The sequence below is a fragment of the Silene latifolia genome, chromosome 3, assembly GCF_048544455.1.
Source record: "Silene latifolia isolate original U9 population chromosome 3, ASM4854445v1, whole genome shotgun sequence".
NCBI lineage: Eukaryota > Viridiplantae > Streptophyta > Magnoliopsida > Caryophyllales > Caryophyllaceae > Silene > Silene latifolia.
The window spans coordinates 30,570,567-30,642,655 of NC_133528.1; the positions used below are offsets into that span (position 1 = coordinate 30,570,567).

The following is a 72,089-nucleotide window of genomic DNA, read 5'->3' on the forward strand; positions in this document are numbered from 1 at the left end:
AATCTCAACTCCATCACACACATCCCCGGAACGCCCAGCCATACCGATCCCCGACAGACTATACAAATCGACCGTCGTCGATATACCAGCTCGTAGCTGAGGACACCAGGGCAAGTCCTGCAGGACCCGCCTGGGCCTTAATCGCAATAATCTTATCTCCTCCAACTCCGATGCAAATGCAATGTATGAAACGTATGAAACAATAATGCACAACAAGATAAATAAGATAATCAGATATGTCATATAATCACCGAACATGCCAACTCTTTATAATCGTAAGAACTCAATCAGTGTATTCCCTACCTCGATCTGCGGTCAAATAGTCGGGTGCTCGTAATATTCCACAACAAATTCGCCCTCTGAAAGATAAATAAATGATAAACAATTACTTAAACTATTCCCGTTCCCAAAATAGAAAGTTACTAAAAATAGAAACTTCTTAAAATGGAAAGTTTCCTTAAATGGAAAGTTTCCCGATATAGCAGCTTTTCCATTTTAACAAACCCGACTCAAAACCCGTCTCTAATTATTTTAAATAACTCGGGAGTTAAATTAACTAACTAACTACGATAACTTAAATAATAAAGAAAACGAATCAAAACCGACTAAACAACACGCCCAACCCACGACTTCCATCTCAATATCGATTTCAAACTCCAATAACTCAATAACCATGGTCACTCTGGACCGTAAACAAAACTCGGCTCAAAGGCCCCATAACTCATAACTCAATACAAGTAACCAATTTCCATCTCAATTTCAATATCGATATTGTCAAAGGTTCAAAGAACCATGCTCAACACTTAGAATAAAACACTAAGCTACTCACCCGCGAGTCAAGATAAAGGTACAAACAACAAGAACCGTGATACCAAGATACTAGCCAAACCTCAAAATATCAATAACGCAAAATCCAATCCTACATGTTGAAATATCCAGCTAAATGCCAAACACCATCATCTTAAAATTATTATAACAACTATCAAAATTCCAAGTAATTGCTACTAACCTCGTGCTACATTTTCGTGTGTCTTTAATCCAATAAACCAATATTTCAATCAACCAAATATTTACGTTACTGCGCCATTAATCCAAAGCTTCGACTATCATTCATCCACTGCCACTAACAATTTCAAAGCTCAACATACCAATTCTCAACCCATCTCCAATAATCCATTCAAAGCCCATCTCACAAAGTTTGACGAGAATTATTATTACTATTATAATTAATTAATATATTATGATAACAATTACCATCAAATACCAATACAGATATCACCACATAATTTTGAATACGAAAAACAGTTAGCACAGATTTCATATAACCCCAAACAATAATAAGATAATAGGATCGGTAAAATCGTGTTACCTTAAATTTGTCTCGAGTCGGTCAAAACAATAACCCATAATCTAGAATAGAGAAAGTGGTAGATATAGAGGATGGCGATTAAAGGCTTGTATGTTTGTATAACCAAGACGTTGATTAGATGGTAAAGCAAGTGTAGAAGATTGGTGATGAGAATTGCGGCAGAATGACTTATGAAGGAAACAAAAGTAAGAACAACATAAATATATACTAATAGCCTAATAGGTTAGATCAAGATATAGTTTGTGGAAGGAATAGGTAACTCATTAGTCCATATTGGACTTAAATCCATAAGAGTAAGACGGCCAATTGAAAGTACTACCATATTTTATTTTATCTTTTTCAAAAACCAATTCCTTAATAAATCAAACACAATTTATTTCCTAAAAATAAATATATTTGAAAAGTTTGAACACATAAACGTAAAATCTTTTAAATATTTAGGATATTACAATTTGGGGCCTTTTTTTTAGATTTAGCGCAGGGCCACCGTAACCTCCCAGACGGCCCTGTTGTTTATAAGTCGTCTTGGAAGATTGTGTGAAGCATTTGAGTCATAAGTAGCTTCAGATGATAACATTTAGAATCGAAAAAGTTTTTTGCTTGAACCTTATAGTTCATCGTAAGAGATTTCAAGGTGAGATTATGTAATTGTTTATATATGACGAAGAACAAATACTTTTGTCGACTATTTGTTTGTTTCGATAAATAGTGTAACACCCCAAGAGTTTGAGAGGAGATTTGTCCCACATCAGGAAAATAAGGAGCTTATGATATGTTTATAAAAGATTCCACTCACCACTTAGTAACAAGGCCTTGAGCTTTTAGGCTTAAGAAAGGACAAATAATGGGTCCAAAGGTGCACACCGATCTTATTGGAGTTGTGTTATGGCGTTGGCGGGTCGGGTTGTTATAAATAACCGTATTGCGAACACATTAAAACAGTAGTTTGAAAATATAAAATATAAAATATGAGTAATAAAACATAACATTTTCAATTTTAAGTATCCAAATAAGATGTACTCCTTCGTTCCGGTCATTTGTTTATCATTTTCATTTTAGGAAGTCTTAATCATTTGTTTACCTTTCTATATTCGGGTTATTTCTTACGAGTATTTTGATCATCCACATCCATAATGATCCACTTGTCATTCAATAACACTAACCATAAGTGGTCCCCTCCCATTTCCTTCATAATTGTGTCAAAACTAAAGGTAAACAAATGAGCGAGACAGAGAGAGTATTTGGTTTCAAAAAATCAAAATTTGAATTTTCAAAGTTGGCGCCAGGATAAAGAATTGAATTTCAAGCATTGACGCCAAGTTGAAAATTGAATATTTGACTTGAAATAATGTCAAAAACTAAAAGTTCGTCTTGGCACCAAGTCTAAGTTTCAAATATTTAATTTTGCCGCCAAATTTGAAATTCAAATCTAATGTTAGTTTTGATATAATATTTTTTGACTGTCGATTTTCGAGCGTGGTTTCATGAATAACGTTTTATTTTCTTAAAAATTAAATATTTTTTGAAAAACTTAAAAAAAGTCTCATGGTATTAAAATTATTTTAAAGTAATTTACAAAAAGTCGAGCAAAAAATCGTTAAGCTGGTTAAAAATAATGGGATATGAAGTAGAAAAATGATGTAAAACATTTTGTTTTAATTTTTTTAATTTTATTCTTGTTAATGATTTAACCAGTATAGACCTCGTACAATGCATGCACGGTATTTAGAGAGTTTTATCTTTTACTTTGTAGTATATTATTTATTGATTGTAAATTGAGAATTCATTATTTTTTGAGTAAATTATCAATTACACCCACAACTTAATCCATTTTTTATTACTCCCACGTCAATTGTTTTAATATTTTACACCCAAAATAATTGCTCAGTTTACATTTTGCACCCAATATCGGATTCAGGTCATATTTTCGTTAATTTTCAATTTTTTTCGGCAAAACAATAATTTCATGACTATTTTACCCTTCCCTCTTCTATTATTAAGCATAGTTATTTGCCCTTTTTTCTCCTCATTCATTCATTCCCTCTTCTCTCATTTTCTCCAAATTTATTTGAAGAACTCATTCTTAAGGTAAGTGTATCCCCATTTTTTTTTTGAAGTCATTTCCTACAATATATCCACAAAAAGGGAGAAATTAAAATATGGGAAAACCTAATTTAAGGCACAAATATGCATAACCCAGAAATTTCAAAAACAAAATCCAAAAATTTCAAATACGAAACCTAGAAAATAAGTAGCGGGAATCAAATAATAAATTCCATTCAAATTAGAAAGAAGAAATACAAGGACAACTTACATAAATACTAAAGTGATAGTGGTGATGAATCAACACTCTCTCAATGATTAAGATATTACAACGGAAATTTGGGAGAATTTTTAATGGGGAATTTTTGGGGGAAATTTTTGGGATAAATTAGGTTAAACAAGTGAAAAGAGGGGAAGTAAATGAGGAATCAAAAGCCAAACGGAGATTTATAATCGTGGGGGCAAATTCATCATTTCATAAAAATTTTCACCTAAAAAAGCCATTGGGTGCAAAATATAACCTGAGCTATTAATTTGGGTGTAATTTAAAAGAAAAATTTGAGTTGGGAGTAAATGTAAAAAAGTGAATTAAGCGTGGGTGTAATTGATAATTTACTGTTATTTTTAAACGTTTTTTATTATTTTATTTTGATTTGAGAAAAAAAATCATAACAATAAAAATAATAAAGAGAATTAAGTAGCTTACCACAACACACTTTAAAGTAAGACTTGGCTAAACAATAAAGATGATCGGTCACGACTTTAGTTAAAAAGGCAGAGAGAGAAAAAGAAAAAAAATAAAAACACCCATAATATTCTCCGACAAGAATATTCCCCGACAACAACAGCTACTGTCCAAAAGTAGCTCTCCACTCGACAACTCCGGTCGTTGATGGTTGCTCTGCGCCGCCGTCACTGACTAATCGACGAGAGTGTAGCTAACATGAGAGAGAACAACGGTGAAGATCGTCCCCTGTTTTCGCGCCTATGGCGAGGAAATCAAACCTTCAAAGGCAGAGGGAGATGACCCTCCGAGGACGGACTGTGACGTCCAACAATGATGAAGCTTTACAAGAAGAAAAGAATGATACCATAGAAGAAAGGCCCAGTGAGACTCATGTCGGCCCTGATGTTGAGACAAATGAAAACATGAAAAATATTAGTGAGATTGTTGGTATCCCTGAACTAGAGATTGAAGATAGTGATGATGAATCTGCACAAGAGGAAGAAGAAGAAGATAAAGTAAATGCCGAGGAGGACGAAGTAGTTTATGAAACACAGAAAACAGAGTCTGAAGAGAAGAACGAAGAAGAACAAGAAGAAAATGAAAAGGAAGAAGATGAAGCTAAAACAGAGTGCGAGGAGATGCTACAAATCCAACCGGAGGACGTGGAGGAAGAGATAGCCTACTGGAACCAGGCGGTGATGTGCTTCATCTTGGGTGCTAATCCGCCATGGGAGGTAGTAGAGGGATTCATAAGAAGAATATGGACAAAATACAACATTGACAAAATCTCTTTCCTTCCAAATGGTGTCTTCTTGGTTAGATTCAAGACAGTGGAGATGAAGGAGAAAGTCCTAATGTCAGGACACTATTTGTTTGATAACAAACCAATGATTGTCAAAGAGTGGTCAAGGGATCTTGAACTAACAAAAGCAAATGTTAAATCCGTCCCTGCCTGGATTCGATTACATAAACTACCTCCTATTCTCTGGGGTAAGAGTCTACCTAAAATCACTGGCCTGGTGGGTAAATATGTGAAGAGTGATCAGGCAACAAATGAGAGAACGAGATTAGGCTTTGCTAGAGTGATGGTGGAAATGATGGTGGATCAACCTCTCCCTCCGGAAATTGTCTTTAAAGATGATAAAGGGGAGGTGATAAAAGTGGAAGTGGAGTATGAATGGAGGCCTATCACCTGCAATAAATGTCAAGGAATGGGTCATGAGGGAAACCAATGCAAAAGAGTAGTGGATAAGAAGAAGACTACTGTGACAACTAAAGTGTGGATAAAGAAAGCACCAGAGCAGCTGATAGTTCCTGAGAAGATACAAGCCACTACAGCTGCAACTGCAACTGCAACTGTTACTACAACTGAATCTGATGTCGTTGAACAAGGAACTAGTAAGACTCCTATCCAGAAAAGTCAGTTTATCACTACTCCTATCAAGAGACTGACTATCATTAAAAGGAGTAATGAAGAGCCTGGTGGATATAGTAAAGTGGATTTTGGTGCACAGTCCTATAAGGATGTTGCCTCCCTAATTCTTCTAAGAAAACAGTGCAAATGGTAATGACTCCTCCTCTACTCACTCACATGGATAGTATCGGATTCTGGAACATTAGAGGCATGAATAGAGTAGGGAAACAGAAATCTATTAATTTTTTCTTACAAACTAAAGGAATAGGATTATTTGGCTTATTGGAAACAAAAATCAAGAATAAAAATTTTCTTACGGCTGCTAATAGTTTCAACAATGGATGGTGTATCTCTACTAATAATGGCTACCATAGTGGAGGAAGAATCTGGATCATATGGCAACCTACGAGGTTTAGGGTGAATTTCTTAGAGTACAATGCTCAATTTATTCACATGAAGGTGGAATCCTTGCTTGACAAAAGCATGTGTTACTTGACTGTGGTCTATGCTTTCAATGGCATACAAGAAAGAGTCCCTCTTTGGAGTCATTTGAGGAAAATTGCTGGTCAGACCCATGGACCATGGGCGTTAGCAGGAGATTTTAATTGCACCCTAGCTGCTAACGAGAGATTTGGAGGTGCTTCATCTATGGCTGAGATGGAACCCTTCAGAAGATGTGTAGAGGACTGTGAGATGATCGATATAGCTGCTATGGGGTCCCTGTATACGTGGAACAATAAGCAGAAACCTGAGGAGCGCATCTATAGCAGAATAGATAGATTCATGGTTAATAAAAACTGGAGTGACCTATACCCTGATACTTATGCTCATTTCTTGCCTGAGGGCCTTTTTGATCACTCTCTCCATCCGATAAAGAGGTCTTCCAATGAGAGAGGCAAAAGTTGCTTCAAATATCTCAATATGTGGGGTAATTCTAAAGAGTTTCTCACTACTATCAGGAACCTGTGGGACAACAACATTGAAGGAACTCCTCTATACAGAGTTACTGCAAACTTGAAAGGACTCAAAGCTGGCCTGCGTCAGCTAAACAAGGAACACTTTAGTGATATTGAGAAGGCTACTGCTAAGCTCCAGCTTGAGGTTGAGGAATTGCAGACTATTCTCAGGCGGGAATCCTAACAATGTCGTCTTTGCAAAGCAGCAGGAATTTGAGGCATGCCAGGAATCGAAGAGTAAGAGCCTAGCTAGGGATAGCTTCCTGCAGCAACAAGCAAAGAGTGTTTGGATTAAGAATGGGGACTCTAACTCCTCTTATTTCCATAATGCTATTAGGAGCAGGAGGCATAAGAATAGGGTAATAATGATTGAGGATAAGGATGGCAAATTATGTGAGACCCCTGATAAGGTCAAAAATGCCTTCCTGGATTATTTTATTCAGCTGCTGGGATCTAGACAAGAGGTGAAGAAAATTCATAGCAGGATTCTTGATCAGGGGCCTAGGTGTTCTGAGGCTCACTTTGCTTCTCTTCTTCGACCACATCCTTTGGAAAGGAAGTCAAGGACACCCTTTTTAGTATACCGATAACAAGTCCCCAGGTCCAGATGGGTTTACAAGTAGATTCTTCAAAGATGCATGGGGAGAGATAGGCAAGGATGTAATTATTGCAAAGAATCGACTTCTTCAAACATGGTAAGATCTTTGAAACAACTTAATGCAACTATCCTCACTATGGTACCCAAATGTGATAGGCCTACATCTGTCCTACAATTCCGTCCCATTGCTTGTTGCAATGTTATCTACAAGGTCATATCTAAGCTTATTTGCACACGGCTTGCTGAGATCCTCCCAGATATTGTAGACAAGAACCAAGGAGCTTTTATTCAACACAGGAGCATTCAAGAGAATATCTTGATATGTCAAGATTTGATACGACTGTATGAAAGGCCCTCCTCCTCCCCTAGATGTATGTTCAAAATTGATCTCCAAAAGGCCTATGACACAGTTGAATGGGAGTTCGTGGACAAGCTGCTGGCAAAGCTACAATTCCCTTTGAAATTTAGAGCCCTGGTAATGCAATGCATTACACGCCTCTTTCTCAATCTCATTGAATGGGGAACAATTTGGGTTTTTCCAAGGGAAGAGAGGACTGAGACAGGGAGATCCCCTCTCCCCTCTTATTTTCACTCTTTGCATGGAATACCTAACTAGGACCCTTAAATATGCAAATTGCTAATTATGAATTTGGTTTTCACCCTATGTGCAAGGAAATGGGCCTAACAAATCTGATGTTTGCTGACGATGTATTGCTATTCAGTAAGGGTGATGCAAAGTCCATAATGGTGCTGCTAAGATCTTTCTCTACGTTCTCCAAAGCTACAGGTCTAAATATCAGTGCTACCAAATCAAACGCTTATTTTTGTGGCGTTGCTGACCAGCTCAAGCATGAAATCCTCAGTGTGTCAGGCTTCACTGAAGGAAAGCTTCCTTTCAAATACTTAGGTCTACCTATCCAAACTTCCAGACTTCAAAAGAAAGATTGTGATTGCCTTGTTGACAAAATCTGCTCTAAAATCCATGGGTATGGTGCTAGGAAATTCTCCTATGCAGGGCGCCTGACATTGGTGCAAGCAGTCTTAAAGAGCTTGTGCTCCTATTGGGCTTCCTTATTTGTGCTCCCTAAAGGGATTATCCATAGGATCGAAGCAACATGCAGGAATTTCTTGTGGGATGGGGGTCCTGAATACGTGAGAGCCCCCCTTGTGGCTTGGGATACAGTGTGCAGAACAAAGGACGAAGGAGGACTGGGATTAAAGGACTTGGAAACATGGAATAAGGCTCTTATTGGGAGGCTAGTGGACTGGATATACGAAGGTAGGGACTGCTGGGTCAAATGGGTGGAATGCAATCACCGAAAGGAAGATCATGGATGAATATGAGCCTAACACAAATTCAAGTTGGGTGTGGAGGCGTATATGCAGGGTCAAAAATGAACTAACATTTGGGTATGTGAATGGTAAATGGAAGGATCAACCTGATGGATACTCCCCGCACGTTGCTACGGTGGTTAAGAGGAATGCAGCCCAAGGTTGATTGGTATCTGTGATATGGAACCCATGGAACACGCCTAAGCATAGTTTCCTGGGGTGGATATGGGCTCATAATGCCATGAAAACAAAAAGCAAACTACTGCGGTTTGGTATTACACACGATGCAGATTGTATCTTTGTGTGGTCAAAGTATAGAAACTCGGGAGCATTTGTTCTTTGAATGTCCTTATAGCGGAAGAGTAGTGCTTGCTATTAATCAAGTAATGGGAGGTGCTATTGCAGGTCATAATGCCGCAAAGTCGTATGCAAGATCATCCGGGTCTCACATCCAAACGAGTGTGGTATCTTTGTTCGGTGTGCTTGGTCTATCGATATGGCAACAACGCAATAGATGCGGGGTGGAGATGCAATCGCTCATTCCCGAAAGGCTTAGCTCACGATAATGCGGGAGATTAGAGTACGAATAAGAAGTAGGGACATTACGAAGGTGAAACAAGATGATATAGATTGGTTACACAGCTTGAAATTATTGTAACATCCTAATGACTCTTGTACTATAGTTACCGTTTTTATAATATAAACTTACCTTTTACCAAAAAAAAAAAAAAAAAAAAAAAAAAAAAAAAAAAAAAAGAGAATTAAGTAATGACATAAAACACGATTGTAGGAATGAATATACTTCATATCATTTTTTACACAAAATTAATGATATTGTTTATAAAATTTATTAATAGTATATATCTTTTTGCTACGGATTATTTAGAAAGAACGAATTTTTTTATTACCAAAAAACGTAGAGGCAAATCCTAAATAAGAAAGTGCATCAATATAGGAAAGTAAATAAAAGATCATATCAAAATAGGGGAAGTGTTTTAGGCGGAAAAACTTTAACCTTTTCCTATTCTTTTAGTATACTAGTATTGGTGCCCCACTTCGCCCGGACTACCTCTACTTACCATTACTTTTTTTTCATTAAATAAAATTACTTAAAGTTGCATAACCCATAAATTTATCATTAATATATTTTTCTATGACATATCCTAGAATTACGATTAAATAAATTTTGAGACAAATTCACTACTCCCGCTATAAATATTTTACTCTTATTATTGAAACAATAGTAATAACATTTCGCTACTTGCACTTAATCATTGTTACTTTCACTACTCTCGCCGTAATTATTGTTACTGTTAGGGGTGTTCATTCGCGGTTCGGTTCACCGAACCTATAATTTAATTCGGTTCGCACACGGTTCGGTTCGGCAAAACTCCGAACCTAAACCGCACCATTAGGAACGGTTATAAACGGTTCGGTTAACCACTTTAAACGGTTATTAGCGGTTCGGTTACCGGTTAACCGACAATCGTTCTATATAATTTTTTTTTTCAGTTTTCGTTAATTTTTGGAAATTTTTTCTAATAGTTGAATTAAATTTTCGTTATATATTATACCCAACAATAAAGTTAATAAGCTAAACTTTAGCATTAATCAATTTAAGAAATTTTAAATTTGGCTACACTAAAAAAATTAAACGAACGAACAATTTTTTATATAATATTGCGAACCTTAACCGAACCTTGTCCATAATAAAGTTAACGGTTTGGTTCAAAAAACCGCTTTGTCAAAACGGTTCGGTTAATCGAACCTTAAAAATGGACGGTTTTTCGGTTTTGCGGTTCGGTTATTGCGGTTCGGTTTATTCTGAACACCCCTAGTTACTGTCACTCCTACCCCATTAATGTTGATAATTTCACTACTCACACCGTAATTATTGTTACTTTTACTATTGCCGCATTAATATTGATTATTTCACTACTCCCGTTGTTGTTTCTACCACTTTCACTAATCTCGCTAATAATATTGTTACTTTTACTATTCAAATGAGTGATTACTATAATATAACTATATCAATGTTACTACAATTCTTTTCTTTACTGGCGAAATTACTTTTACTACTTCGGCATGCAATTTTAAGAGGATTATATATTTGTATAAATATATTACATATATGCATTAAATCAAATCGAAAGAATTATGCTATATTATATATTATGGAATCTAACTTGAATTATTTATAACCTACTTATATTATATTTTTGTATGTAAAATAATTAACATCTCTATACATCTAATAAACTATAAAGTTTAATAAAATTGCATATATTTTAAATTTAATATATAATTTTATGATGATAATAATTAATACCATAAGTGTGCATATTTATACTAATTAATTATTTTATTTTAAGGAAATTGACCATCTACTAGTCTTCTATAAATATTTAGGAAAATTATCAAGCATCTTCTTTTTTTTAGTCTCCTTGAAATTGACCATCTTAATTAATTATTTTATTTTAAGAAAATTGACCATCTTAATTAATTATTTTATTTTAAGGAAATTGACCATATTTTAGTCTCTTACAAATGTTTAGGAAAATTACCAAGCTTCTATAGAATTTAATTTTAACCCAAACTATATAATATTTCCATTGAGATCCCTTAATCGGGTCCATCACACGGTGCTAGTGATTTAAAACTATATAGTATAATTAATTTGTATAATTTTCTTTAATTACATTGAAGTCCCTTGGTTTCTGGATTTAATATATAGTATTGATTGATAGTATTGATAGGGATATGGGATTGTTGTTTTATTTTGAGTCAATTTCGGCTTATCGTCCGAATCAAGTCAGCTTTCGGGTTATCATTCGGGTCGGCTCAGTACACGAATCGGGTTGACTCGGGTCAGGGTCATCTTGGGTCGAGTTCTGTTTCGGTTTTGGGTCAACTTTAATCGAATTACGTCGGGTTATGGGTCATCACCGACTCAAGTCCGGTCAGTTTTGGGACGCAATATTTTCGATTCCTATCGGATCAAGTTTGCTCAAATTCGGTCAAATTATTCGGATCGAGTCAGCCTTGCCAGTTCCAGGTCATAAGAATATTTCTACACTCGATCACATTTCATATATCATATATAAAATATAAGTAGGGGGTTTGTCAGCTTGGGACTGACTCTATCCCTCTCTGACGTCACATATAACAACATTGCCACTGGTAACTTTTCTTATGTCTCTTTTCACTACTTTTCCTCTTTACCACACAAACTCTTCATTTTCCTTTTCTTGACTCTCCCCTACTATCTACTGTTGGAATATGTGTCCTCCGACAATAATGCGATCACAATTGTCGATCATAATGATCACATGTCTAAATCTCATTTTAAGAATACATGTGGGATGTAATATTTTACAGTCAACCGGTCCACACATATCGATAATGATTGGCTGACTAGAGTTTGACATTACTGTCGTGCGACGGTGTTGATCAGTTGATTCCCTTAGGTCATACCTATAGGGAAATACTGTTAATTGATTATTTAATTAATCGTATGCCGATACGAGTTAATTAAATTGCTTAAAAATTGACGGATGATTTTGTGAGTAAAATTAACGTGTCTTATTGTAATTCGATTATATTAGATACGGTCTAAGTAATTGAATTGTTTTATTACTTGGATAAAATTATTGTTTACGAAACAAATTTGGAATTGAAATTGAACGAATAATTTATTATAAATACAAGACGTTGTAATTTATAATTTGATAAACCGTTTTGGTATAAGTAATTACGAATTACTAGTCGATTTTGTATACGACATATTTTATGAATATGTTGATTTTTAATATGATAAAAATACATTACAATTTCATATGTCAAGTAACATGTAACATATGTTACAATTGACAAATGACAAAAATAAAATGGACCTCCCATTTTATTTAAGTGTGCCGAAATATGGAAGGTATATTGGGTTGATATTGTGTTTTTATCTTAGTGGAAAACATAATGATAAAAGACTACCATCTAGCCATGCATGCCTACTCTTGCCTTGAGAAGAACAAGACCATGCATTGGCTCCCCAATATTGACCCCTCTCCAACCGGTTTTCCTATGGGTTGTGCAACCATATGGGTTTCTCAATTATTCATTCTTTTCACCTAATATTTTTCCTAGTGTGAAAAAAAATGCATTCTCTCTACATCTTATGAAATTTCTAGAGAAATAAACCTCACAAAATACTCCCTCTTGACCGAAATATTCAAGAGTAAAAATACAATTTATTTTGTGTCAATTTTATAGTAAAACTTATATTATTACTAGATCATAATAATATTTGCTATTGAGAGGTTTCCTTGGGTATTCACTTTTGGGAGAGATTCTATACTTGAATCTTTATTCATCCATTATTTGGAATGCTCAAGAACTAACAAGAAGGAGATCTTGTTGGTGCCCTTTTAATCCGAAAATCATATGGTGAGAAAACGATTTCTTCTCTATATTTACTTATGTTTGCATGCATAAGATTTGTATTTAATTTTATGACTAAATTAAATGTAACATATATGAATATGTAAAGTAATGAGATATAGATTTCTAACAAGCGGTATCAAGAGCCTTAGGTTGTTTTCATGCAAATCGGTTATAGTTTTTCCGAGTTATACGATTAACAAATAAAACTTATAAATTTGTGTTTATTATGATATATCACGAAATTATTTTTTCATGTTAAAGTTTCTGATCCTAAAATGTATTTAGGATATTTTGGTTTATTTATGGATTTTTATTGTTCATTTTATTTAAAAATGGCATTAAAATGTGATTTTATGATAAAAATGTCATTTTCGGACTAAAATTAGCTAAACTTCGAATTTTCCAATGGTTTTTGGATATGTTTTCACATATATTATTTTTAGATGACCTGTAAATTTTCAGAATTTTTGGAGTTTTTATGCTCGAAATATGGATTTTTCATGATAAAAATCAATTTTATATGAAAAATAAGTTAATATGAGATAAATTTCGAATCTGGTCATAGAAATTTAGTATGTTGTCGCATGCAATTTTAGAAGATGTGTGTAAAATAATAGGCTATATTGAAGTCTTTATGCATGATTTATGAATTTTTGATGAAAAATAGCATAAATAGTGACTTTAATTAGTAAAAATTGCTAAAACATACTTCATGACTAAAGAAAAACGTCACATGTTGCATTTTATCATATGTTTCAGATCTAAAAGTGAAAAGTTGATAAAAATAATTTTTCTCATGTTTTTATGATTATAATTGATAAATCCGATAAACCGCAACATAGTTTTTCCTATAATTTTTGGAAATTTTAACCTAAGTTTTTTTAACATTATGAGTGTCATGGTATTTTTCCAGAATGTTCAAGAGTTTAAATTTTAAAGTTTGAATTTATTTGAAATTTTTGTGATTTATTTGAAGTTTATAGCATTTTGTTGTAATTTTGAGTCCATTAATGAACAATTTTAAGAAATATGAGTTAATTATAGTCAAATAGTTAATGGAGACTAATTTTGAGTCCTAAGTTGGTTAGGGTAATTAACTTGTGCATAAATATGAATTTATGTAATTATTGTGATTATAAAACGTTAAATCACGCAAATCCGTAAAAACCGATTAATATACGATATTGGCTCTTTAAAGGCGATTTAGCATAAAATTGGGCATGTTCATACATATTATAATGTTGCATTTTATTTATGATTGTCATAATTTTATTTTATGTAATTTTTGAATTATGTAATTTTACTTAGTATGGCCTTAGTTTTTAATTGGTATTACCCAAAATGTATGGGAATATCGATTCGGTTGTAATTTATTGTGATCTCGTATCACCGTTTTGTAATGTAATAGATTTATTTTATTTTAATTACAAATGTATAATAGGAAATTATGTAATTTGTTATGTAATTTAATTATTCCGGAGTTCCTTGAAGACGATACCACTCAAGATGGCGATCCATTAAAGACGGTGTTACCTCGAGAGGCGTGCCAAAACCGAAGTTCAAGGGACCAATGGAGTTGGTTTCCGAATATGTAATAGTTAATTAGATTTTCTATTTTAGGAAGGCCATACTAGGATTTTATTTATGTTTTGCATTTTATTTATATGTCGCATGCATCGCTAAATCGCCATAACTAAAACATGCATTTTCATTTTAATCGAGTTTATCGACCGTGTCAATTATAATTATCGTAGTTCACCGCTTTAGTTCACTTAAAACTTGATAGATAATAAATTTACATGACCTCTCGCTTAAATAAACAATTGAGACTTAGCCTTACCAAAAAGTAGAAACCATGAAAACCTATTTCGTGAGGGAGTGCACTCGGCCACACCGGGGTACAAACCTTGTTACGTAGGGGAAGTGGGTGATAAATGTCTATCCACCGAATTTATGTTAATGAAGGGTATTTCGGCACACCGTGCCCTAAGTTGATATAAATTTGGATCATGGACACATTTATTCGAAATTTGGGTTGAACTCAACGAAAGTATTCACGACGATTTCCGGATGTGTTTCGGGCTAAAGATAAATATTAATATAATTTTATCGACCAAGAGTTCTAAAAGTAGAATCGATTAAAGAGTTAATCCACCGAGTTATATTAATAAAGGGTATTTCGGCACACCGTGCCCCAAGTTAATATGAATTTGGATCTTGGAATCATTTATCATAGTTGGGTAGAGGTCACTATGTAAATGCTTTACTTGTTATTTACAAGTATTAATAAAACGATAAATGTGAAGTTTTCCACTATTCCGTTATCATATTGTTCTATTTCTTTACCACAATTCATATACGATATCATTTCGATTTTGATTCAAATCTCCGTTAAAACATCATAACTAAAGACAAAAATTTGAATTTTCTTCTAAAACCTCGAATTATCCATTGGAAGGATATCTTGTGAAAAGTATAGATTAAAGTTATTCATTATCAAACAGGTTTTTGATTCTTGACTAACACATCTACTTACAATGGATTGTTTTTCATATACTTAATTGAATTAAGTACCTTGAAGCGATAAATTGTTTTGGTAATTAGATTTGTCGGAAATCGTAATAGACCAAAATACCGCAACCACTTCAATGAAAAGTTTTAAGACTAAACAAACGAATGAAGAGTAGTCTTCATGAATTTAAATTTTGCTTCTATTAGCAAAGACTCATTGAAATAAGTGGGAGCATTCTCTTAAACCGTTAAGAAAAGGATAAAGGTTTTAAAGAAGTAAAATTAGAATGGAATTGATACAAGGTAATGTTAAGAGTAAAGTTATTGAGAATAACGATACTAAACCTATCAATCCCGACCGGTAAAGTTTCCATTGTCTTAAATGTTGGACACTAGATAAGAAACTCCCAAGTTGTTAAAGAATAAGCCAGTTAGTTGTGGGACATCTAATAAGACTTAGTTCTTTATTTATTTGATTGACATAAATTTTGCTAGTACTACTTCGTCAATATTAGAAACCAGTGGTGGTTTTCATCATTGTACTTGATACATAGGATGATTAGAATATGACGACTAGCAACAATGATGTTGAGAGATAGAGTCATTGTATACTCAATCTAGTTTTTGAGTTTAAGTTGTACTTAATTGTGACTATTAAGTGCATAAACTCTAAATAAGAATATAAACTTGTTAAGATACAAAAGAGGTTTCACTTTTGTGACCCTATACACCACGATTTGATTTATGGCTAGCCCATTATCAAGGTGATTATATTCTGAACCAAACTAGAATGATATATCATGTAGATGATGCAAGACTCAATTTGGTAACCCAAGATTAAACCTTAAATTCTCGAATGATGAACGCAAAGAGTTATCGAGTACTCTTAAAACCATTAGATCTTATGGTATATGGGTATCTTGTATTCAAGGCAAGATGTCTCGTGCCTTTTGGTTAAAAAGGAGATCGAGGTTGTAAATCATTGATCCAAAATAGGTTGATCATTTTCTTTTACCAGTGATTTAGGTTGACACTAATGTGTTCATTTAATAAGGTAAATAGAGAAATCTTTGAAGAAGTTCAAAGAGTTCAAGGAATCACGATTTAATCGTGATGGGATTATCAAAGTGAAGACTTTGATATAAGCCAAATGAAATGTGATATAGTATCACAAGTTAATCTCTCTTAGCATGCATTATGGGATAATGTGTGGTTGGATAAAGAAATCAAACGCTATTCGATATGGTTTGGACTTCAATCAATTTACTTTGAGTTACTTGATCCTTTTGGGGATTTTATCATTTTGTCTAAATTATTTTTCCACTAAAACTAAAATGATTCATATGAGATATGAAATGGTAAGGTATCATGTTTGTAAGTTTTCAAAAGAAACAAGTGCTAATTTTTCCTTATTATAATCACGAGTACAACGGGTTTGTGGCTCGTGAAGCTGTCTTTCTAAAATACAAGTTTATTTCTAGAAGACAGAGTGGGAGAAATTATTCAAGAGCCACAAAGAATGTTGCTCAAAGAATGTTATGTCGCAAGAAACTGGTCTTTCTTGGCTACATGAGACGTTTTTTGTAAGACGTTGTTTCTTTAAAACAAGAATGTTATGTCGCAAGAAACTGGTCTTTCTTGGCTACATGAGACGTTTTGTGTAAGACGTTGTTTCTTTAAAACCTGGGAGGTTAAATTCGTCACTTGTTGAAGATGATGAAATCATGTTACTTTTAAGAAAGTAAAGAGCTTATAACTTACAAAGAAATCGTTTGATTCAAGTTGATTACTTCTAGAAAGTAATGAACATATGACTTACATGAGAGTGTTTAAGTCACAACTCAATACAAGGCTTAGAGCCATGAAAATCCGAAATAAAAGGCTTGATTAGTGACAAAGGGTTTTGCACTAATAAAGAGAGATTTCAAAGCTTGATTGGTTGCAAAGGGTTTTTCACTAGTTGAAATGCTTAAGTCTATTTGGATGTTCTTAGGGATTGTGTTTCATTGTGATGATATACATATAACAAGTGAATCTAAAACCCACTTCTTCAATTAGAAGGTATGTATTCAATACATGTTATGAGTTTTATAGATTCTTACAATCCTAAGATAATGTGCCACTTAAGAGATGGTCTTGAGTAGGACATCAATGAGTTGGAATCAATGATTTGATCATGGTATAAAAAGTTTCCCGATAAGTCGAGAAGTTGTGTTTATACATGAGGTTTAGTAGGAGTTACGGAAATTTTAATTAGTCTAATATGTGGATGACATATTGATCATTGAGAATGATTTAAGACTTTTGGAGTAATATAATACATCTTTAATATCCAGATTTATGTAGATAAATCCACATGACATTAGCGTCAAATAAGAAGTCTTATGTTGATAAGATTCATGACTAGTTCAATCAAGTTGAACATATTTGATTGATTCCATTTGCTTCCGCTGCCGGATCAATTAAATGAGTAATGATGTATAACATTTCATATACCTTGAGTATGATGAATTGTTTCAAATCGAATTTAAGTAATATATAGTTACCAAGTAAGCCATAAAGATTACCCTTAAGTGCTTGCAGAAGCATTAAGGATGTAATGCAAAGTGTTTTTGATGCAATTTTGTGTAAGGGTGTTACACAAGTGACAATTGACAATTGAGATTGCGCATGGTTTCAGGAAAAACCATAATCAAAACACATTAGGATGGTTAAAGAACAATGAGAAATGTTTACAATGGAAATTGAGTACACTTGCAATCATGAGATGTGCAAGAAGGATGAGTCCCGTACACTGTGAAAACAGTGGGAGCTATTCTAAGGCTAGAGGGCCTATGTCTTGATTGGATCTCGACACGTACTCAGAAAGTTTTGTAATGCAAATGTATACATTACAAAGGAAAACGAGTGTGTAGTAAGGTTGAGTTAGTTGAGTTAGGTACAAAAAGTTGATAAAACCTAGTAACCAAAGCCTTCTCATAGGCTTAACATGATGAGTCATGTCATTTCAATTAAATTGAGATGAACAACTACATTCAAGTTCGAACTGGATTATAGAATATGAAGTAGTAATCAAGTATTGACTACTCATATGATAATCACATTTATCGTTCGAGTTTTTAAACCTGAAAACTCCTTTTATACTTTGTTACATCCAAACGGGTTGTAGAGACAATTGAACCCCGTTAAAGTGAACCCGGATTAACATAGTACTCGCCCATAGTCACTTGTATGAGGTGAAGTCTCGAAGTGACTAGAGTGTGATGCGATTGATGGCAAGTTCAAGTGCCATAGAGTCATGTGAGATGACTAGTCGATCACATAGGCAGATTGTTAGGAACACTTTGTCGGGCAGTGACCGCTTATAGAGTTCTGGCAAATTTATATAGCCTGGTCGTGGCGAGAGCTACTATAGTATTCTAATGAGTCAATTCTTTTGACTAAAGACTGTTCGCCTAAGATGGCACAGTTTCAGATTAACTTTGATTTGTGTTACTACGACCTTCGTAAATGGGGTCAAATGGGCATATTTTGGGTTATGATGGCTGTGGCTAGTCGAAGGGAATAAGTGCGATAGGAATTGTCCACCCCCTTGTCAGGGTTAAAACAATATCTCAGGGCCACTCGAGGAGTAATGAACTGGAAATGCGTGGCCACGCTCGGATGGTATCTATGGTAGATAACTCCGGTCAATCAGTTATTCTCCAGATCGAGGAAACCACTCTCGATATGATCACTTGCAAGTACGACCCGAAAGACACCTTGCATTGAGTGGGAGATAGTAATAGGACAAGAGAATTGGTGACACACACTTGTCGAGGACAAGTGGGAGATTGTTGGAATATGTGTCCTTCGACAATAATGCGATCACAATTGTCGATCATAATGATCACATGTCTAAATCTCATTTTAAGAATACATGTGGGATGTAATATTTTACAGTCAACTGGTCCACACATATCGGTAATGATTGGCTGACTAGAGTTTGACATTACTGTCGTGCGACGGTGGTGATCAGTTGATCCCCTTAGGTCATACCTATAGAGAAATACTGTTAATTGATTATTTAATTAATCGTATGCCGATACGAGTTAATTAAATTGCTTAAAAATTGACGGATGATTTTGTGAGTAAAATTAACGTGTCTTATTGTAATTCGATTATATTAGATACGGTCTAAGTAATTGAATTATTTTATTACTTGGATAAAATTATTGTTTACGAAACAAATTTGGAATTGAAATTGAATGAATAATTTATTATAAATACAAGACGTTGTAATTTATAATTTGATAAACCGTTTTGGTACAAGTAATTACGAATTACTAGTCGATTTTGTATACGACATATTTTATGAGTATGTTGATTTTTAATATGATAAAAATACATTACAATTTCATATGTCAAGTAACATGTAACATATGTTACAATTGACAAATGACAAAAATAAAATGGACCTCCCATTTTATTTAAGTGTGCCAAAATATGGAGGGTATATTGGGTTGATATTGTGTTTTTATCTTAGTGGAAAACATAATGATAAAAGACTACCATCTAGCCATGCATGCCTACTCTTGCCTTGAGAAGAACAAGACCATGCATTGGCTCCCCAATATTGACCCCTCCCCAACCGGTTTTCCTATTGGTTGTGCAACCATATGAGTTTCTCAATTATTCATTCTTTTCACCTAATATTTTTCCTAGTGTAAAAAAAATGCATTCTCTCTACATCTTATGAAATTTCTAGAGAAGTAAACCTCACAAATACTCCCTCTTGACCGAAATATTCAAGAGTAAAAATACAATTTATTTTGTGTCAATTTTATAGTAAAACTTATATTATTACTAGATCATAATAATATTTGTTATTGAGAGGTTTCCTTGGGTATTCACTTTTGGGAGAGATTCTATACTTGAATCTTTGTTCATCCATTATTTGGAATGCTCAAGAACTAACAAGAAGGAGATCTTGTTGGTGCCCTTTTAATCCGAAAATCATATGGGGAGAAAACGATTTCTTCTCTATATTTACTTATGCTTGCATGCATAAGATTTGTATTTAATTTTATGACTAAATTAAATGTAACATATATGAATATGTAAAGTAATGAGATATAGATTTCTAACATCTACTACCACAATTAAATCGATCGATCGACTACATCCTCTGCTGCTATTTTCTTCATCTACGGCAACGACATTATATGTCTTATCACCTCCTCCTTCTGTTCGGCTCTTTGCACTTGCGCTGATTCATTTATCTCGAGCCGACTTTCACTGGTATTGTTTTCTTATTCCGTTTTCGCTATTATATTCTATGATCATCGCATCCTATGCATCGAATGGACTGAAATCGTATATTTTTAGTGTTATTATAGTTCGATTTTCATCATGTGATTACAAAATTGGGAATTTTATGGCCTACATTCTGAGTTCTTATTTCCTTTATTATTATGGACGCCATGTATTCGATGAATTGCTAAATAGAAATTCCTATGCTCTTTTATTAATCTTGTGTCATTATGGCTCACAAAACTCAATCAATACACTAAATGGATGATTAAACTACTGGTTCGTTCTTTTACGGTTGTGTTATTCGTCCGTTTAGTTGTCTACTATTTCAGAGGATTATGTCCACTGGTATCAATTCAGGTGCGTATTTCCAAAAAATAGAATGTATGCATTTTCATCACAGATTTGGGGGTGGTAACCTCTCATAGTCTCATGCTGTTCAGTTGTGTCGTTAGTGGGTTAGCCTTATATATTTGTTGACAACCATGAAAGCTTAGATAGTACAATGGGTATAACTTCTTTGATAGGGGGGGCTCATATGGCCAAAGTGCGCAGCCAAGATCTTTTTTTCCTTATCCTTTTACTTTTGGAAATTGTTCCCTTCATTCTAAGATTGTTAATTGAGGTTAAAAAGACATTGGTTGTGGGATCTTTTGCTTTTGAAAGTTTACCTGGTAACTGGTAAGACCTCTATATGTAAACATGTTTATTGTGATGTGTGGACTGGTGGAGTATTCTTTGAATGGGTGAACGTGTGAGAGTGAGACCAAATGACGTTGAAAGCATTAATGTTAATTTGTATAGTCGTCGCATATTCTAGAGAGCTATCATGGGTATGAATTCGAGTCTATGAGGTGATTGTGTTATGGCCCGTTTGATATTTATCTTTGTCTGAGCTTGTGGCTTGTTTTGGGTGATACTAGCCAGTATATAGTCTACTGTCAACGTACTGCCTTATATTGTCCGTTTGTTTAGACATGGCGTTTTTAATACGCACTGCTACCTCGCACTACCAAACCAGATACAAAGTTTATCAAATGCATCATGACTTCTTGCTTTTTCCAAGTCTATATTCTTTGATGTCGTCCTAGGTAGGTTGAGTAAGACGGCAAAAAAACAAATTGCACCTCTCATGTGTCATATTTGTTAATTATTAGCTGGACTTTTTGCTTGTAGGCAGTCAAAGTCAGTCTTCTACGCAAGGACTTGTCAAAACGCCTCCAAGGTTTTCTTAGATTTTTCTGTCTGGATAAAATAGGAGGACCGAAAACACGCATTTGCGCGTGCGCATTGCATGGGTTGTGTTCCTTCGTTATGCACCTGACATCTTTCTTACACAGGCCCACTGATTGTTGGTAGACAAAGCCAGTCTTCTACGCCGGATCTTGCCAAAACGCTACCTACAAAACTTTCATAGGTATTTGTAGGCGTGTGTTATTGTGTGTAATGTGTATACCTAATATAGGTCCTAAAACATGCAAAACCGCGTGCGCACTGCATGGTTCACGTTTGTATGTTATGTGATTGCCATCTTCCTTATAGGACCCAACAGATGAGAACATTGTGTACAACACGTGACAAGTGTGTGTATTTTTTCTGTCTGCCGCAGTGTTTATCACTCATTTTTTTGTTGCATTCAATGTAGTTGCTTTGTCTTTTTACCCACTGTCTGAGCTGCATATTATGCTTATCCGGTATTACTTCCCTACACATTCTGCCTATATATATCCTGCATTTTTTTTTCCCAAAACACATACTACTTTTTCCCTTTCTTTTCTATCTTAAAAAAAATAAGAAAAATAAAAACATAAACTTTGTTTTAGGCTCAACCTAAGTTGTACATAGTTACTTTCTTGGCTTTTCATCTAGGTTAGTTATACCGAGCTCACTTTATGTTTCTTCTTTCTCACTTAATATTTACTTTCTTCTAACTTAGTATAACAGTATATCATATGATTCACCAAAAAAAAAATTATATCATATATGAAAATAATTTACTCGGTTTCTTACATTTATTTTAGTTTCTTTTGCACTTCGTATGCATCCTTTATACAAATTACCCTTTTATATATCACTTTTCACATGTTTTTACTTATTTCCTTTGCTTGTCAATTTCTACAAAGACGATATGCTAGCTTTATTTCCATTTCTTCTCTTTTTTCCTCTGCCAAATTTCTTTCAAACTTAAATTACGTTTGTGTGTCTGTCGTTACCGGTTAAACTCATAAATAACTGCAATATAAAACTTGCGATATTTATCCCAAATCAATTTACTCTCTATTTTTCGCACTGTAGCTTTGTTATTTATTATAACTGTAGTTCCTTATATTTTACTTTTTTTCTAAAATATTATTACTCTGCTTTTCTTTTGATTAGCCCATTTTCTAAAATTACGTTTACTATTTATTTCTCTCAAACGTGTTCTTTGTCTAACGTTTTGTTCTTTTATCTCTATTTGTAGGTTTACTTTGACAGTAGAACGAAAAAGGTTTGCGTTTTAAATATATATTATTTTTACTATTTCTTCCCAGTCTATTTTGATGTTTGTTCCTTATATTTAAATTTATTACATACAAAAAAATTTGTGTTCATTAACAATACAAATTGTAGCATAATACCCGTTATGCCTATTTCTTTTATATTACGCCATTTTATGTATTTTTTTTAAAACACTTCATCAAGATATTTTTGCTTACTCTTCGAATTAACCTTATTAATGCCTTTTTATTCTTTTCGTAATATTTATTGGAATCACAACAGCTATTTTTTGCTTTCTACAATAATTCTCGAAATACATGTCCACATCTACTGTAAAAATTTGAACCTTATAAAATATAGTTCTGCTTTATAGTTAGGCTTTCTTATTAATACCACTGACATTTAACAACTTAAACAAATGTATTAATCATTAACATATACTAAAACTAAACTAATGCAATGCCACGCGAATGGAGAAACGCTTACGCAGGTACGTTTTAATTTAAAATTTGGAATATATTTACACGTTTTTAAGTAACTACCTTAAATGCCTTCTGCTACTTCTCTTTGTTTTTTAAAACCGTCAAATTTATATTACCAATTCATCACAGTTTGTCAATATTATGAATTTTTTTAAAGCTTTTGTTTTAAAAAAACGGATTGCTAAAGAGATGTCTAACATTTAAAAAAATTAGAGAAGATGATCGAAAAATTTAAATCCTCCATTCTAACAAATAAAAATTACATCATTTTTTTTATTAAAAAAAAACATATTCCGAACAAAAAAAACTTCTTTTTACTTCATGTAAGAATCGGTCGTACAATTGTAGCGCATGCACAATTTGATTGTCATAGCAATTTATTTCTATTTGACTTTCATACTTACAATGTCCACTCTAACAGCTACCACAAATTTTTTTGTAGTAGACTTCTCGATTTATTATTTTTATACCTAGAGATATTCTTTTTAAAATATGGAAATTCTCTTTTTTCCTCCTATTTGATTTTTTAAAATTATCTTTTTCTTGATGACTACATTATAAAACAATTGTTTATTTATTTAATACATGGTTTATGAATTTACTCTTTCTTATATACCGTTATATGTTTTCGTTTTTGTTTTTCGAAAACCTCTTACTTATTTAAAAGGGTTATTTAATGAGAATACTATAAACTATTGGTGTGCTTCTTAAAATACAACAGCGGGTAAAAAATAGAACGGATCCTACATTTCTCTTTATTACAACCTATCTTCATGTTCCTCCTGTTGGGAAATGTGTCCTCAACAATAGTGCGATCACATGATTTAAATATCATAATTAAATCTCATACTAAGAATACGTGAGGGATGATTCTTTATACAGTCGATTGACCGTCATTAATCGGTAATGATTGGCTAACTAGAGTTTGACATTACTGTCGTGTGACGGTGGTGGTCAGTTGATCCCTTTAGGTCACACTTATAGGATGAGTCCCAAATAGATATTTAATTAATTGTATGCGATACGAATTAATTAATTCCTTAATTATGGGAGTGCAATTTTGCATCTTATTGCAATGTGATTAAATAAGATTTAATTTAGTAATTAAGTGTTAAATTACTAAATTAGTTGAGGTATTAATATAAGTTTTGAGGTAGAGGTAATTAGTTATTTAAAGTTACAAGAAATTGTAATTTTAACTAACTAGTAATTATGGGACTCATTATATGTTGATATAATGGTAGTATACTACTCAAAAAGTGGAGTGTATATTATATTATTAATTGTAATATTTAAGTGTTAAATGATTACATTAATAATTAATTATGTAAGATAGTTAAACATATGACTTATAAGCATTTGTGGGACAAATGACAAAAGGCAAAAATGGACCAAAAATGGTCCAATATTTCGGCCAAAACAAGAGAGCACAAGATGCTCTTTTGTCTTTGTTTGTTTGGATAAAAGCATGATAGTGACTTGTCATATGAAGCTTTTATCATGCTATATCTTACACTATTGTTCTCTGTACACTACATATGCTAAACAAGAGCTAAAAACAAAAGGAACAAGATTCCTTACTTGGGTAAGGCCAACCGGATTTGACTCTTACTTATGGGCATTTTGTTGCTCATATTTTTCCACTCTTGTTTTGCTTGTTTTTGCTTATGCTTCTCTCTAACTTTTCTCACATGCAAAATTGATAAAAACTCTCTACAATACTAATACTCATCATCCTATTACTAGAGGTAGTAATACAAGAACATTAGTATTATTAAGGTTATATTTCTACTATATATCTAGTTAATATTAGTAGGAATTTTTGGGATTAATCTTGGGTGCAATTTATTGGAGTGGCTTCTATACTTGGAGTCTTAGGAGGATCATCCATCATATTTAGCTCAAGAACAAGTGAAGGAAGGTGACCTTACTTGTGCCCATTATTTCGAAACACCTAACAATGTAAGGAACATTGTTCTTCTTATAAATCTTTCATTTTGTTATGCATGCACTAGATCTAAAAAACAAATAATTAACAAGTTAATTAGTTCACTATTAGAGGAGTCTAATAATAGGTATATGAACCTAACAAGTGGTATCAGAGCATAAGGATGTTGCATGCATAATCGGTTATTGTTTTTCCGAGTTAAAAGGTTAACATATAAAACTAAAAATTTGTGATTTATTAGCATAAGCCACGAAATCACTATGCACGTTATATATTCTGGTCCTAAAATGTTTTTAGGTCATTTTTATGATTTATGGAAATTTATTGCTCATTTTAATGATTTTTAGTGATTTTATTACATTTTTATGACTAAAATGGGAATTAAAATGCTAAAAATAGTTATATTAAGTTTCTGACCTTGGAAATTTTATATGACCTCACATGCATATTTTACAAGTTGTTTGTAAAAAGACGAGTTAATTTAATTAATATTGCATGATTTATGATTTTTATGAGATAAAAATGGATTAAAAGAGGTAAAATGGTTAAAAATAGTTAAATTTCGAATTAAGCCATGATTTTTTAATATGATGTCACATGCATAATTTACAGAGAGTATATAAATTTCTAGTTTTAATGATCTTAATTTGCATGATTTATGGATTTTTAGAGTAAAAATGGCATAAATAGTGACTATTTTGGCAAAATTAGCTAAAACGTATTGAATGGCTTGAGAAAATTATTTTAAGTTGCATTAATATCCCACTAAATCATATCTAAAGTTGTAAAAATTATTGGATTAATTTTCGGTTACTTTATGTATTTTATGAGATAAAACCGATAAAATGCAACTATATTTTCTCAAAATAAATTCGAAAATTTTAATCATGTTTTTTGACATTATGAGTGTCATGGAATTATTCCAGAATTTTCAAAAATTTAAAATTCAAATTTTGAAATTTTTATGATTTAATTTGGATTTATTTCATAAATATGATGATTTTAAGGTAAAAAATGAGCATAAAATTAAATCAAGTTGAATTATTGTCAAAAATTATGTGATGACTAATTTTTGAGTCCTAAAAAGTGTTAGGATAATTAACTTGAGCTTAGATGTGATTTAAGTATTAATTAGTGATTTTAAAAGGTTATTATCACGCATTTCCATAAAGCCGGGTTATATGTACGACATAAGTTAAATAGGGCTATTTGGCACATCATTTGGCATGATAGGTACATATTATAATGCTGCATATTTCAATTGTTGAATGTCTTTTATTTATATAATTTTGAATTATGTAATTTTATCTTAGTATGGCCTTAGTTTTAATCGGTATTACCCGTAATGAAAGGGAATATTGATTCGGTTGTAATCTAATGTGATCTCGTATCACTTTTATTTTTATTTTTATTTTATTATTTTTTCCATTTTACAAATGTATAATAGGAATAGCTTTGTATTTTATTATTATTTGTAATTATGGAGCATCTTCAAAGACGGTGCCATTCGGAAAGGTGATCCGACGAAGACGGTGTCTTGGGAGGCGTGCCATTTGAAGATTCAAGGGACCAAAGGAGTTGGTTTCCGAATATGTAATAGATTATTTGATTTTCTATTTTAGGAAGGCCATACTAGGAATTTTATTTATTGCTTTGCATTTCTTTTAATATGTTACATGCATTGCCAAATCGCCATAACAACACATGCATATCATATCGAGTCATCGACCGTGTCAATTATAATTACCGTAGTTCACCGCTTTAGTTCACTTAAAACGTGATAGATAATAAATTGACAAGACCTCTCACATATAATAATTGAGATAAAGCCTTACCAAATAGTAGAAACCCATGAAGTACCAATTTCATAAGGGAGTTAATCCGGTTTCACCGTAATACAAACCTTGTTACGTTGGCGAAGTGGGGTAATAAAATGTTATTACATCGAAATTTGGATTGAGCTCAACGGAAGTATTGTTGACCGTAGTCGCATGTGTTCCGGGCTAAAGATGAAAATTAGAGTAATTTTTATCGACCGAGAGTTCTAAAAGTAGAATCGATTAAAGAGTTAATCCACCGAGTTATATTAATAAGGGATGAATCGGCTCACCGTGCCCGAGTTGATATGAATTTGGATCTCGGAATCATTTATGTAGTTGGGTGGAGGTCACTATATAAATGCAATACTTGTAGTTAAATTTACGAGTGTTATTAAAACGATAGATGTTAATTATTTCCTTCATTTCCGTTTTTGTAGTTAATTATACGCAATGAATTCATCTAATACTCCTACACCAATCACCGTTGAAACATTGCTCCAATCATTCGATGAAAAATGCTCCGAGTATGACAATGAAACGGTTAGAGAATTACGCATTGGCATTGGTCAGGATGGAAATTTTTGCTTCTTTACCACCTCCACACCACCCACTCCAATATTATTGCCCACCACCTTGGAAAGAAATTCTTGTGAAGAAATTCTTACAAAACCTAAGGTATCCTTGTTTGAAAAAAACAATGAGAAATATCAAATTGAGTGGGAGTTTTAGCAAGAGTGTCCTTGCAAATGAAAGGAGTGTTGGTATTATTAAAGGAAAGGCAAAAATGGGCGAGAAACTCAAACCTGATTATAAATTGGAAATGGATAGTGGGACTACCAAGACCAAGACCAAGACCAAGAAGGGTGTCAAATCCTATGAGGAATGTCATTATTGTAATGTCATGGGCCATTGGAAGCGAAATTGCCCCAAGTATTTGGAAGATATTAAAGTTGAACTTATTACTCCAAGTGTGACTTGGAAATGTGGAAAAGCTAAACAAAAGTGATATGAATCTCCGACAATGAAATGGAGCTCGGGTAGCCGCCACTTCAAGAGAAATTTATATACTTGTTTTTGCTAATAGCTTTGAGTTATGATTTACATAATTGTTATTATGTACCCACTTAGTCTAAAACATTATTTCCATTTCTATGTGAGACATGAAAGGATTTATATTTTGTCTTCAAAGACAATTGTTGTATTTTGTTGAAAATAGACATGGATGTGAGCCATGTCACTTATCTTTATGATACACAAGTTTTAGACAGTTCCAACTCATGTAAAGATATCTACATAATACGATCCAAAAGACTCATTACTTGTAATCCAAATGATTTGTACATTTGATTTTTCAATTAGGTTACGTAAATGAGAAACGCATTAAACACTAGTGTCAACTAGAATTATTGGACCATTTGATTTTCAATCATATGGAATATGCGAATCTTGTCTCCTTTGCAATATAATTCGTACTTCCTTTAGTGGTAAAGGAACACGAGCAAGTGATTTGTTAGGACTAATACATGCCGATGTATGTGGTCATACGAGCATCACCGCAAGGAGAGGTTATGACTACTTCGTCACTTTTACCAATGATTTAAGTAGATAAGGGTATATTTACTTAATCAAATATAAAGTGAAGCATTTGAGATATTTGAGAAATTTCTAAAATGACTTAGAGAACCAATTGAATAAAGTTCTAAGCATTACGACCCAATCGTAGTGGCAAAGATCTAAGTAATAAATTTGATTTATTAAAGATGGATTATGACCTAGCGTCACTACCCATAAGATCAAACTAACATGAGTTGATTTGAGTTGTTGAACTCAATTTTGGGAATTTGCAATCCAATACGGACAAGTAATTCTAAACGGATGGTCAACCATGAGATACCAAGAATAGAGAGTCTATTAAACCATATGACATGAATCAGACTGCCATATTATATGATCAAGCTGCCATGATAGGGATGGCCTTTTGAAAGCTAATACATAGTCTTGGATAACTCCTAATACTCCGTTAAAAATATATGTTTGTGACTCACAAAGCTATCTCTCATGAATATAGATGTATTTCTGAGAGATAGAGTGGGAGTAGATTGAATCGTCACAAACATCTCTTATAGTTGAAATGTTACTTTGTGAAAGTAATAGAATTATAGAGTGGGAGTTGGTATTGAACTATAATCCATGAAGATAGTATGAGAGCATAGTTCAGTGGGAGTTTATCGCACATGTCTTATTGTTTAAAAATATTACTTTGTGAAAATGATAGTATCATGACCTTGTTACATACGAGCCGAAGCATTACAATCCGAAAATTGTTGCTCATGAGTAGATTTACTTTAAAGTGAGAGTCTCTTTAATGGTAAATAGAGCTTTAGAGTATACAAATGCATAAAATTTACATGAAGATATTGATCAAGATAAATTGTGTTAGGAATTGGCGCATTTCATTTTAATAAAGAATGGCAAATAGAATTCACTTTTCTAAAATGGGAATTTAGAGAAGGAAGTGTTTGAAACACAAAATCTTAGATGAAGATCTAAGAATCCTAACATATTATGCGTAGCTTTCTTAAGTGATCTTAGAATGATCTTAAGCAAGCATCAAAGGATTTTACTTTTCGTTCATGTGATTATAGTGAATTGTTTTATTCACATGATTGAAGAATCATGATATACATGAAGTTAAGTGGGAGCTAGAATTGTTTCTCTATGTCTTATATGTTGATAACATATTACTTATTGAGAATAATGTACCAATTCTCTCTTCTGGCAAGAGTGATTGGGAGACTAGGAAAAGGTGCAATATACTTTAGATTACTGAATCTATGTGAGAGTATATTGGCATAGAATTGAGAGTCTTATGAGGATAAGATATTTCACATCTGTTGTACAACAACAAAGTCAAATAGGCTATTCATGTTGATGGAAGTGGAATTACTATGATGGAATCATAGTCGTCACTGAACCTATTGAGTTGTTGATCACATGAAATCAAATTCTAATGTTTCCGCCATTAGAATGATCATGTATGCCAACAGACGCACGTGCGGTGATGAAACATATGCCTAGGGCATGATAAGTCAATAACAAGATAATTCACATCATATGGCTTGTGAGGGCCTTAAAGAACATCCTAGTGATTCTTGAGAAGAGTTAAGGATTCGTTCACATGTTTGGATGACAAACTAAGTTGGGTGTTGAAGTGTTTCACAAACCTTAGTTTCCAAACTTAAAAGGGATTTGTTGAAATCCTAGGGTGTCTTATTGACAAAGGAGTAAAAGACTAAGAAAGGTGTTTTAGTTTCGCGCATTGCAAATATCTACAAAAGGAATCTAAGTATGTTGTGATAAAATAGTCAACGTAGGGATTAAGGGTGAATCCCTCTACAAATGACTTTATCACAAGTTATGCGATAACAGTGGGAGCGTCTTTCAAGTTAAAGAGCTCAAGTCTAGTAAGATGTCTAGACATACACTTGGATAAAATTCATGTGATTAGAGATGACATTAAATGGAAGGAAATAACAATTAATAAAGTTGGAATATATGGATATCGGGTGTATCCACTTGCCAAGCTTGTATTGCATTTTAACTAGTGTTAATAATACACTAAAGATTATAGAATATGAAGTAGTAATAGTGTATTGATTATTCATAAGTGATAATCACATTTATCGTTTGAGTTTTATTAAACTCACCCGCTACCTTGTCGTATCCGAATGGGTTGTAGAGACGAATTGAACCCCATTAAAGTGAACTGGATTGACATGGTATTCGCCCCTAATTACTTATATGAGGTAACGTCTCCAAGTGACTAGAGTGTGATGCGATTGATGGCAAGTTCAAGTGTCATAGAGTCATATGGGATGACTAGTCGATCACATAGGCAGACTGTATGGGACAATCTGTCGGGCAGTGACCGCTTATAGAGTTCTGGTAATTCATAAAGCCTGGTCGTGGCAAGAGCTACTATAGTATTCTTATGAGTCAATTCTTTTGACTAGAGACTATTCGCCCAAGTTGGCACAACTTCTGATTAGCTTTGATTTATACTCTACGATTTCGTAAATGAGGTCAAACTGGGTATATTTTGGGTTATGATGGGTGTGGGTGTGAACGAAGGGAATAGAGCGATAGAAATTGTCCACCCCTTGTCAGGGTTATTTGAAATCTCAAGGCCACTCGAGGAGTAGTTAACTGGAAATGCGTGGCCACGCTCGGAAGGTATCTGTGATAGATAATTCCGGTCAGACAGTTAATCTCCAGATCGAGAAAACCACTCAAGATATGATCAAATGTAAACGACTGCAAGACACCTTGCATTGAGTGGGAGATTGTAATAGGACAAGAGAATTGGTGACGCACACTTGTCGAGGACAAGTGGGAGATTGTTGGGAAATGTGTCCTCAACAATAGTGCGATCACATGATTTAAATATCATAATTAAATCTCATACTAAGAATACGTGAGGGATGATTCTTTATACAGTCGACTGACCGTCATTAATCGGTAATGATTGGCTAACTAGAGTTTGACATTACTGTCGTGTGACGGTGGTGGTCAGTTGATCCCTTTAGGTCACACCTATAGGATGAGGCCCAAATAGATATTTAATTAATTGTATGCGATACGAATTAATTAATTCCTTAATTATGGGAGTGCAATTTTGCATCTTATTATAATGTGACTAAATAAGATTTAATTTAGTAATTAAGTGTTAAACTAGTTTTTGAGCCCGTGAAAATCACGGGATCGTTAATAATTGACTGTGTTTAAGTGTTTAATTTGTGAATAACTTATATGGAGTAGTCCCCCTCTCTCAATCATTTGTTTAATTTTAATTAAAAAACCACTCATAAAAAAATTTAAAAAAAGAAGGTAAATAAATGAACACGACTGAGGGAGCGGTATTTTAAAACAAAATTTTAATACACTCCAAATTTTTGGTTCGGGATGATATGCAAACCAAAATTTGAATAGCTTGGTTGTTTTGAAGCGAGGACACAATCCGTCAAATTGAATTTTCGGGTACTTCTGGTCTTATGGACAATCTTGACGCCATAGAAGTATTGGAACATGATTTTGCGCTCCATTGTCGTCCCCTGTTTTCAAAGGATTTAAAAATATGAGTACAAGTTTCTACCAATAAAACAAAACATTAAAAGAAGTCACCCTTCCATATATGCAGTGGCGGATCTTCAACGATATTCTTAGGGGGGCCGGACTACTTAACAAAGATAGGCAAAATATATCGCCTTATGTTTTAGTCATATAAATTAAATCAACCTGAACAAAAGTAAAAATCAGTTTATATTTTTTCGACGTAAGTTACGATGGACCATTTTCAAATAAAAGGAGGGAAACCATTTTTTCACCAATTTGTTCTCAGAAAGTGATCATTTTTTATCATAAAATGGTCGCATATATTCCGTCCTAACTTACTATCGTCATAACTGTGAATTTGCGGATAGAAACAAGAAGTTTTAGACTAATATAGGTCTTAGTAAGTCTTGGTCAAGAGTCAAGACGGTCTTAAATTAAGATCTCTCAAAATCTCCTTTTCATTATCACATTATTTAAAGCGGTTGTAAATACATCTTAACTTATGACCGTTTGAAATAAGAATTTGTGTGTAGGTCCACACCTCAACGATTCAACAAATCTTATAAGACGTACAATATAATTTGACCCGTCTTAAGTTTAAAACGGACCGTTTTAAAATGTACACCTAAGTGTAGCTACACATAGATACTCTCTATGTCAATGTTTGATTAGTTGATTGTCAATACACGTGGGCTAAGGACATGGGCTATATTTTCTTATAGAAAAGTAAAGCAGCACAGTTAAGGCAAATTATATCCTACTCCCAGGAGTAGGGAGTAAGATACACCCATGGTAATTATGGGCAAAAAAAATAAAAAAGAAAAAGAAAAAAAAAATAAACTACCCACTACTTCTTTCACAGTACCTTTTTTTTCTTTTCTAAATTACTCAATTTATCAAATTTAAAATCCTATTGAATTTATTAAATTCGTAGTTTTCTTTCATCTATTTGTATTCGAGTTTTATCAAATTTACAGTTCATAGTCATCAAATTAGACCGATATTCGCTAAACTCAAAGTGAATATAACAGTGTCATAAAATGAATATCACATTACATAATACACGTTCATCAAATTACACTATCATATTCATTTAACTCAACGTGAATATAATTGTATCATAAGGTGAATATCACACTAAATACTACATATTCATCAAATTATATTATCATATTCACTAAAATCAAAATGAATATAATAGTGACTTATGATGAATATCACACTTGATAAGACATATTCATCAAATTAAATTATCATATTCACTAAATTCTGAGTGAATATGATAGTGTCATATGATGAATATCACACTCGAAACCACAAATTTAATCATAAATAATGAGAGATAAAACATAAAAACTCAATTTAATTTATGGTATTATACAACTTTTAGGGTTTATGTAATTTCAACGCAAACCCGATAAATTAGAATTTAATTAATCAAAACACGAAGTAATTTTAACACATACCTGATAAGTTAGAATTTAATTAATCAAAACTCGAATCAAGATTACAAAACCACTGTGTTGGATGAAAAATTAAATTTTATGGACGATTTTTTTTGATAGAAACGGAAGACGTAGTTTGAAACAGGAGAAAGAAAGAGTTTATGGAAAGTGATAACTGTTAAGTAGTGGGGGACTTTTGTTATTTAATTTTTTTTATTTTTTTTAATAGTGGGAGTAGGAAGTACCATACACCTGGGTGTATGGTATAAGAATTGAATTACTCCGTATATTGAAATGGGCCAAAAGTTCAATTTATGCGGAATGTGGAAAGACTAACAGAGGTCAACGTTAGCTTCGACCAATGGTTAGGGTGGGCCGGGCCCAGGCCCAGGCCCAACTATATGAAGATCCGCCTCTGCATATATGAACAAATTGCATTGAAATTTATTTTGTACTACATATGCAGTTAAAAACCTCCTAACTTCGAAATATATAGCGTGATTACTTTTCATTCATTATCCTTTGTTTCTCTACAAAAATATAACCTTCTTATTACTTCACTTATAGTAAGTACACATATAGATATAGAATTGAAATAAATACTACCGTCAAAATCCTAAAACTCGTGCAATATAGATAATTATGCTAGTCTCGTAAAAATATTTCTTATTGGGTATGCAAAAATAATTACGCGAAGTTCAAAGCATATCAATTTTAGGATCGCATTAACGTATACATATCTCCTACAATAACATCATTAATTAAATTATCAAGTTAATTAATTGAATTGACACCTCCAATTAAGACTATTAAATATAAATAAATGAACAAAAAGAAAAGGAAAAAGGAGACACAAAATTCTAATAAAATACTCCAAATTACAGAGAGAACAAAAAAACGGACTTTTGTAAGGAAGGGTAATGTTGGTTTGGACAACCTGGTATCAAATAAGACAATATGAATTGGTATTTTGATGAGATTTTATAGAAAGAAAATCAACGACTCTCAATTTTCTCGTTTGAGTTGTTACTGATTCTTCAATTGCCTGTTTAATTAATGATTCTTCAATTGCCTCTTTAATTAGTGATTCATCCATTATCTCTTTATTATTTAACCATTGCATTGACCGGCTTAAAGATTATTGAATATGAATGCTTTTCTTCACCAACAAACATTGCAACTTGCCTCTTTATTGCTTGAATATAGATATTGTTTTTATTGTCGTTTTGGTGCATTTTAAAGTACTTGGCCCTATGTTTATCTTGCAAAGAAACGATCGTGAACTTTTATGTGAGCAACTTTAACAACTATTCCGAATAATTCCAAGGAAATGTACATATATTTAAAATATCACATTTTGTGTTGTAATAATATACTCCGCAGTATATATAAGATTAGATTTGGGACAAAAAGTAAGAGAGTAAAGTAAGGATCAAAACTTTATAGGCGAACTCTAATATTTATTATTAGTAGTATAGGTTTGAGCAAAACTAATTACACATTTCTCGAAATCAGGCAATAAATAGAGATTATGCATATACGATTTTAAACCTAGCTTCTTCATATTCGATCATTCATAAGAAAATTATAATCAAAATAATACGATTATACTTCATACGAAATATTAGCCTTTCCAAATTCTGGAGAAAATAAAATATAAACAAATCATTCAAAAAAAAAAATTAACCAAAAAATATTGTGAGTTACAGAATAGTATATTTGATGGAAAACAAAAATAAAATGATTTAAAGGCTTGAAAACATTGGAATTGAAACAATGAATTGGAGAATAAGAATCGATTTTTAACTAATTACTATTTATGCATATTATAACACTATGATAAGATCAAATTGACATATGTGCATCGTACTTTAACAATTTGGCTAAACAATTTGATTTGTAACCTGTTTGATAAAATAAAAATAGAACATAAGTGTTACAAAGAAGATTAAAGTGTAGGAAAAAGTGAATGACAATAATATAACATGTCAAAAACTTATTAAAGATTTTTGCTATCATTCAATATTTCAAATACACCATTGTAGAAAAAAAGAAAAATCGACAAAAATAAAAGAGTCATCCAAGTAAAGAAGATCTATAACCATTATTTCGAATCTCGTGCATTGTTATTGATATGTGAGTATGCCATCCTTCTATAATATTAATAAAAACACACACAAAAAATAACTAATAAAATTCTAATTAATTCAAAACATAATAAAAATAAAAAGTGATACAATTAATTTAGTTCTCATAGTATAGTTTACCTACCAATTTTTTGAATAAATTTGAAAATCCATTCTCCTGCAATATTAAAATAAACGAAAAAAAATAACTAATAAGATTCTAATTAATTCAAAACATAATAAAAATAAAAAGCGAAATAATTAATTTAGTTCTTTAGCTATACATTACCTACCAATTTTTTGAATAAAGTTGGAAATTCATTCTCCTGCAATATTAATACAAACACAAAAAATAATAACAAATTAATACAAAACATAAGAAAAATAACAAACGAAACAATTAGTTTACTTTTCTATGTATACTTTAGGTACTATTTTTTTGAATAAAATTGAAAATTAGGGTGAATATAATAGTTATATATATGAAATTTTTTTATTACAAATTCTCTCAAAATTTTATGAATGAAAGAAAAATAAAAAATATGGTACATAAATACGGACTATATATAGTAATGATGATAGGAAAGTTAAAAGGTTATTTCATTAAATAAAGGAAATAATGGTTAAATAAATAAGGTAAATAAATAACAAAAACTATGAGAGGAGATCAATGGTTTTCAATTTTTTTTCTTTCTTTTTTGTGTTTATACCTTATATTTTTTAAATATTTTTACCTTATTTTTTAATTTTATTAAATTGGTAATCCATATCACTTTTTTTTACCATGTCACATTAAAAGTTGCCACGTCACAATTAAACTTGTAATGTCACATTTTTTAGGTTAGCCTTTTAATAAGATTTTATAGAAAGAAACTATTATAGGTATTATAGGTTTTGTAGCCATTATACAACCATAAATTCCGATATTTTAATTTTATTTTTAATTTATTTTGTGGTATTATTTAATTAGATAATTGATTGCCGAGAAACTCAAGAGGTGAATTAAATAGGAAAAAATGTTAATGAAAATTATGGGTGTTAGCTGTTAAGTAATATAAAGAGTTTTAATCAATTTATTAACATATTATATTATAAAAATTAATTAAATAGGAAACACATTTAATTAATTTGGTGGGTGTTAAGTATTATGAAGAGTCTTAATCAATTTATTACCATGTTTAATTAAAAAAATGAATTAAATAGGAAAAAATGTTAATAAAAATGGTGGGTGGTAAGTAATATGAAGATTTTTAATTAATAAGTTTTAATTAATTTATTAACATATTTTATTAAAAAAATGTCAATTAAAATGTCAATTTTAATTATAACTTTTATTAACATGTTTTATCACAAAAAATTCAATTAAAATGTCAATATTAATTATAAATTATGAAATTTTGATGTAAATTTTTAAGGGTTACATAAATTTTGGAAAACAATATATTTAATATACAAAAATCATTTAAGAATATAGATAATATCTTTTAATATTATAGATAAGTGAATTAAATTAATTTATAGATAAATGAATTAAATTAATGTCATGTAATGATGATAAGAGACGGGGTAATTTTCAAATGTCTGCGTGGCTTTTTTTTATCCTACGTGGCATTGTCTACGTGGACTTAAATGGTCATTTTAAGGTAGCCTTTTAATAATATTTATAGATTACTAAATTAGTTGAGGTATTAATATAAGTTTTGAGGTAGAGGTAATTAGTTATTTAAAGTTACAAGAAATTGTAATTTTAACTAACTAGTAATTATGGGACCCATTATATGTTGATATAATGGTAGTATACTACTCAAAAAGTGGAGTGTATATTATATTATTAATTGTAATATTTAAGTGTTAAATGATTACATTAATAATTAATTATGTAAGATAGTTAAACATATGACTTATAAGCATTTGTGGGACAAATGACAAAAGGCAAAAATGGACCAAAAATGGTCCAATATTTCGGCCAAAACAAGAGAGCACAAGATGCTCTTTTGTCTTTGTTTGTTTGGATAAAAGCATGATAGTGACTTGTCATATGAAGCTTTTATCATGCTATATCTTACACTATTGTTCCCTATACACTACATATGCTAAACAAGAGCTAAAAACAAAAGAAACAAGATTCCTTACTTGGGTAAGGCCAACCGGTTTTGGCTCTTACTTATGGGCATTTTGTTGCTCATATTTTTCCACTCTTGTTTTGCTTGTTTTTGCTTATGCTTCTCTCTAACTTTCCTCACATGCAAAATTGATAAAAACTCTCTACAATACTAATACTCATCATCCTATTACTAGAGGTAGTAATACAAGAACATTAGTATTATTAAGGTTATATTTCTACTATATATCTAGTTAATATTAGTAGGAATTTTTGGGATTAATCTTGGGTGCAATTTATTGGAGTGGCTTCTATACTTGGAGTCTTAGGAGGATCATCCATCATATTTAGCTCAAGAACAAGTGAAGGAAGGTGACCTTACTTGTGCCCATTATTTCGAAACACCTAACAATGTAAGGAACATTGTTCTTATAAATCTTTCATTTTGTTATGCATGCACTAGATCTAAAGAACAAATAATTAACAAGTTAATTAGTTCACTATTAGAGGAGTCTAATAATAGGTATACTAACCTAACACCTCCTCCCCCTTTCAATATGTTAACCTGCAACTTTTTCTTAACAACCATTTCCTTCATCTTTCTCTCTCACTTGTCATTTTACAGTGAAACTTATCACATTTTTTTTCTATCTTCAACATTCATCAAACATTCCAAATTTGTTTGTTACCCTTCAAGTTTTCTCATCTACCCATAAGACCGACGAACAAACTGATCCATTTCCAATATTATTCTGATGGAGAAATAATATGGCGCTGCAACATCTAATCATAAGTTTATCATCATTGCTTTGATCACTGCAATTCCTGGCAACCTATTTAATTTAACTCACGCTTATTTTTTCCATGGGTACCAAAATTATTTCTCACCCTTCATTGCTTAGACCCATCAAAAAATTAAATCTAACCCAGATAACCATAATCTAAAACAAAATTAAAATCCCAAATTCCAGATCAACTCTAGAAACAAAAATTCCAATAAATTCGAAAACCGAATAAAAATTTGGGTGAATCTGGTGATGACGTAAAATGGGTAAATTCGATATCGAGCTTTTGCAGACCACTAAAAACAAATAATAAGGGATTGAAGATTGAGCAATATATCAACATTGACAATAACAAGAAGACGAAAAAATGGGTAAGATGAGGGGTTTGGATGATAGAGATTTGGTGGTGTGATATACTGATAGAGTGGTATGTCGAAGGTAAGTAATGAAGATTAAAAGGGTTTTGGTTTGGATAAGAAAGATCATTAATGGTGTTTACATAAGTCGGATGATATTATGAGAAGATAAAGTGTAAAAAGTGAAAGCAACTTGTTTAGCCGGTAGCAATTTCACTTGTTTTAATAATAGCGGAGGCGTATACAAGTTAAGCATATTAGTAGTTAAAATAAAGTTCAGAGTATTTTGAGAAACACCCCAATAGTTTAGATTATTCTCATTAAATAACCCTATTTAGAAAGATATTTTGATCTTTCCGTTCCTAATATTATTCTACTTTAATTTATTTCAAAACTGTTCACCATATTTACATTTTCATATATATTTTGTTTATTTTTACTGTTAAGACTTCTATATATTTTTTTGCAATTTTCGTTATTTTTTCTTTTATAATGTTTTCTCTACTGATTGTCCAATATTTTTTTAAAACAAAATTGCAGCATTCATTTTTTTACCTACAATTCGAACTATATAATATTTAGGGACGTGCTTTTTCACATACGGATTTTACTCTTTCACATACGCCCTTTTCAATTTTACCCTTATCATTTTTTCGTTCCCTCCCCCAATTAATTCTTTTCTCCCTTCTCTCGTCTCCCTTCGCCACCAACTCCACTTCAGTTCAACACCTTCCTTACTCCGGTCAGTCCAGTCGTCGGCTGATGTTCCGGCCAACGTCGTTTCGGCCGACAGGATGTGGGAATCATTGACACAACGAAAAAATTGCAGTATTGACCCTGCAATAATTTTCTCATTCAAGTTTGAGCGAGAGTTACGAATTATAATACAGTGAATATTTGTTCAATTCTGTGCATCTGAAACCAATAAATTATAAAAGGAGTTGAATTTGATCGATATGAGCAATAAGTGCTAACATCGAATCACCTGTTATGAGCAAAGTTAAAGCACCATTCATCTTTTTATTTACCCAAGTGGGTCAACTGATTGTCGGTGGAGACTAATTGTTATTAGTCCATTTTGTAGAAATTCTTCATTGATTCTATAACAATAAGAGCAACAACGTCATTACAGCCGTTATTTCATTTGTTCAAATATTTATTTTAACCCAGCAATCACGCACGAACATTACGCACCACCCTCAAATACCATCCTCACACACCATCCACTAACCGCTGCGCATCACCTAGAAGCACCGTCCACCACCCAGAATCACCAGTCTGGCAGTCTACCACGCCTTCATTGATAAAAATTGATAAACAAGTAGACAGTTAATTTCACTGATTGACAAACCCTAATAATTCAAGAAAGATATTAATAATCGTTAAATAACAAAATTACTTCACTAATTGAAGAATTATAATTCATTATTCAAGTTTTTAAAACAAACTAGATTCGATTTTTGGAAAAAAGTTATATAAAAAAGTTAACTTGACTGGGTTTAGGAAAAAGGGTATGTTGTGGAAAGTTTATGCAAAAAATGTATGTGAAAGAGTAAAGTTCGTATGTGAAAAAGTAATTTCGAATATTTAAATATATGTATTTTTTTATATACTACTTACATTTCGAACAACGTTTGCTCTTATGATAGTCTTAAAAATAAATACTTCTTACATATGTAATTTTATTCTACTTTCACATTCTTGTTATTTGTAACATTACACCTATGTTTGCACAAGAAGTTTCTGAATTGAAAAGTTATGCTCCATGTTGGAGTTAGTGTCCTCCACAATAGTGCATTTACATAATAAATCTCATTAAGGGAATATCATCAGATATTTAATTATTTGTTCCTCGTCAGTTGATTAACGTAAATCGATCACGGTTGGCTGACTAGATTTTGACGTTATTGTCGTGAGACGGCGGTGATTAACTGACCCCTTTCGGTCACACCTATAGGAGCGAACCCCAATTGATAACTAATTAAATGTATGAGATACAATTTATTTAGTCCTTTGATTTATAGACTAAGAGGTTAGTCGATTATTTTAGAGATATTTCGAGTTGCGAACTCGAGGCACGACAGTTATTATTTAATTATGCGATAATTGAATAATAAATTATGGGAGACGGTTTAGTAATTAATTGTTAATTCACTAAAATTGTACTAATTGGTTAATGTAATTAATATTAGTACGTAAATAATATGTGTAGCGGTACATGTATATTTACGGAGTGATTTGGACGAAATTAATTGGAAACATTTAAACATGAAACGATGTTTAATTAAAATTTACACGTATTTGTGCGACAAATATAAGAACCAAAATGGACCCGTAAATGGGACATTGGACCGTGTAAATGGAGTGTAGTGGATGATCATGATCATTACACTTTGCTTATTTTTCTTCCATAATCTTATCTTTATTAATTCAGAAGACAATACTCAACCCAGAGCGTGCCACGTCATTAATTTAACCTTTTTTTTTTTGAAAATCCATGATATGGTGGGACTCATTAGTGTACAATGTTTTTATTTCTTCAGAATTCTGACTATACGTACATACGACAAATTCCGTCTCAGAACAAATATTATGAAAAAATATTATACATTCCGAATAAATATATTAGATAATTAAAACAGAATTGTAAAAATAAAATATTCATCAAAAAACATTCATATTGTCCTAAATACAAACCCGTGCAATTTTGCACGGGCTTAAAACTAGTTGTCATGTAATCATTATGTGTGTCATAATGCATTGGACAAAAAAATAAGGAAAATCAATCCTTCACTCCACCTTACTCCACCCGCCACTTCCTCTACTTACACTCCATCTTTTGTTCATTTTTTACTACACTTCATTACTTCACTTTTGCATGTGAACAAAACTTGGTCTATCTCTCTAAAATTATTATACATCATTTACTAAGAGTGTTAGTAATATTACAAATATTATCAAGGGTTAATTTTACAAGTATCTAGTTAATACTTGTAAGATATTTTTGGGTGATTTGTTCTTAGGTGCAACTTGAAGGACACTTTCTTTTTTAAGGTTTTTCAAAGAGGATCATCCATTTATTTTTAGCTCAAGAACAAACTAGATAGGTGATCTAGTTTATGCCCTTATTACCATAAAATCTATGTAAGGAAATTGTTTTTCCTTAACTTTCATTTTTATGCTTTTATATTTGCATGCATGTTACATAGATCACTAAAATGATAAATTATGAGATAATTTAATTTTTATTAGAGAGTATAATATGGATCTATGATCTTTCAAGTGGTATCAGAACTTAGGCTTGTAATTTATATGTTGATTTTAAGCATATTAATAAATTATGAGATAATTTATAAAAACTCAAAAAATGTGTTAGAAGAGGTTTTAGCACGAAATTTTTGGATCATGCACACCTAATGATCGCAAAAGATTTGTGGTAAAGTTTGGTAATTTATGAAGTTATTTTGCTATTTTTAATGATTTTTAGTAGAAAACCGAGTCAAAATGCCGTATTTTAGTTATAAATTGACTAAAAATAGTTAAAAGTTGATTCGGGTCATGGAATTTTTATGGTGTTTCATGCATGTTTTCTACTGATTGTATGCAAAATGTTGAAGGTTTGTTGAAGTTTTGCATGTTTATTGATTTTATAAGATAAAAGTCGATAAAAGTGAAATAAATTAATCATAATTTTGAAACGATTGATTCTGCCCTTGATAAATTTATTTACATTTTAAAATATTATATAAAAGTTAAAGTGAAACTTAAAATGTGGTTTCACCTTTTTTGATGTTTATTGGTTATAGTGGTTAAAAACCGATAAATATCGATCTTTTTCTTCATAAATTTTATCCGAATTTTTGGGGCAATTTTTATGACATTTTGGTGTTCTTGGGAGTGTTTCAAAATACTAAAACTTTTTGTTTCAATTCTTTGGGTAATGTTTCAATTATTTTGGATTTTTACTTAAAAATTATGATTTTACCGATTAAATTAGCAAAATATTACCAAATCAAACTAATTCTTCATCATAAAATTAGCGAGGACTAATTTTGAGGTCCAAAACAGTTTGGACAATTATTTTGGACTTAAATGAGATTTAAGAGTTGATTATTGATTTTTACAAGTTTAAAAATCAATTAAATCCACAAAAACCGAGATGGATACCAACGATTGATAGATAGGGCGATTTTGGCATCATTTTACAGCATTTTAAGCATATTTATTTAAGTTAAATAAATAATTGTCTTTTATTTAAAGTATTTATCTTATTGTACCTAGTATGGCCTAGTTTATTTTAATCGTTATTACCCGAAATGAATGGGAATATCGATTTGTTTGTAATTAAATACGATCTCGTATCGTCGGTTTGTAATTAAATAATAGTTTTATTTATTTTATTAATTAAAGTATAATAGGAATAGCTATGTAATTCAATTGTAATAGTTGTTCTTACCGGCGTTTCCAAAAGACGGATTACATCGAGACGGTGTCTATTTTGGAAGGTGTTCCAAATCCCACAATAAGGAGCCACTTTTGGAATGAAGAGGCAAGGGACCAAGGAGTTGGTTTCCGAAATGTAATAGACTAGTTTTTTGTTAACTAGGTGGCCATACTAGGATTTTTCATATGCTTACTTGTTTGCTTGTTTTTATTTTCGCGCATGCCAAAATCGCCATTCACATGCATTTTATTTTCGCGTTTGTCAATACACGTCATTTATATTCACCGACATAGTTCACTTATAGGGAATTTATGACTAAATTGACAAGATCTCTCACATAACTAAAATTGAGATTAGCCTTATCAATTAGTAACACATATGATTCTCTTGTTCATTAGAGTCACGCTCGCCCAAGCGGGGTGTTCTCTTTTTACCTTGAGTAAGTAGGGTGGTAAATGGTTATCACGTGCCAAAATTGGTTGGACTCAACGGGATATAAGACGGTCTTGTGTTTCGGGGCTAGTAGATGGATTTAAGGAAATTCGTCGACCAAGAGTTCTAGAGGTAGAATTAGTCAACGTGACTTACCGAATTTACACAATTATGGGATGTTTCGCCTAAGCGATGCTCATTTTTGTTTAATATTTGGGTCTTGGAATTATTTATATAATTTAGTGATAGATCATTATATAAATGTTAAAACTTGTTAAACATGTTTTCACAAGTATTTTAAAACAATGGATGTTATTTTTCCCTTTTTGTTGCAGCATTTTAATTCGCAATGGCAATTTCATCAACTCCATCGACTACTTCACTAGGCAAAGATTCATGGCTAAGGTCCGTAATGGACAAATGTATCTTAAAAGATGACGGTAGTAACTTTCTTGAATGGGAATTCAACATCAAAAGTGTCGCGTTAACCGACAATGTGCTCACTTACTTGACCGAAGCTCCTCCCATCGAGCCCGGTCCAAGGGCTTCATCGGTAGTGCGGACCGCCTATGATGACCATGTGAGGATGTCGAATGATATCAAAAATGTGTTGATATGGTCGATGTCCCCAAAGCTCAAGCTATCATGCATTTCTTTAAATGCGTGCGAGATATCCACTCGTATGATTACTATGTTTTCACAAACACCTAAAGTCCGTCAATACGATGCGGCGGCACGCTTCTTTGAAGCTAAGCTTGAGAGGGGCCAAAAGGCTGGTCCCCATGTACTCAAAATGGTCGAATATGTCGACATCCTAGAGCGTCTAGGATGTAACATTCCTAAGACTCTTGTGGTGGATCGAATCCTCCACTCACTTCCCACCAAGTTTGCCCACTTTAGGTTAAAGTACAACATGAATGGCATGGATAAGAGTTATCATGAAATTCATGCACTCCTCACCCAAGCGGAGAGGGATATGGAAGCTAGTGGGAGTGAAAAAGGGGATGTTCTAACCATGAAGTTAAAGAACATGTCCCTTGGAGTTAAGAAAGGAAGAGGGAAGAAAAAGTCTCAATTCAAGAAATCGTCAAAGAAACATGACAAGGGAAAGGGGAAGGCCATTGAGAATGGAAATCCCAAGGCAAAAAGTGCCAAACTCTCCGAGGCCAAATGTTTCCATTGTAATGGGAAGGGGCATTATAGGAGGAGTTGTCCCAAATACTTGGAGGATCTCAAGGAAGGGCGTGTGATGCCTATTGGTATGATTTCCTCTCTCTATGTGATAGACGTTAATTATGCTTGCACTTTCACTTGGGTACTTGATACCATATGTGACTCTCACCTTTGTAATCATTTGCAGGGTTTAAGGGACGTGCGAGCACTAGCAAAAGATGATGTGGATCTCCGCATGGGCAATGGAGCTAGAGTAGCGGCCGTTTCCGTGGGGACCTATGTGCTCACTTTAGCTAGTGGTCTAGAGTTGTATTTAAATAAGTGTTATTTTGTACCAACTTTAATTAAGAACATCATCTCCATTTCCGCGTTAGACGCGAAAGGCTTTTGTTTTATGATTAAGGACAATAGTTGTACTTTTTCATTAAATGATGTGGTTTATGGCAAGGCCATTTCAATTGGAGGTATTTATGTTTTAAATGATGTTAATGACGTTTATCATATGGAAACTAAAAATCTCAAAACGGGTGATCCAAACGAATCCTACCTTTGGCATTGTCGTTTAGGCCACATAAACGAAAGACGCATTAAGAGACTTGCTTCATCAAAAGTGCTCAAACCATTTGGTTTCGAATCTTATGGTACATGCGAGTCTTGCCTTCTAGGCAAGATGACTCGTGCACCTTTTGCGGGAAAAGGGACATGAGCTAGTGAGGTTTTGGCTCTCATACATACGGATGTGTGTAGACCATTAACCATCACCGCTAGAGGAGGTTTTCACTACTTCATTACTTTTACTGATGACTTAAGTAGATATGGGTATGTCTACTTAATTAAGAACAAGAGTGAAGCTTTTGACAAGTTCAAAGAGTTTCAAAATGAAGTAGAGAACCAATTGGATAGAAAGATTAAGACTCTACGATCCGATCGTGGTAGTGAATATCTAAATTATGAATTTGATTCACACCTAAGAGATTGTGGTATAGTATCACAATGGACACCTCCTGGCACACCACAATTAAATGGTGTGGCCGAAAGGAGAAACCGAACTTTATTAGACATGGTTCGGTCTATGATGAGTCTAACCGAGCTTTCTGATTCGTTTTGGGGTTTTGCCCTCTTGTCTGCAATATTTTCACTAAATCGAAGCCCGACTAAAGCGGCCGATAAGACTCCATATGAGATATGGACAGGGAAAGTCCCTCATTTGTCATTCATGCGTATTTGAGGTTGCGAAGCGTACGTCAAGATCAAGTCTGGCAATAAGCTTGCACCCAGGTCTGAAAAATGTCTTTTTGTAGGATATCCAAGGGAAACACGTGGCTATTACTTCTACAATGAACACGAGAATAAAGTGTTTGTGGCTCGTGATGCCGTCTTCCTAGAAAAGGAGTTTATTTCTAGGAGACAGAGTGGGAGAAAATTTGAACTTGACGAAGTTCGAGAGCCACAAACCGAGAATGAGTTAGAGGAGAACGTGGAGGATAGCACTCCCTCTTCCTCTGCAATGGTAATTGTTCCTAGAAAGTCAAGTAGGATTTCTAATCCACCTGACCGCTACCTTGGTAACATTGAAGAGGATGGTGTTTTATTACTTTTAGAAAGTGATGAACCCACTACCTACAAATTGGCCATGTCTAGTCCCAACTCCTCGCTTTGGCTAGAAGCCATGCGGTCCGAAATGGATTCCATGTATGAGAACCAAGTATGGGACTTGGTGGATTTACCTAAGGGAGTACGACCCCTTCAGTGTAAATGGATATATAAAATTAAGCTCGGCGTGGATAAACATGTAGATGTTTACAAAGATAGATTGGTGGCAAAAGGTTTCACCCAAGTTCATGGTTTACACTATGACGAAACCTTCGCTCCAGTCGCTATGCTTCGGTCCATTAGGATAATATTAGCGGTTGCCGCATTTCATGATTATGAGATTTGGCAAATGGATGTCAAAACCGCCTTCTTGAATGGGATTCTAGAAGAAGAGGTGTACATGATACAACCTGAAGGTTTTGTGGATACATCTAACCCTAAGAAGGTGTGTAAGCTTAAGAAGTTCATCTATGGTCTTAAGCAAGCATCTAGGAGTTGGAATCATCGCTTTGATCATGTTGTCAAACAATACGGTTTCACTAGAAGTGTGGAAGAACCGTGTTTATACATGAAGTTTAGTGGGAGTGAGGTTGTATTCCTTGTCCTATATGTGGATGACATATTACTCATCGGGAATGATGTTCCATCGCTCACTTCCGTAAAGGAGTGGCTAGGAAAACACTTCCAGATAAAGGACTTGGGAGAGGCACAACGAATCTTGGGTATCCGAATCTATAGGGATAGATCCAAGAGGACACTAGCATTGAGTCAAGAAGCTTATATTGACAAAGTTCTTGACCGGTTCAATATGAAAGACTCCAAGATAGGATTTCTACCTATGGGCCAAGGGATTACTTTGAGCAAGTCACAGTCTCCCTCCACCCCTAAGGAGATTGAACACATGAAGACCAACCTTTATGCTTCCGCTGTTGGGTCTATCATGTATGCTATGATTTGCACTCGTCCCGACGTTGCGTATGCCTTGAGCATGACAAGTTGTTATCAAGCCAAGCCTGGTGAGAGTCACTGGATAGCCGTAAAGAACATCCTTAAGTACTTGAGAAGGACTAAGGACTCGTTCTTAGTGTTTGGAGGAGAAACTGAGTAGGGTGTAAGAGGTTACACGGACGCAAGTTTTCAAACCGATCGGGATGATATGAAATCCCAATCCGGCTATGTGTTTATGCTAAATGGAGGAGCTGTTTGCTGGAAGAGCTCCAAGCAAAGCGTTAATGCGGATTCTACAACAGAGGCTGAGTACCTTGCAGCATCTGAGGCTGCGAAGGAAGTTGTTTGGATTAGGCAATTCATGGAGGGACTAGGAGTAGTCCATTCCGCCGAAAATCCGATCACTCTATATTGTGATAACAGTGGAGCTATTTTTCAAGCCGAAGAGCCGAAGTCTAGTAACAAATCTAGACACATTGAAAGGAAATACCATGTAATTAGAGATTATGTGGAAAGGAAGGAAATTGACATTTGTAAGGTTGGGATAGATGATAATATTGCTGATCCTTAAACCAAGCCTTTATCAAAGGCTAAGTATGATGGTCATGTCATCGCAATGGGATTGAGACGAGTACCAGATTTTCTTTAAATTATGGATATGTAATAATTGGGATAGTGTATCTCTTATTATATATATTATAATCGCATTAATTGTTTTTGTATTCATTTTTGAATCTTTTATTTAGTATGACTAAATTTTTAATACCTTGTTTATCTAAATAAGTTGTGGAGACAATGTTGAACAATATTCAAGTGAATAAGATGAACATTGTATTTTGTCCCTAGTCACTTAATGAGGTGACGTCTCGGAGTGACTAGATTGTAAGTCGATTAATGGTTGTTCAACACCATAAGGTCATACGTGATGACTAGTCGACTACATAGGCAGAGTGTGTGACACTTTGCCGGACAGTGACCATTTAGAGAGTCCCTAAGTTCTATTATAGACGCCTGGTCGTGGCAAGGATCTCTAAGACGTTCCTATGAGTTGATTCTTTTGACTGGAGACTATTATCCAAGTCAATGCAGTTTCTGAGTGACTTTGGTTTTTGTCCTAGGTCGTGCCGTGAAAGGAGGCCAAAAGGACATCTTTTGAGTCATGATGAGCTGTATTGGGCAAAGATAGATAGGGCATACAGGAATTGTCCACCCACGTTGGGTAACTATATCTCAAGGCCACTCGAGGAATTAATGACTACAAATGCGTGGCCATACTCGGAAGTAATCTGTGAGAGATTTTTCCGGTCAGGTAGTCACACTCCCGATCGAGAAAACCACTCGCGATATGTTCTTGTGCAAGTGCGACCTGAAAGACACTTTGCATTGAGTGGGAGATTAAAACGGACAAGAGAATTGGTAGCGCACACCTTAAGTCGGACAAGTGGGAGATTGTTGGAGTTAGTGTCCTCCACAATAGTGCATTTACATAATAAATCTCATTAAGGGAATATCATCAGATATTTAATTATTTGATCCTCGTCAGTTGATTAACGTAAATCGATAACGGTTGACTGACTAGAGTTTGACGTTATTGTCGTGAGACGGCGGTGATCAACTGACCCCTTTCGGTCACACCTATAGGAACGAACCCCAATTGATAACTAATTAATTGTATGAGATACAATTTATTTAGTCCCTTGATTTATAGACTAAGAGGTTAGTCGATTATTTTAGAGAGATTTCGAGTTGCGAACTCGAGGCACGGCAGTTATTATTTAATTATGCGATAATTGAATAATAAATTATGGGAGACGGGTTTTAGTTAATTAATTGTTAATTCACTAAAACTGTACTAATTGATTAATGTGATTAATATTAGTACGTAAATAATATGTGTAGCGGTACAGGTATATTTACGGAGTGATTTGGACGAAATTAATTGGAAGCATTTAAACATGAAATGATGTTTAAATAAAATTTACACGTATTTGTGCGACAAATATAAGAATCAAAATGGACCCGTAAATGGGACATTGGACCGTGTAAATGGAGTGTAGTGGATGATCATGATCATTACACTTTGCTTATTTTTCTTCCATAATTGTCATGTAATCATTATGTGTGTCATAATGCATTGGACAAAAAAATTAGGAAAATCAATCCTTCACTCCACCTTACTCCACCCGCCACTTCCTCTACTTACACTCCATTTTTTGTTCATTTTTTACTACACTTCATTACTTCACTTTTGCATGTGAATAAAACTTGGTCTATCTCTCTAAAATTACTATACATCATTTACTAAGAGTGTTAGTAATATTACAAATATTATCAAGGGTTAATTTTACAAGTATTTAATTAATACTTGTAAAATTATTTTGGGTGATTTGTTCTTGGGTGCAACTTGAAGGAGACTTTCTTTTTGAAGGCTTTTCAAGGAGGATCATCCATTTCTTTTTAGCTCAAGAACAAACTAGATAGATGATCTAGTTTGTGCCCTTATTACCATAAAATCTATGTAAGGAAATTGTTTTTCCTTAACTTTCATTTTTATGCTTTTATATTTGCATGCATATTACATAGATCACTAAAATGATAAATTATGAGATAATTTCATTTTTATTAGAGAGTCTAATATGGATCTATGATCTTTCACTTCACCCCCATAATTTTGTGCTATTGTGCAATCAATCCTTACAATTTCCAATTTAAGTAAATTGACTCCATAAGTTTTACATAAGGCAAAATCAAACCCAATTTAAAATATCGACAAAATCTCATCAAAATATCATTATATCCAAACAATATATCAACATGTGTACATATAACAATAATAAAATTATACGTTTTATATACTAAACACATATTTTTTACATATGTATTTAGCTATGCATTTTTAAAGAAAAATAAAACCAGATAACAATTTTATATGTAGATTTTTTCGAATTTTTCAAAAGTTGAAATTTTTGAATTTTTTTAATTTTCTTTCATGAAAAACTTTTATTCCGACTGCTGATTTTGACACACCTACCTAACAAAATATTGTAAAAAAAAATATAAAATAACCATAAAACAATTGTACTCTATATACAAAAATATTTACTTTTTTGTTTTTCGTAGAATACTTTTAATTTTCTTCAATCTAATTTATGCTAAATTAAATTTCTCGTGAGATTTTGATAACTGAGTTCAATTTCACTTATTATGAAAGTTATGAGGCCTAATAAATAAATCTGAAAGTTATGAGGTTGTATTTCATGATTGCACAATCTTATGGAGGTCGAGCAACATTTTCCCGTAATTGCGAATATCCTAAAATATATATAGAAAAATAAAAAACTATTATTATCTTTGTAGTCATTTCTTATCTCTAATACTCCAACGTTACTGCTATAACCAACATAAAAATTCTTCTAATTGTTTTTCGACTATCGCAGGCGCTACAAAGACTTCTAGATATACGTTTTTTAGTAGGAGGAATATCATATACGTCATATAAAATGTCTAGTTCGTATAGTAGTAGTGGCCTTGCAAAGAGGCCGTCCCAAAAACCTTATGTTCTTCCCATACCGTCAACATGCCATCATTGCGGAGCCAAACTTCTGAAGAATGAGATTGTTAATTTTTGTTGCAGCCAAATGGATATTCGTCTTACAAGTGTATCAACACCAAATACTCTGAGACAACTTTTCCTTTCGAATAACGAGTATGGAAAAAACATTAGAAAATACATCATGCTTTATAACAGCTCGTTCGCTTTTACATCATTTGGAGCTAAGAAAGACAGTGAACTTGCACGTAGGAATCGGGGTATTTACACGTTTAGAGTTCAAGGACAAGTTTACCATTACATTAACGATGTACTGCCGACGGAGGTTCGCCCAAGATACATACAACTATACTTCTATGACACTGACCTTCAATTAGCACATCGCCTGCAAGACTATCCAGATCTACATCATTATGTCATGTCTACGTTGATGCATATTATGGAAAGAAATCCATATGCACATTTTTTTCGATCTTTGAGAGAACTTAACATCCACGAAGAAAATTGTATAGTTATCCGATCAGATCCATCACATAATCAACGTACCCATAACGCCCCAACTGCGTCGCAGATTGCTGCTGTTTAGGTAGAGGCGGACACCTCATCTGCACCACTTGCACATGATATAGTTGTCTATGCATGTGGAGGCGGAAGTCGTCGCATACTACATTACTAAGGGTGCTACGATCCTCTACAGTATCCCGTCCTTTTCCCTTACGGTGAGACAGGATGGCATTGGAGTATTTACAGATACCAAATAGGTCATAGAATGCGACAATAGTGTCCGACCTTTCCTATTAATGAAGTACTTGTGCAGTCTACTGATGACTTGCTTGAGGCTGAATAGCAAGGTCAGCTACTGTTTCTTGTTCTAATACTTCATTCAGCTATCCTTATATTTGTAGTTCTCATATTTTTTAAAATAAATCTTCTCTTTTTCAGTTGCACATTCAGCTGATTCTGATAAAAAAGTTTCTTGTAGAGAGTACTACTGCTATCGTCTACAAATTCGAATTAGTCATACATGCATCGATACTACTTCGAAGCGGTCATCTACTCCAACAATATGTTGTTGACATATATATTAAGCTTTAAACGACACGCCTTGATTTCATTAGATTCAATCAAAAGGTTATTCGAGCTGAACTAGATCAAGGTATAATCGACAGCTACAATTCTGGCGAGACTTACGCTACAAACATTGGCCATCGTTTTATCCTTCCTGCTAGCTTTATTGGTTGTGATCGGGATATGCGCCGCCTCTATTTAAACGCTATGTGTTTAGTTCAACAGTATGGAAAGCCAGACATTTTTCTAACTATCACATGTAATCCCAGATGGCCTGAGATTGAGCGTGAGCTTCTTCCCCATGAAGAAGCGCATAATAGACCTGATCTTGTGAAACGAGTTTTTAGAGCCAAACTTATAGAATTAAAAAAGGCTATAGTCCAACGAAAACTATTTGGAAATGTTGCTGGTTACGTTTACGTTGTGGAGTTTCAAAAAAGAGGACTACCTCATGCACATTTTCTTATAATTTTGGATTCAGCAAGCAAAATTAGATCACCGGAGCATTATGATTTGCACGTATGTACTGAGATACCTGACGAATCTACCAATCCACACCTCTACACAGCCGTTATTAACCATATGATGCATGGTCCTTGCGGCATAGATTTTCCTTCTAATCCTTGCAAGAGAAATAGGCAATGCAAGAATCACTATCCTCGTGACTTCTGTGACTTTACCATGAATGGTCGAAATTCATATCCAATATACCGAAGGCGAGAAGATGGACGGTTTTTTTACATTCGTGAATCATGGCTTGACAATAGATGGGTTGTCCCTTACAATCCTTTTCTTTTAGCGAGATTTGATTGCCACTTAAATGTTGAGGTTTGCTCAACGATTAAGGCAGTTAAGTATTTGTATAAATACGTCTACAAAGGTCATGATCGAATTTCTATTGCTTTGACCGACACTAATAATGTAGAAGCAATTGACGAGATTAGCTCTTATCAAGCAGCTAGATGGATTTCGCCACCGGAAGCCGTTTGGAGAATCTTCAGGTTTAGTTTAAATGAAGTTCATCCTAATGTTGTTACTCTCCAAGTACATCTTCCCAATATACAAACTGTTGTTTTTCGACCTTTAGAGCAAGTCGAAAATTTCATAGATGATGAATATAGAACAACGACAATGCTAACATCATTTTTCCATCGTAACACATATGACATATATGCTCGTACATTGACATACCAACAGTTTCTTGAGCATTATGTGTGGCATGGAGAAAAGGGTTCCAAGTACTGGACTCCGCGTCAGAAAGGCTTTGCAATCGGGAGATTGGTGTACATAAATCCTTCCGAAGGTGAGCGCTACTATTTACGCCTTCTACTAACGAATGTGAAAGGTCCGCATTCATTTAATGATTTGTTGAGCATAAATGGTGCACTATGTTCTTCGTTTCGCGACGCTGCGTATAGACGTGGACTTCTTGAGGCTGATAATTCAATTGAGCAGTGCTTAGAAGAAGCTTGTCACTATCAACTGTTGTTCGTCTTACGAAGGCTTTTTACAACACTACTGATCTACTGCCAGCCAAAAAGTCCACGTTTGTTGTTGGATAAATTTTTTTCGTACTTATCTGAAGACTTTGCTCATGCATTCCCGACAAAAAAAACGTAAGGTTTTTAATTTGACACTCAGGAATGTTTGCACAGTTATTGAGTCCATGGGTAAAAGTTTTTCGCAAATTCGACTTCGGTGGTCTTAGGTTGGACGAAGAGTCATCCAATCAATACAGAATGAAAGCAATTGAAGAAGAGATGAACATTCCTGTAACGTCAGAAGAAGTTGAATCAGTTAATTTGTTAAATTCCGAACAAAAGTACGCTTACTCGATAATTTACGACAGGGTTGTGCGTAATAAATGCGGTGCTTTCTTTCTAGATGGTCTAGGTGGTACTGGTAAAACTTTCTTATATTCGGCTCTGCTTGCAAATCATCGTAGTCATGGCATTATTGCTCTCGCCGTTGCTAGCTCAGGAATTGCTGCCTCGAACATTTCCGGTGGAAAGACTGCGAACTCGAGATTTAAAATTCCTTTAGATCTTGATGAAAATCAAAGCTGCCAAATCTCAAAGCAGAGTGCGCTAGGAGAGCTCATCCGAGCGTGTAAGTTGACCATATGGGACAAAGCATCAATGGCGAAGAAACTTGCAATTGAGCATTTTGAAAGAACATTACGTGACGTTTGTTCAACTGTTAAAGCATTTGGCGGAAAAGTCGTTGTATTTGGTGGCGATTTTAGGCAGGTACTTTCGGTTATACCTAAGAGCACTCTCCAGGAAGCAGTAAGTGCAAGCTTTGTTACATCTTCTCTATGGCAAACTCTCACAAAACTGCATTTAACTGTTAATATGAGAGCGATTCATGACCCTGTTTTCAGTAACTTCGTTCTGCAAGTTGGTGAAGGTAGACCACCTTATGAGAACGGAAAAGATATACGTTTACCACGAGCCATTATCGTATCTGAATCTCAGAGTTGCTCACTTCTTGATACACTTATTCAATCTATCTACCCTGATATTGGCCTTACCACTTTAGATCCTATGCTCACTACGAAGAGAGCGATCTTAACACCAAAAAATGAAGACACTGAGATTATTAATTCCATTTTATTAACGAAGCAACATGGTCGAGCATTTGAGTATAAGAGCTTCGATGAAGCTGTTGATATAACTGCTGAACAATATCCGATAGAATTTTTAAACACTCTTTCCCCAAGCGGTCTTCCACCACTTCAATTAGTATTGAAAAAAAATAGTCCGATTATTCTTCTTAGAAATCTAGATCCAACTTCCGCACTTTGTAACGGTACAAGATTAATCTGCAAAGCTTTCTCAAGAACATCGACGCAGAAATAACTATCGGCCATCATAAAGGTGAACGAGTATTTATACCTAGAATTCTGCTACAACCATCACCCAGTGATAAATTTTCTTTTAACTTTAGGAGGAAACAATTTCCTATTAGGCTGAGTTTTGCGATGACAATTAACAAGGCGCAAGGCCAAACTCTTGACAAAGTGGGCATTTACATACCGAGATCTGTCTTTTCACATGGACAACTATACGTCGAGCTTTCGCGTGCTAGGAAAAGTGCTGATGTAACAATTGCTATAATACCACGTGACAACTCCGACAACAGCCGGCGAACAACAAAAAAACGTGGTTTGTTATGAAGTTTTACATAGAGCTAATATAATATAAAGTTTTTTCACGTGTTGTATGTATTGTAAATACTATTTTGATAGTATGACTATCTTATGCAAAATAAACAGTTCCTTTTCCATTCGTTATTTGTGTTTATCTTTTAAGGCTTCACACGATATTCGGTTTCATACATTTGCAAATTACATCTTTCTTTCTGTAGTTTGTTATGGCTCCAACAAAGATACCGCTGGCTGATGTCACTGACACAGACGACAACTTTACCATTTCAGCGACACTAGATTCAATTATGCCCCCTAAACTTGCACGCAATGGAACAACTCGGTTACAGAAGCTTCTTTTCACAGATAGCGATGTACATAATAAACTTTTATATTTTCTCTTTATGATAAAAAAAATTATACTATACAATAACAATCCCATTTGACGTAATTTAAAATTTACAGGGTGTTTAAATGTCTGCTACTTTATTTGATCAAGATATTGAACTTTTTTCTGGAATATTTCACGAAGGAAAGGACTACGAAATAACGAATGCCACCATTAATCCTATTCCTGAAAATCTTCGAAGAGGAAGCCAACATTTCCAAATGATCATAAAATCTCGCACCCATGTTGTTCAAACTTCTGCGCCGGATGAAAGTCATAATACCGTTTTGGTTCTAGTTAACTCCTGTAGATACTACGTAGGCCACGTGGGAAGAATAGGTAATTTAAATGCAGTTTTATGAATTCCCTCCTTCAGCCAAAGCTGCAACAGTTACTTAATATTTGCACCTGCAAACATCATTGTTGTTGTCTTAGCAATGTACGCAGAAAGAAAAGTAAGATCGATGAAACAAGAGGCAGAGTTCGACGTTCGTGATCTAATCATTACTGATCAACAGTATGAAGTTTTATTTTTATCCCTAAATATACGTCTTTGTGTATTGATATAATTTCACACAACGTTTTTTTTACATGCCACAGTATGAGACCAGTCACGCTAACAGTTTGGCATGAACCCCTCTTAAACGAAGTTGCGGTGTTTGAACCGGTTGTCAATTCAATGCCAGTTGTTCATATCATTAGGGTTAGAGCAGACAAATTTGGTGGTAGGTTTTGTACTTTAAGTTTTTCTGGACACATATCTTTCTGTACGTATTTCTAAAAATAAAAAAAATGTCCTTGTGGTCGCCTGCAGAAGGAAGTTGGAATACCTCACCATACTCCATTATCAGTCTTAACAGCATACTCCCAGAAGCAGATGCAATGCGTGTTTGGTAGGTACAAGTACTTCTTTAGGCCACAACCGTTTATTAGCACATAATTTCCATTTCTCTCTCGCATATATGGTTCATGAAAACATATCTGCGCTCGAGTTGGTCAGAGCAGGTCTACAAAAAAATACAGGAGAAAGCTCCGGAAAAAAAATTGGAGAAAGCTCCGGAAAAAAAATTGTGTCTGACAAAGGGCAAGAAGTGCGTATTTCTATTAGTTCCCTTATGGATATGGAAGTAAGCCTTTATATATTACTAAAACTATAGGATATCTCATGTTCCGCTTGTCTGCTAATATTACATAAAACTTTGTTTTTTCTCCCTCAGGAAGGCACTACTGCCTGAATCGAAGGGAAAGTACAAAAAATCACTAATCCCGATAGTTTGCTTTACACCTCATGTAATGTCTGCAATAAAAAAACTACAGTTCCATTGGGGACACGGTTTTCCTGTAGTGCATCAACAACACCACATATAGCAACATCGGTTCCAAGGTGAGCTGCAAGCATTTTGTGTACAAATGCGCTTCAGGTTGCTGACCTTAATCAGTTTAAGGCTAAACCGATGTGTTGTTTTCCAGATGCATACTACATGTAGTTTTCGAAGATGAGAAGAGAACTACAAACATTACTCTATTTGACCTTCTTGCCGAAGAACTTCTACAGACAACTACCGACAAACTCATTAAAGTTGTTCCAGAGGTTTGTTTTTTAACCTTTGCGAATATTAACCTGCTACTTCAAATTCGAAGACACAAAAGCGATAACAAAATAGATATTTCTTTTCATGACTGCAGCAACGAAGAGCCCTTATTGACGAGTTAATGCTAATGATACGTGTGACAACCCGAGTTTACTCAAGTTTATATGAATTAGCATAGATTTTACTAGTTATGCATATGAGTTATATTATGAGTATGAGTTATATTATGTTCATTATATGTGATGTGAGGCGTCGTTGGTTGTAGTTGGTGCGAACTTCGGGGACGAAGTTCTTTTTAAAGAGGGAAGACTGTAATACTCCGTATTTTAGTTGGATTACTCGGTCAAGTACTTGGTTGGTACTCGGTCGAGTGTATCTTACTCGGTCGAGTGCACTTGACCGAGTAAACCGGTTTAGCGAGTTCGACGGTTTATTTTATGATTTGGCCAAAGGGTTTTTGTTTATAACAGTTAAGTGCTTTCTAAAATCACTTGAACATATCTAAATCTATTTCTAAACCTAGAGAGAGGGAGAGGAAAAGGATTTGTCGAGCCCTTCATTTGATTGAAGATTTCTCACCGATTTCAACCTAATTTGATTTCCCTGTTTGTAAGTCGATTTCATTCAATTGTTTATACTGTTTTAAAGTCGTTGTCTTCAAAAAGTTTGAAAAGAGAGTCAATTTATTTGAAGTCTAGTTTATGAATATCAAATTCCGTAGTCAAATTCCTTATAGTTTGTCCTAGGTGATTTATCTATGAACATGTCGCTGAAAAGTCCGCGAATCTGATTTGGTTGTGAAAAATGATATGAAACCCTAATTTAGATGCCGATTCCGTTTTGGGTCTTTTTCATACATCATATTTGTAGAGTCTAGATGACAATAGGATTTGGAATTTCTAAAAAATAATGTTTTAAACGCATTTTATGAATCAATACTTTTTGTGCGACAGATTCTGTCAGATTTTGGAAATAATCTGAAAACTCTTTATAAGTTTGGAATTTGAGAAAACTTCGTTAGATATAATTTATATCTAAGACTCATGAAGTTCCAATCCAATTGGCCTTGCATCCATTCGATTTTTCTGGAATTAGTTATGTATTTTATACCGAGTCTGTCATGTGCTGGAAAATCAGGAAAAGTCGTGTTAGTTCTTTAAGTTGATATTCCTATTAAGTTATGACGAGTCTAGGTTTTGTGCATCATTAATTGATTGAGTAGGTGGTAATTATATATAATTATGTTATGTAGGTGATGGATATGTGAAGGATCATAGTTGATTGCTTGTGTGTGCTTGGATTGCGAAAAGGTAGGGTTTCCCTACTCAGTACTATTAATTGATTAAGATTGTGTTTGTTTCATAATTGTTGTTATCTGCTGATCGTCAGAGGATGGGTGTTGTAGTGACGGTGGTGATGTGGTTGTGTTTAGGACGGGCGCTTTTGATATATACTAACCTCGGGCAACCGAGATGGTAACATCCTTTCATGTTAGGGTGGTCCTGGTAAGGCACTTTGGTATGAGGGGGTGTTACAAAGTGGTATCAGAGCCGACAATTCTGGCACCTAAAACTAATGAACCCAATGAACTTAGGGAGTCTAAATAAAATGAACCCGGGGAGAGTTGTTTGGAGCTACCGCAAAGACTTGGGAGACGTCCCGAAGTCGCATTATGGCCCTTACGATCTCAAGCCGGTCACATGGGGGGAACCGTTGTGTGTCGAGTCATGTGTGTGAAGTACTTGTGGCATGAGTATTGTGCATGGTTGAATAAATGACGAAGGCAGTGGAACGTGATAGTTGTTGAAAGATGTATCGTAAATTTGTTGATGTTAAACTTTGAGCATGAAATATGATTGGCATGTTAAGTGTTTATCATGTGGCTTTCAAAAGGGTAGTGGTACATGACGTATGAACATGATGCTGTTAATGTTTGTTTGTTGATAGTAGCATGTGATTAAGGTCATGCATCTATATATATGAATGTCATGTTTAATTTTCATGTGGGTATGATAAAATTTCAGCTATGTACTGGTTTCTTGAAGTATTGAGTTGTTTTTGTTGCCTTATGCATGTTCATATTGTTTTTGGTTTAGAAAATTTGATTTGTATGAAGACCGAGTATGGAAGGGCTGTATTAAATCTGTCATAAGTTGAGTTCTAGAAATTATATTGCTGTAATTCTAATTGGAGGTGATAGCTTGTCTTCTTACGATTCTAACGATAGGTCACACGCCCAAAATGACCAAGTAACGAGTGAGATATGACTGTTTTACGAAAACTGGACGTTGCTGAGAACTGTGCCTATACTCGACCGAGTAGTGCCTACTCGGCCGAGTATCTTTAATACTCGACCGAGTAACCCATATTCGGCCGAGAAATCTTTCTGTGATAATCATGTTCAGCTTCTGGAGTTGTGAACTCGGCCGAGTAGTCTCACTACTCGACCGAGTGTCCTGTACTCGGTAGAGTACGTCATGTACTCGACCGAGTTTGTTTTATGTGACCGAAACTTATGACCAATTGTACTACGTGATGTTAAGTTTTTTTTTACTTTGTGTTTGATAAATGCTTAGTTAAGTACATGGGGAATACAAGTACAGTAGCATAAATAATTGCAAGGAATAAAGATTGAAAGATGGTTTATTTCTCAGATTCTGCCTCTTAATTGTTTTGGCTGTTATTTTATACATGGTTAAGATTTGTTAACTAAATATTTTATATGTGTTAGTCTTGTGTGTTAGCTTTCAATTGCCGCTGGTATTATGCCTATACGAATTACGGATTAAGAGAAATAAATATTTTAGTAAACAGTGGTCAGAATGTTACTGCACAGTGCTAATTTCGACCAACCAATTTGTAAAATTTGCCATTTTATATGTATACATGCTTTTTGAGTGATTCCAACTCTCCTAATTAGTAGACTCGAAGAAGTTTCCATATTGATAAACCTCACCTGATATGGATGTGTCATTAATGAATTATGACTTTTGCAAGTTGACCTTGAAACGTGACAAATTGCTGATAACAATATCTTTTGACCCGTCGGTTTGGGAAAATCCTTATAAATTGATTATTTGTGCATTGGACCTAATTTCAACTCTCCCTATTCCGTGACTCTCTGTATTTGCTAAAAAAGTAAAAAAAAAAAAAACTCATGTATTCGTTAAGTTGTTATTTATTGGTGATTCGGGAAGTTATAGCATGTTTTATAGTGCCTGTGAATGTGTGTCTGATGACAAGTTTCTAATAAAGGTTATACTATGAATTTTGAAGTCTTAGTTTCTATGTTTTCGCTACATGTTTATGTGACATTATATGTGGCTTAACCTATAAGCCTATGTGGAATAAGTGATGACATTGAAAGATTGGGGGTGTCGTGTCTTATATATCACTTATTACATAACGATGTCTGCAAATAGCATGAACATGAATGATAACTAGGATTGATTAAGTGGATTGATTGTTGCACATATTATAGATAGTAACAAGTGTGATTACGTGCAAGTAAATTGTGGTTACCTAAGCTAATGAGTCTGGTCGAGTCAAATATGTTACATGGTTGATTATTATATTACCGGCATGAATATGGGATAGAACACAATACGTGTTAAATGAATCGTTGTAGAATGAGGTAATTCATATAATAGTCCATGAGTAATGTACGATGAGTTAATGGTGTTAGTAATTATCATGTAAATTGGAGTAGACATACAAATAAGAAGCTAATATGTTGAAACAGAAGTATTAAGTGATTTATTTGTATAAGATTAGTCTAGCGTGTCTAGTGATATGACAATATATGGTTGACAGTACAAATAGATGGTTTATGTGATGATGTAAGAAACTGAATGATAGTTAATTGATGGTAATATATTGGTGTTGAAGTGTGCACTTTCTTTTAATTTTGTTATCCACATGAGCTAACATAGAACATGTTATTAATCATGATGCAAATGATGATTGTCTTAGTATGTACTATGTTTGTAAACAAGTGTGTAGTAATAATTCGAACATGTGTGGGTATCGAGTTTGAGCATGATGTGGAACTACGGATTATATATGTATAATTGATTCAAGTGCATATTTTAATTTATTTGTCAAGTAGTACTATTGTTGATATAAATTTGTGCGTAATAGTGAGAATTAGCAACTTATACTATGTATGTACAGCTTAATGAAAGTAATAAGCATGAGTAACGATAAGATGACTTTTGTTGTTTACCTCCCTTGTACATTCTTGATAATTGCGATGAAATTGGTAACTCTGCCGGAAAGCATGATTAATAACATAATAATTAAGTCAAGCATGTTCGGTTAGTTGAACTAGTATAACATTGATATGTAATTAAAGGTTGTGTTATTTCATGTGTTTATTGTTCGATTATATGTGCATAAACAGTGATTTAGTCTCGTCCTTTTGGTATTAGTAGGCTAAGTGAGTTTTGGCTTGTATTAGGGCTTCACGAGTTGTTACTGAAATGTGACATGATTTGATGATTTACAATCTCTTAGGAATGGGTTAAATATGACAGATGAGCACAAATATTGACCTTATGTGGTGGATTGTGGTTTGTTATATCGTAAAAGATGTTGGTGGTGCATCACTAAACCTCGGGGTCTGTAGGTATATGAGATGAATAAGAAACTTCGGGACGAAGTTTTTTTTTTTTTTAGGGAGATGTAATGTGATACTATGCTTTTCTATGTGGTTATTTGGATTTCCATTAGTAATTACTACTTCAAACAATGTGGTAACATGTTTATTATATTGAATGATAGCTTCCGTGTGTGGTCGAACTATAGTTGTATATGTTGTTTGTATGTTTTTTTTTTTAGAATTGTATAGTTCAATATGTTGTTTATATGTTTTATTATGAATTGTATTTGTATGGAAGGACCGTGATATCGCGTGGCTTGTGTGGTTTTATATGAGTTAGGTTACGGGGACGTAACCTTCTTTTATGGGGGATAAAATGTGACAACCCGAGTTTACTCAAATTTATATGAATTAGCATAGATTTTACTAGTTATGCATATGAGTTATATTATGAGTATGAGTTATATTATGTTCATTATATGTGATGTTAGGCGTCGTTGGTTGTAGTTGGTGCGAACTTCGGGGACGAAGTTCTTTTTAAAGAGGGAAGACTGTAATACTCCGTATTTTAGTTGGAGTACTCGGTCGAGTACTTGGTTGGTACTCGGTCGAGTGTGTCTTACTCGGTCCAGTGCACTTGACCGAGTAAACCGGTTCAGCGAGTTCGACGGTTTATTTTATGTTTTGGCCAAAGGATTTTTGTTTATAACAGTTAAGTGCTTTCTAAAATCACTTGAACATATCTAAATCTATTTCTAAACCTAGATAGAGGGAGAGGAAGAGGATTTGTCGAGCCCTTCATTTGATTGAAGATTTCTCACCGATTTCAACCTAATTTGATTTCCCTGTTTGTAAGTCGATTTCATTCAATTGTTTATACTGTAAAATCATTGTCTTCGAAAAGTTTGAAAAGAGAATCCTATTTATTTGAAGTCTAGTTTATGCATATCAAATTCCGTAGTCAAATTCCTTATAGTTTGTCCTAGGTGATTTATCTATGAACATGTCGCTGAAAAGTCCGTGAATCTGATTTGGTTGTGAAAAATGATATGAAACCCTAATTTAGATGTCGATTCCGTTTTGGGGTTTTTTCATACATCATATTTGTAGAGTCTAGATGACAATAGGATTTGGAATTTCTGAAAAATAATGTTTTAAACGCATTTTATGAATCAATACTTTTTATGCGACAGATTCTGTCAGATTTTGGAAATCAGTCTGAAAACCCTTTATAAGTTTGGAATTTGAGAAAACTTCGTTAGCTATAATTTGTATCTAAGACTCATGGGGTTCCAATCCAATTGACCTTGCATCCATTCGATTTTTCTGGAATTAGTTATGTATTTTATACCGAGTCTGTCATGTGCTGGAAAATCAGGAAAAGTCGTGTTAGTTCTTTAAGTTGATATTCCTATTAAGTTATGATGAGTCTAGGTTATGTGCATCATTAATTGATTGATTAGGTGGTAATTATATATAATTATGTTATGTAGGTGATGGATATGTGAAGGATCATAGTTGATTGCTTGTGTGTGCTTGGATTGCGAAAAGGTAGGGTTTCCCTACTCAGTACTGTTAATTGATTAAGATTGTGTTTGTTTCATAATTGTTGTTATCTGTTGATCGTCAGAGGATGGGTGTTTTAGTGACGGTGGTGATGTGGTTGTGTTTAGGACGGGCGCTTTTGATATATACTAACCTCGGGCAACCGAGATGGTAACATCCTTTCATGTTAGGGTGGTCCTGGTAAGGCACTTTGGTATGAGGGGGTGTTACAATACGTGGCGAAGTATTTGCTGTAAAGATGGTAACATACATGCTTGGCGATGCCACTAAACAGATTCGTTGGCGTGCACAAAAGCTTAATAAGAAAAGAAAGTAGTTGTTGTATGAGAGAATGTTGTTACAAGTAGGGGTGTTCAGAATAAACCGAACCGCGATAACCAAAAAACCGTCCATTTTTAAGGTTCGATTAACCGAACCGTTTCGACAAAGCGGTTCTTTGAACCGAACCGTTAACTTTATTATGGAAAAGGTTCGGTTAAGGTTGGCAATTTTAGATAACCGGTTAACCGCGAACCGAACCGTTTAACAAAAAAGTAAGCAAAAAATTAAAATATTATATAAAAAATTGTTCGTTCGTTTAATTTTCTTAGTGTATCCAAATTTAAAATTTCTTAAATTGATTAATGCTAAAATTTATCTTATTAACTTTATTGTTGGGTATAATATATAATGAAAATTTAATTAAACTATTGGAAAAAATTCCCAAAAATTAACGAAAACTGAAAAAAAAAAGTAATGTAGAACGATTATCGGTTAACCGGTAACCGAACCGCTAATAACCGTTTAAAGTGGTTTACCGAACCGTTTATAACCGTTTCTAACGGTGCGGTTTAGGTTCGAAGTTTTGCAGAACCGAACCGTGTGCGAACCGAATTAAATTAGAGGTTCGGTGAACCAAACCGCGAATGAACACCCCTAGTTACAAGGATAGGAATGTATAAAAGCAATGTACATAAAACACCCGTCCACACTATATGTGTAAAATATGTAATAAAGCACATGTGTGAGTTTTTCAAATGTGTAAGTAGGTAAGTGTTGGCGTTTGTTTGTAGATAATCAACGTTTACTGGTACGTGTATCATAGGGGTGCTTCCACGTGTTTGTCAACTTAAAAACCATATGTTGTATGATACTTACAGTAGAATTTACTATAGCTTATGTTGTGTTAATATGAGTACGACTTTGTTCATTGTACATAAGTTTGTTTATTTGTCGTCCGTTTCTCTATAAATACATATACAATCAAACAGCTAACATATTTTTCTTACCAGGATCGATGGAAACACCTAACAAAACTTTGGAGACCAATTTGAAAATTATACTTAATGACATGCTTAAACAAGTCAAGCTACCACCTGCAGAATTTGTCATCCATGCTATTACAAACGATGAACTTAGAGCAGATGTCAAGATTAGAGATGTTGGCAACCCTCCAAATATTGTCACGTTTATTGGAACCCCTTCAAGACTTGTTGGCCCATCACAACAGAATTGCGCGCGTCAAGCAATTACTTTTCTACGTGATATCTATAAATTTGAGGTTCTTGATTATAACTACTATGCCCTACAGGAGCTGCAACATAAGTTCAATTTACTTGAGCAGGAATTTGATAACCTCATGGACTTTTAGCTAAGTAGAACCACAAAAGTCCTAACGGTTGTGGATGATGCGTAGGTAGCCTGTTTGTTTGTGAAGTACCTCTAATGTACAGAAAGCCGCTACCGCTTTGGTGTATATGTAATAAATAAGTTGTAGCTTAGTCGTATGCGTCGTACCTCTTACGTACATAACAACTCCACAATTTCCCTGTTTATGCTAGCATGTACTTTTACAATGTAATAGTGACAAAGTACGTGTTTTTGTAATATATATATGGGTTGTGCTTTTTCACATACGAACTTTACTCTTTCATATACGTATTTTACAATTATACCCTTATCATTCTCTCCCTCCCTCAATTGATTTTTTCCAACTCTCTTTTCTCGTCATCTCCCTCCGACAACCCCTTCCGTCCAACCTTACTCTTACTTTGACGACCCGTGCTCCGACGGCCATGCTTGTTTTCTGCAAGTTATGGAGTGTTTGGTACTTGAAACCAACAAACAGCCCTACCGCCACCATTTTAACGCATTTTCGTGCCAATCAAGTGTGATATTTAGGGACAAAAATAATTGCAGCAAGTCGACACTTTGGAACCAAAATAATGCCAATTAAGTATCTTTAATCATGTTGTACAATTGTATCTAACAATGCTCGCAAGTCGCAATAGCAAGTTTGGAGAATTACAATTGATAAACCCTAGCAATTTCAACAAAATATATTAATAAGTGCTAATCAACAAAATTACTTCACAAAATTGAAGAATTAAATCCATAATTCAAGTTTTTAGAACAATTAGATTCGATTTTAGGGGAAAAGGTACATGTAAAACTTACACGACACACCACCCACCACCCACACACCCGCTACCACAACCACGACACACCACTCACACGACCACGACACACCACCCACACACCCGCTACCACAACCACGACACACCACTCACACGACCACGACACACCACCCACACACCAACACCCACCAACCACCTCGTCAACACCCCCATACGTGCAACCACCACCCCGACCCGACACCACCTCCTCTGTTCCTCACTCTCCCTCACGCCCCCAGATCCGCCACCCCGGCCCGACACCACCTCCTTTTACCCTTCCCTCACGGCCCCACCGTATCCTCTCCACCATCAGCCCGCGCACCTCCCTCCCTTTCTCCCTTTTTGTCCAGACCGAGCTCCTACACCTCCATAGCCCAACCACCTCCCTCCCTTTCTGCCACCGCCACCCTCACTCACCACCAACAACATCCACGACAACAACAACCCGCCACCAACCAATCACCACCACCATCCCACAACCCAAAAAAAACTAGATCTATTCACACCCACCCACCCCCACGACGCACCTCCGCACTCCCGACCTCCTTTCTCGCTGCCTCTATCCTCTCCACTTTCTCGCTGCCATCAACAACCACCTTCAACTTTTTTAAAAAAAAAAAATCCAGATCTTGTTTACGTGTTGTTGCTGTTTGTTTAAGTTGTTCAAGTAGTGTTGTTTGTTTGTTTGTGTTGATTTGGTCAGATCTTGTTTAATGTTTGTCCTTTTATTTATTTATTATGTTGGTAGTGGGAGTTGTCATTTACGCCAACTTTGTTATTTGTTATTTCTTTTTTTTTTTCTTTTTTTTCTTGCATTATTAATTTCTCTTGTTTTATATTTTTTTGTTATACTTTAAACTTGGATCTATTTTTTTTGTGTGTGTTTTGGGATCTTGTTCTATATTTATTTTTGATTTACACTCGTATCCTATATATTTTTTCAGATTTGCACTTACACTCGTATTTCTTTACATTTACACTCGTATTTCTTTACGTTTACACTTATATTTCTTTACATTTACAATTATATTTCTTTACATTTACACTCATATTTCTTTACATTTACACTCGTATTTCTTTACATTTACACTCATATTTCTTTACAATTACACTCGTACTTCTTTACATTTACACTCATATTTCTTTACATTTACACTCATATATTTGTACATTTACACTTGTTAAATTTATATAGATTTGCACTAATATATTTTTGTGGATATGAGTTGGTGGTGGAGGACGACGGTGGTGGTGTTTCTTGGTAGTTGGACTAAAGTTTTACTCGTAAAGGACCAAAGTTATACTTATAAAGGACCAAAGTCACACTAAAAGGACCAAATTTACACTCTTAAACCTTCAAATTTACACTTAAAATACTACATTTACACTCGTAAAACCTCACATTTACACTTGTAAAATGTTAAAATTATATAAATTCAAAATTTCCGTCACAAAAAAATCAAATTTACACTCTTAAAATGTTACATTTACACTCGTAAAACCTCACATTTACACTTGTAAAATGTTAAAATTATATAAATTCAAAATTTCCGTCACAAAAAAAACAAATTTACACTCTTAAAATGTTACATTTACACTCGTAAAACTTCACATTTACACTTGTAAAATATTAAAATTATATAAATTCAAAATTTTCGTCACAAAAAATCAAATTTACACTCTTAAAAATGTTACATTTACACTCGTAAAACTTCACATTTACACTTGTAAAATGTTAAAATTCTATAAATTCAAAATTTCCGTCACAAAAAATCAAATTTACACTCTTAAAAATGTTACATTTACACTCGTAAAACTTCACATTTACACTTGTAAAATGTTAAAATTATATAAATTCAAAATTTCCGTCACAAAAAATCAAATTTACACTCTTAAAAATGTTACATTTACACTCGTAAAACTTCACATTTACACTTGTAAAATGTTAAAATTATATAAATTCAAAATTTCCGTCACAAAAAATCAAATTTACACTCTTAAAAATGTTACATTTACACTCGTAAAACTTCACATTTACACTTGTAAAATGTTAAAATTATATAAATTCAAAATTTTCGTCACAAAAAATTAAATTTACACTCTTAAAATGTTACATTTACACTCGTAAAACATCACATTTACACTTGTAAAATGTTAAAATTATATAAATTCAAAATTTCCGTCACAAAAAATCAAATTTACACTCTTAAAATGTTACATTTACACTTGTAAAACATCACATTTACACTTGTAAAATGTTAAAATTATATTTCCGTCACATTTACACTTGTAAAACTCATACAACATTACATTTACACTTCTGAAATCTAAAACTCAAAACTGATTAATTAGGGGCTAGAGAGAGAAAGAAAAATTAATTAGTGTGTAGAAATTTGATTAGTGGTAAATTTTTTTGGTAATTTTCAATCTCAACCATCCATCTCAATCCAACCATCCACATTTTTTTCCTTTTCTTTTTAAAGGCCTTTAATCAAATTCATCTCAACCTTCCATTTAGTCCATCCAATGGCCCTTAGAGGGACTTATGGACTCAATGTCCCATGTTGGACTCATTAGATCTTACCTCTATATATATATATATATATATATAGAGGCAAGATCCGGTGAGTTCACCTATATATTTGAGTCTATGAGTCCATAAAACAATATCACGCACTATACAAAACAATATCACGAATTTTTTTTTTCAAATTTTTTTCGAATTTCTTTTTTCGATTTTTTTTTTCGGAATTTTTTTTTTCAATTTTTTTTTTCGAAAAAGTTTTTTTTTTTTTTTTTTTTTTTTTTTTTTTTAAGCTGTGATATTGTTTAGTATAACGTGTGATATTGTATTACAAAACAATATCACGATTTTTTTTTTTCGAACTTTTTTTTTTTTTTTTTTTTTCCGAAAAAGTGTTTTTTTTTTTTTTTTTTTTTTTTTTTTTTTTAATGTAAGATGTGATATTGTTTAGTATAACGTGTGATATTGTATTACAAAACAATATCATGATTTTTTTTTTTTTCGAAAAAGTTTGTTTTTTTTTTTTTCTTTTTTTTTTTAGTATGTAAGCTGTGATATTGTTTAGTATAACGTGTGATATTGTATTACAAAACAATATCACGACTTTTTTTCGATTTTTTTCTTCAAATTTTTTTTTTCGATTTTTTTTTTTTTAAATATAAGCTGTGATATTGTTTAATATAAAGTATGATATTGTATCATGGACTCACGGACTCAAAAAGATAGGGTGGACTCATGTGATCCTAATTCTATATATATATATATATATATATATATATATATATATATATATATATATATATATAAATAGGATCATGTAAGTCCTATTGTTTAGGTTGAGTCCTTGAGTCCTCATCCTAACCATTAGATTAGGAATTATGAAGGGCTGAGATTAAATTAAAAAAAAAACACTCACCAACCCACTTTACATTAACTTTTCCCCAATTCCCAATCACCTTTTCATTTCCCATTAATCCATCTCTTTTTACGGTTAATCCATCTCATTCTCTATCATCCCTTCTCTTCATTTTCATTCTCTTTCAGTTACTCTCATTCTCTTTTCCCTTTTATCACCAAATCTGATATTATATGTTATACTCCCAATCCACATTTCTACCCTTCATTCCTTGGTTCATTCATTTTCCAATCTCATAAGCCAGAACAACAATATAAGAATACAACCAAAACTCCATTTCGATCGATTATGTTGGTGGCTGATGGTGACGACGGGTGAAAGTGAATGATGCCTTGTTTTATGCTTACAAAGGATCGAAGTCGCAAAACAAAAAAAGGAAAAGAGGTAAACTAATTCCACATGTCTCTATTTGTTGGATTGAAGTGGACATTCGGTTTCTCAATTTGTATCTTAATTTGTATACGCCAATAAATGTTTGTTGTTTTTAAGTTGGTGGAGTTCAAGATAATCATATTAATTGAATTGATGCTATGTGAATGCAGCCATATTACCATATACCACAAACCCCCTCGCTAAACTTTTTTCAAGTTTTTGCCTTCTTTTATTATTATGTCCATTGTTCATATGAGTTTTCTTGCTATTGCTCTCAAAAAACCAAGCTTGACTAAATACTGGATGTTTACTAATGTTCCAAATTTAATACAAAAAGTGCTAATGTTAACAATTTCATTGTTGAATGTTATGTTATATAGTTGGTGTTGTTGCTCTTTGCAAGTCTAAATGAACTCACATGTACAACTTTCTACCTTCAGACAATGGCAGATGTTACAAAGGAACGTCTTGCTGAGAATAACGCCCAGGATGGAAATAAACTGGGTTGCATCTACGATGAACGGCTCACATCATTTGAGAGACGGTATTTGGAGCACCCGAAGCGTACCGAAGCCAAAAGAGCTAAAGAACTCTTCTGAATCACTGCGATGACTTCGGATTTGGGTTCATATTAGATGATTACGACAACGAAGTTAACTCGAAAAGACTAGTATATATGAGTCCGAATTTGGGTACATATTATTAGGCTGCTCAGTAGTTATTATTTTGTAAGATTCATTCCTTTTATAATTAGGGATTATTATATATGAGTCCCAAATTTAAGTTTGAAAGAGTGTAATTTTAAGCTTTAACGGATGTAATTTTCTATAACCTTTAAAAAGTCTAAACTCACGTTACTGTTGCTGTAACAGTAACATTTAACTATTTTCCCCATTTTGCCCCTGTCTTTTATTTTTATTACATCCGTGCCATTTCTGTTTTCAATACTCTCTATTATCTTCCATACTCGATTACTCTCTATTATCGGCTCATTCTCCCTCTTTTCCTCTACCATGCTTATTCTTGCCATGCTCCTCATTCTGCATTTCTATACCACTCGTGCCCTGGGGCCTGGGTTCTTTCTACTTTTCCGTATCCCCTGGTTTATGTGGATTTTCTTTTACTAATTTCTTCTTCTTCGTCAATAACAATCAATCAATTATATGGCGAAATCTCCCTTTTAAAAACGAACCCTTACTCTAAACCTACCCCTAATATTCACCATAATTCCTCTGTTTTCTATTTTTCTTTGGAGAAAGCAACCCGTTCATATATCAGATCGGCGCCAATGAAGATCACTAATTCAGTCCGGCTTATATGAAAACGTAGCAGGTAAGGTTTATTAAATTAATTGCATGCATTAATTTGGGGCAATTAAAATTTCTGGGTTATTTGCGTGCTTTGATCCCCCTATTATTGTTATTTTCGTCCTACATGTTACCTATTCATATTCAGCTCGATGATTGTCTGCGAGTTAATTGAAATAATTTAGGTTTTAATTTTTTGGTTTAGATTGATTGCATGCAAGTATCTGGCCAGTTTTAGAGGTTAAATGCTATGAATTGGTTCACTTTAAAGATGTTAATTGATTGCATGCAATCATTTGGCAAATTTAAATATATGGGTTATTTTTGTTGTTTGCTATTATCTTTGGTGTGGGTTAAGGTAGATAGTGTTTCTGGGTTATTTTTGTGCTTTGCTTTTTATCTTTGGTGTGTATTAGAATAGATAGAGTTGTAAAGCTTATTTCATCTTAAGCGCCAAAATGAAACGGTATATGGCCTTTTGTTGATTGTCTTGGAACTACGCGGTGTAAATCATACTGTTAAGGGACAATGGTTTTGACCACCCTAATTTGTGGTATTTTCTGAGTTCTAACACCTAATGCTATATGGCTAGCGGTGACCGCTCTTGTATCAAATGGGCTCCCTTTGGGAGAGCAGATAGATTTTGTAATGTTGTTGCTCTATGTTGCTGTCTTATGTAGGCGTCTCTAAACTGACAACAA

At 33.6% G+C, this 72,089-nt stretch overlaps 3 protein-coding genes and 2 long non-coding RNA genes across 5 annotated transcripts; all 5 read left to right on the forward strand.

Moving 5' to 3' along the window:
* The first annotated feature begins 44,551 nt into the window (after positions 1–44,551).
* LOC141646018 (uncharacterized) lies at positions 44,552–45,771 on the forward strand. The gene is made up of 2 exons (XM_074454129.1): positions 44,552–45,467; positions 45,569–45,771. Exons 1-2 carry the CDS (start codon positions 44,558–44,560, stop codon positions 45,601–45,603), a joined length of 945 nt encoding a protein of 314 aa, XP_074310230.1. The 5' UTR covers positions 44,552–44,557; the 3' UTR covers positions 45,604–45,771.
* A 6,976-nt stretch (positions 45,772–52,747) lies between these two features.
* On the forward strand, positions 52,748–54,160 carry LOC141648904 (uncharacterized). Its single transcript, XM_074457613.1, has one exon. The coding sequence runs from the start codon at positions 52,748–52,750 to the stop codon at positions 54,158–54,160; it is 1,413 nt and encodes a 470-aa protein (XP_074313714.1).
* Positions 54,161–54,183: 23 nt separating this feature from the next.
* LOC141648905 (uncharacterized) lies at positions 54,184–55,401 on the forward strand. Its single transcript, XM_074457614.1, has one exon. The coding sequence runs from the start codon at positions 54,184–54,186 to the stop codon at positions 55,399–55,401; it is 1,218 nt and encodes a 405-aa protein (XP_074313715.1).
* A 758-nt stretch (positions 55,402–56,159) lies between these two features.
* On the forward strand, positions 56,160–57,657 carry LOC141646019 (uncharacterized). The gene is made up of 4 exons (XR_012545285.1): positions 56,160–56,593; positions 56,677–56,801; positions 56,891–57,460; positions 57,547–57,657. It is a non-coding gene; the product is annotated as an uncharacterized LOC141646019 (long non-coding RNA).
* Positions 57,658–63,038: 5,381 nt separating this feature from the next.
* Positions 63,039–65,679, forward strand: LOC141646021 (uncharacterized). Its single transcript, XR_012545286.1, has 3 exons — positions 63,039–63,119; positions 63,762–63,819; positions 65,106–65,679. It is a non-coding gene; the product is annotated as an uncharacterized LOC141646021 (long non-coding RNA).
* The last annotated feature ends 6,410 nt before the right edge of the window (positions 65,680–72,089 follow it).

Coding starts and splice junctions, on each gene's coding strand:
- LOC141646018 (XM_074454129.1), top strand. CDS start 44,558: ATGGCAATTTCATCAACTCCATCGACTACTTCACTAGGCAAAGATTCA. Junction 45,468..45,568: donor AGGGCGTGTGATGCCTATTG/GTATGATTTCCT, acceptor AATCATTTGCAG/GGTTTAAGGGACGTGCGAGC.
- LOC141648904 (XM_074457613.1), top strand. CDS start 52,748: ATGTGTTTAGTTCAACAGTATGGAAAGCCAGACATTTTTCTAACTATC.
- LOC141648905 (XM_074457614.1), top strand. CDS start 54,184: ATGTTTGCACAGTTATTGAGTCCATGGGTAAAAGTTTTTCGCAAATTC.